Source organism: Asterias rubens, chromosome 14 (assembly GCF_902459465.1).
Source record: "Asterias rubens chromosome 14, eAstRub1.3, whole genome shotgun sequence".
NCBI lineage: Eukaryota > Metazoa > Echinodermata > Asteroidea > Forcipulatida > Asteriidae > Asterias > Asterias rubens.
The window spans coordinates 8,388,419-8,456,899 of NC_047075.1; the positions used below are offsets into that span (position 1 = coordinate 8,388,419).

At 37.9% G+C, this 68,481-nt stretch overlaps 3 protein-coding genes across 3 annotated transcripts; 2 read left to right on the plus strand and 1 right to left on the minus strand.

Moving 5' to 3' along the window:
* The first annotated feature begins 30,167 nt into the window (after positions 1-30,167).
* LOC117299628 (monocarboxylate transporter 11-like) lies at positions 30,168-33,521 on the plus strand. Its single transcript, XM_033783177.1, has 3 exons — positions 30,168-30,399; positions 32,117-32,260; positions 33,103-33,521. The coding sequence occupies exons 1-3, from the start codon at positions 30,168-30,170 to the stop codon at positions 33,519-33,521; spliced, it is 795 nt and encodes a 264-aa protein (XP_033639068.1).
* Positions 33,522-39,095: 5,574 nt separating this feature from the next.
* On the plus strand, positions 39,096-43,008 carry LOC117299629 (monocarboxylate transporter 12-like). The gene is made up of 4 exons (XM_033783178.1): positions 39,096-39,399; positions 39,538-39,681; positions 41,376-42,218; positions 42,869-43,008. Exons 1-4 carry the CDS (start codon positions 39,168-39,170, stop codon positions 43,006-43,008), a joined length of 1,359 nt encoding a protein of 452 aa, XP_033639069.1. The 5' UTR covers positions 39,096-39,167.
* Positions 43,009-45,005: 1,997 nt separating this feature from the next.
* On the minus strand, positions 45,006-54,834 carry LOC117299686 (E3 ubiquitin-protein ligase TRIM56-like). The gene is made up of 5 exons (XM_033783240.1): positions 54,668-54,834; positions 52,259-53,431; positions 48,382-48,542; positions 47,365-47,472; positions 45,006-46,104 (listed from the first exon to the last, which is right to left on the minus strand). The coding sequence occupies exons 2-5, from the start codon at positions 53,409-53,411 to the stop codon at positions 45,979-45,981; spliced, it is 1,548 nt and encodes a 515-aa protein (XP_033639131.1). The 5' UTR covers positions 53,412-53,431; positions 54,668-54,834; the 3' UTR covers positions 45,006-45,978.
* Positions 54,835-68,481: the final 13,647 nt, after the last annotated feature.

Sequence of the window (68,481 nt, forward strand, 5' to 3'; positions counted from 1 at the left end):
GACAGCATTGCCCGCGTGCACATTTCATCAAATATGGCGGACGATGTCGCTTATTAGTGCAATCCATCTATAGATGAAAATCCCACTTTTTCCATACTCCTTATTCTGCTCTAGTCTGCCGTAATCCACTGACCCATTAGCCCAGTGCGAGATCTTGCACTGTAGCCCGATCCAGTGTTCTTCTATCTTCCCCTGCTACTCTCTTAATGTAAAAAAAAAGTGAAAAAGCACTCTTTGAAGAGCCATATGAGGGACAACTCTTTTTTCGAGTGGTCTTCCACTCTTTTAGACTGAAGTTTGCATCTTTTTAAGTGATTCTTCACTCTGTCCTGAAGTGAAACCCCTCTAAAAGAGTGAATGAACCGCCACTCTTTTTAAAGAGCTATTTGAGAGACAACTCGAAATGTAAAGAGTGATGTTTTTCACTCTTTTACATTAAGAAAGTACTATCTCTATCCGTGCTTAGACATATTTGTACTAGCCATACAGTTCTCATTATTTTGTCATGTATTCACAAGGCCAACGAGTTTCATTTCACTTTATACTGTGACACCAATAAACCGTATTGAATATTACGTCACCGTTTAAACATTTGCACAACAAGATGGCGTCTGCGAGCGTGTGCGTGTGGGTGTGCGTGCTTGTGCTGTAGAAATCAAACCGTATGCGCGTGTAGACGCGCATAAAGTTTGTCTACAAGATGGCGACTTTCTTAGCAGAAAAGAGGTGGATCAATACGGTCTACACGCCTTTCTTAATTGTTATGCATGACGCACGTCACAAATCTAATCCAAAACGAGGTGATGGGGAAGCCACTGCAAGTGATTGGGGACTTGCGCCCATAGCCTCATTTTGGGTAAGAATTATGACGTCATGCGTAAACATTATGAGAGGCGTATTGCCTGTGTTACAATAGCAACAAATACCATTGCTTAAAATATTTTGAAATCCGTCACTCGGTCAGTTTATAGCAACGTTCACCTCCCACATATCCTTTGTAAAATATTGCAAGATTGTACTTGTATAGTTAAAGTTCATCTATGCATGAAAAAAAAAAAATGAAAAAAAAACACGTTCAGAGTATGATACTGTTTTTAACAGTCCTACTTATGAATAGCATGTTCAATTATTTTAGTTTCTTTTCCATTTTCAGAACAAGAAGTGTAACATAAAAAAAGGCATTTTATGTTTAATACGTTTGATTGCATACTCTCTAGCAATAACATGGCGTATGCATGATTTTGTTGTTATTTTTATTATTATTATTGTTTTTCACTTGGCATCCACTAGCATTATACAACTTACTTTCGTCTTTCTGGTAAAATTCCAAATATATGTCCGGCTGACTGAAGAAATCCGGAAAACCGGGAAAATCGGGAAAATCCGAATTTGTTGGAGCTGGACGTGATGATATAGAGATAAAGGCCTCTGCAGATTGCCGGGTTATGTAAACCACTGTTCCAATGTATCTGTGAGCTGATACGCATAAACAAAATAAAATAATGGTGTACAATTACAGTTACAAACCGATAGTGCCGACTATTAATTGAGTGTATTCAATCTTTTTATCGTTTGTGGCCAAATTGTGCTTTCATTTTTTGTGAATGGGATTTCAATGGTACGGTAACAATGATATCCAGTGATATAACAAAAATGTATTATTGTTATAAACAAACATTGTTGCCCTTACAAAAAAGTCCTGTAGGAATCCTACACGAAAAGTCATATAGGACCCTACAGGACTTTTCCTATAAGATTCCTACATGTTTTTCGTCAGTTTCTATAGGATTTTTCTATAGGATTCCTATAGGATTATATAGGATTTATATAGGATTTCTGTAGGATTTCTATAGGATTCTTACAGGATGCCTACGGGATTCTTATAGGTTGTTTAGGTATTACTATAGATAAATCCTATAGGAATCATAGCAATCAAAACGTTGTAGAAGACTTACAAATCAGCTTCAACTATAGAGAAATTCTAACACACCTGGACAATATTGTGAATTGATGTGTCTCAAAAGATATATACATTGACTAAACCAATGCTGTTGAACGTTATACCATTGACTAAACCAATGGTAATCGGTTAGAGCAACCGGTGATGAATGGTATATTATTGGTTTTGAATGTGCCAACAGTCTTGAATGGTCAACCAAAATAGGTTAAACAGAACCGTTGACCCTCATGATAAAGAACCACATTTCAAAGACACACTCATCCGTTTGCGAGTTAGATTTGAATGCTCTCTGGTACAAGACAGTTGATATGTCAAATGATTCGGAGCAATCTTTTGCGTATTTAAAGACAATGGACACTATTGGTAATTGTCAAAGACCAGTCTTCTCACTTGGTGTATCTCAACATATGCATAAAATAACAAACCTGTGAAAATTTGAGCTCATTGGGTCATCGAACTTGCGAGATAATACTGAAAAAAAAACACCCTTGTCACACGAAGTTGTGTGCTTTCTGATGCTTGATTTCGAGACCTCAAGTTCTAAATCGGAGGTCTCGAAATCAAATTCGTGGAAAATTACTTCTTTCTCGAAAACTACTCCACTTCAGAGGGAGCCGTTTCTAACAATGTTTTATACTATCAACCTCTCCCCATTACTCATTACCCAGTAAGGTTTTATGCTAATAATTATTTTGATTAACTACCAATAGTGTCCACTGCATTTAAGTAAGAGACGGTGAACACCCTTACACAATTCTGAATGGATGTGTATTACACAATGGTACCAGGGTCTGGTCATTAGGAGGTTGCTATACAAAATATTGTCTTGAACCATTTATGACATAGCGACTTGCTCTGTAGTCTGAGGAATTCAAATGTAAGCGGTAGCTTGTGACTAAGCAAGTCATTGTACCAGACATTATTCAAATCTAACTCGCAAATGGCTTATCGGTTCTAATACGCCTCTCTTAATATTTATGCATGAGATACGTCACAATGCTAACCCACAACGAGGCTACAGGCGCAGTCACTGCAAGTGGTGGCGGACGTGCGCCCTTAGCCTCATTTTTGGGTAAAAATTGTGACGCCATGCATGAACATCAAGAGAGGCGTATGGAAGACCAAGTATCGTAATGGTCAATGGTTAAACCAACCAATAGTAAACTATTTTGTTTGGCAATATTTGTTTTTACAAAAAAAAAAAAGAAGATTTCTCACATGGTCCACTACCGCTGTATAAACTTAACACCACATTATCGGCAATAGATGGGTCTTCGCCAACTCCCACTAAGAGATGAAACTTTCCAAAGGCTGGTATCAACGCCCGGTGGACCACTATGAATATGTATGAGCTGACGTCACTCTTCACCGACCATTTACATCTGTAGAGTCCATCGGGGCTGAACTCCAGGCCTGTGTGTTGGAAGTTTGCATGTAGCTGCGTGCTCATCCACAGGTCTGTTGTACCACAGTGTTGGTCTGCAAGAAATCGTTTGAAAAAATAAATTCACATTGCGTTTTGTTTTGACCTATCTGTTAACACTATCAGCACCAATAACATAAACAGACACAGCAACAAATATAAAAACACAAGCACCAACAACAATAACAACAACAACAACAACAACAACATCGTCAACATAAAAACAAGCAACATACATTTTCATGGTAAATGTGTCACCTAGTCCCACCTATCTGATTTGGTCAGCGTGAAACCAGACTTTCTGTTTATTCTCACCCATACACTCTTGATTTGTTGAAATGTAGAACGAGGCGCCATTCAAACAGCTTTATTCCACGCACTGCATCTCTTTGAAATTCCTTGATTTGTGCATGTTTTACGCCATCCTACCAGGATTATTAATCATTATCTTCAGGTCACCTGAGTTATTTCCACCTTAATAATTTTTCTTCTTGCATCAACAAATAATAATAATGCAAAATTCAACCTCATCAATAGTAACATTACTGCAACAGAAACTAACAGAAACAAAAGATTACTCAAAAATCCTGTATTAATAACAACACAGCTCCAGCGTCACATTTTGCGCGAAATATCATCCGGGGGAAGAGATCCAACTTGACCATTTTGAACGCAAACCACCACCCCCTGTGGTTATTACATCAATTATTAAAAATGAGGCTTCGGTATTCGATACCAATCAGTTGGTATTCGATACCAGTCAGTTGGTATTCGATACCAGTCAGTTGGTATTCGATACCAACTGATTCGATTATAGACTTCATTATTAACTTACCACATAAACTTTCATCCCCTCCGTCTACAGGGCAATCCTCAACTCCGTCGCACTGTTGGAAGTAATCGATACATGTCCCGTCTTCTTGACACAAAAACTGATCAGCAGAGCAACTCCCTGGTTTATATAATGATATATAATAATAAATTAAGCTGACGTTTAAATAAAAGAGCGTATCACTCAAGTTTTGGTTATGAAGTCATCGGAATATGTGTTCGAATCCCAGTCGTGACACTTGTGTCCTTGAGCAAGAAACTTGATCTTGCCTCTCTCCACGCATGGGTAAAAGAGGTTCATGCGAGGTTTATGTTAAAGTCACAGGTCTGGAAATATAGGTTTTTTTTGTTTTTTTTTCAAACACAGAGGATATGTTTAGTAAAAATAAGATATTTGTTTTAGTAATTATTTGTCACGATGTATATGTTTAAAAAATAGTTCAAGTTGTTTGGGGTTGACTCCGCCTACCCCTTTTGTGACGTCAATCGAGGCAGACTTTGCCTTAATGCGTAGAGTAAACACACGTGCAAAGTACAAGCAAGTCCAAGTAATTGAGTACGTTTTGAAAAATTTGTTTCTAGCATTTATATTGCTGCTGGATGCAGCAAAACAACTAAATATGGGGTGAGTCTGCATGGCTGGTCAGACTCACAAGAGCAATAGTACCTAGTGGTACGGTCTGACATCTTTTTCAGCACTGTGCAGCATTTTCTCTTCAAATATCGCGCCTCGATTGACGTCACGAACAGCGCCCTCTGGGGTCGGGCTTATTTTCAAATGTGTAAATATCATGGAAACTGATTGTTTAAAAACCTTAGGTAAATGTTTATTCATATTCCACTCATCAAAACACATATTTTAGTGCTAAAAGCTTAAATTTGACAAAATACCGCTTCCAGGTGACTTAAATGATTAGCTGGACACGCGGTAACTCAAATATGTCTACAAACAACAACATTACATTTAATTGGTACACACACGTTATGCACAAGTAGCCTACGTTTAAACAGCATTTTCGTCAAAAACAATTATTGATGTGTTGATAGGACAGGACCCAATTTCACAAAGCTGCTTAGCACGCACACAAAATTGCTTAGCATGACATTTCTCCTTTGATAGAAACAGGATTAACAACCAAAATTTCCATTTCACATTGCTTGTTACGGAAATTCAACTGTTGTTTGCTTATCCTGAAAATCACGCGGAAATTTGGTTCGTAATCTTGTTGTTATCACGGACGGAATTGTAATGCTAAGAAAATGTGTGTGTGTGCTTAGCAGCTCTATGAAATTGGGCCCAGATAGTTTGATGATCCTACCTCCGGGACAGTATTTCTCATCTGCTCTGTTGGGGCAATCATCTTCCCCGTTACAGTGAACATCCCTTGAAAAACACCAGCCATCGCCACAGGAGAAAGTTTCCGCCGGTGCATCTTGTCGATGACAAAAAAAAAAAAAAACACGCGGAAGGAAAATTGTATAATAATAAATCAAAAACGTAAATACAACTTAAAGGCAGTCACTATTGCCAACTTAACTTGGCAACGATTAATAGTAAGTATACAACATTGTGAGAAGCGGCGCCCTCTGACATGACGTAGTTTTCGAGAGAGATTAGTACTTTTCCACGAATTTGATTTCGAGACCTCAAGTTTAGATATTGAGGTCTCGAAATCAACGATCTAAACGCACACAACCTCGTGCGACAAGGTTTTTTTTTTATTATTATTATCTTGCAACTTCGACGACCGATTGAGCTCAGCTTTTCAAAGGTTTGTTATTTTATGCATATTATGTCAGGATATACAATTGTCTATTACCAATAGTGTTCACTGTCTTTAAATGCAGGGCCACATTCAAAATTACAATTATGTTTGTGCTGTTTGAAAACCGCTGATGTATCGATTTATTAACTGTTGCACGCGAGTTTTGCTTGATACGTCAAATCAACATAACTGTTCTTTTCAAACAGCAGAAACAATATTGCGGGTTATCACCACTATCGCACATCCATTTGGAAAAGCCAGTTCGTCTCGGTAAAATTATCAAGAACCAGGCCTCGTTGGGATAAAACCACTAGTTGAAAACCTCTTCACCACACATTGATTCCCTTATTGTTAATTTGATTCGAATGTGTTTAATAAAAAATAAAGAGCCAAACTGGCGACGCTAGTTGCTGCGTTGAGTTAACGCCACAAAATGCACTGAAAATATGGCAGAGTAATTGTTTAATTTAATAATCCGTATATCGAAATATGAGAGAGGAACAAAATGACTGGCGGTGCACTGTCACGGCAGTGTCATGGCCGAGCGGTTAAGAGCACCGGATCAAAGCACTGGTGTTTGATCAGCAGGGTGTGGGTTCGGATCCCGGTCGTGACACATGCTACAAAAATTGGTGAGGTAGTGTTTTCTGCGCTACCGGCCCGGCTTCGAATTGATGATACCCAAACCTACATTTGTATGCACTGTGAAAGGGGTAACCCTGTTTCAGCCCCAGTAGTAAGTGGCAGCGGCCTCCGGAAAAAAATAACTGTAGACGACAATTGGCCTTCAGGCCTTGTGTGTCAGGCGACTTGCAAGAAAAAAAAGTAGAATAAAAAATCACCCGATAAGAGATGTCCATCTAATGTATGTTGTAATTGCACAGTCACGTAAAAAAAAGCAAAAAAAAAACAGTGCACTTATCGACAAAAGAAGGGGTTCGCCCCGTTTTTCCTGGCTGGATTAGCAGAATAATTGTACCACAAAATAGGTCTCAATGTCTCAAGATTCAAACGTAGTCTAACACAAATTCCAGGAAATACTGTTTTTCTTTTACAGCGACAGGAGCGTCGCTGAATGATGGATATATTAATATTTACGATTCCGTTAAACCAAGACTTATGGTAGTTATAATGGAACTTGTTTCCGGCCTGCCCAAATTGATGGATTCAGTACTTATTAGTATGTATGATGTATGCAGTCCATTAGCCTATCTCTTAAATTAGTCGTGCTTAGAGGGACATCATTATTGGATGCGTTTGGGTTAATGCCACTTGACATATTTAATAAGCGTATGAGACCAGTATGTTCAACGTGGATAAGTGAATATGTGAACAAATTTGCTCATTTGATCATCGAACTTCAGTGGATGAAAATAATGACACAAAAAAACCCTTGTTGCACACATTTGTGTACGTTTTGATGCCTTTAACGGTCAGGCATTGATTCTTTGTTTGAATTCAAATAATCATCTTAGTAAAAAAGTAGAAAGCTTCCCTTGAAATTGTACTTACTGAGGTGCTGTAGTTTTTGAGAAAGTAGTAAAAGTAAATAATTTTCGTCTCAGTTTTAGCACGTTAAAACGCATTAACCAGTTATGCTATGGTTTTGGTATAATATCATAACTGGTTAAGGGGATTTGACATGCTAGAAAAAAATTGGTCTCATGACACCAATATTATATTGTGACTTGTTTTACTCATTTCTCAACAACTACGCAACCTCAGTTAGTATTATTTGAAAGGAAGCTTTCCACTATCATTATCTTCAAACCCTGTAAGTTTAATGTAAATGGACATTTTGAAAGAGTACCCAAATCCTTTAAGTTTATAAAGCCATGTTCAATTAAATAGTTTTGATGGGAGGTTTCCATTTTGCGATGAGCCATCCAAGAAACTTGAAATCCCCTTAGGCTTTGCACTGACGTCACACAACCCAGTACCTTATGCACACATGTTTTATTAGGTTGAATTCAATCGCACAAAACTTACCAACACAATACCCCCAATAACCACAGTTAATTCCGTCCAGCAAAGCACATATTATGACGAGCCGGACGAGAATATCCATGGTGAGGACCTGTGGATAAAATTCTATATGATTAGTAATAATACAAAATATTGTTTTGTTATAGTTTTTAAGCCATTGGACACTTTCGGTACAGAAAAGAAGAAAACAAATCACAGATTTACAAATAACTTACAGGGTTTACAAAAGGTAATGGTGAAAGACTTCCCTTGAAATATTATTCCATGAAGTGCTTTACTTTTTGAGAAAACATTAAGACAATATCAATTCTCGATAACGAGAATTACGGATTTATTTTAAACACATGTCATGACACGGCGAAACGTGCGGAAACAAGAGCAGGTTATCCCGTTATTTTCTCCCGACTCCGATGACCGATTGAGCCTTAACTTTCACAGGTTTGTTATCTTATATATAAGTTGTGATACACGAGGTGTGGGTCTTTGGACAATACTGTTTACCGAAAATATTGGCTTTTTATAGTTTTAAGTATGATAAACACTCCTTTTACACGGCACAATCTAATGGTTGACAATGTGCTGTGGTTTAATTTGATACAAATCAAACCAGGAACACAGGGTGCCCGCGATCTGCGCCCAATTTCACAGAGCTGCTAAGCACACAAATTTGCTTAGCATGAAACTTCTTCCTTGATTAAAACAGAATTACTAACAAAATTTCCGTCTGTTGCATATTGCTTGTTACTGGTATTCAGCTGTTGATTGATTATCCTGAAAATCACGTGGAAATTTGGTTGGAAATCCTGTTTTTATCAAGAGAGAAATTACATACTATGAAAACTGTTGTGCTTAGCCGCTCTGTGAAATTGGGCCCAGGTATTTATTTTGTATTTTTATAAGCGTCTATAAACTGGCAGATCTGGTGGTCGGGACCCCCTAGTCCAAGACAACATTTTCACAGACATGGTATTCTGTGTTTTTAAGGCAGTGTACACTATTGGTAATTGTCAAAGACTATCCTTCACAATTAGTGTATCTCAACATATGCATAAAATAACAAACCTATGAAAATTTGAGCTCAATCGGTCATCGAAGTTGCGAGATAATAATAAAAGAAAAATAACCCTTGTCACTGACGAAGTTGTGTGCGTTTAGATGGTTGATTTCGAGACCTCAAGTTCTAAATCTGAGGTCTCGAAATCAAATTCGTGGAAAATTACTTATTTCTTGAAAACTATGTCACTTCAGAGGGAGCCGTTTCTCACAATGTTTTATACTATCAACCTCTCCCCATTACTCGTCACCAAGAAAGGTTTTATTACCAATAGTGTACACTGCCTTTAATACGTTCACAGGGGTCATGTGTCGTCAAATTGACAGGTAAATCATGATTGTGTTGTTCTTTTTCCATTTATACATTTAATTATCCTATGCGCTGTTGGTGATTGTTAGTTGTTTTGGTTAATATTCGTACGGCTTATGTTTGCTTCCGTCGATTTCACAAAGAGTTAGGGCTCGTCTCATCTCGAGTTAGGACGAGTAAATCTTCCTAACTTAGGATTAATATTAAGGTCTGCATGCTACAGGGCAGGGTTGGGACTCGTCCTAACTCCTAAGATTAGTCTTAAGTTAGGAAGAGTTTCGTGAAATCGACGGCTGGCTTATTAAATCGTCGTCCATACTGTCCAATTTCCTTTATTTGCAAAAGCTTTGTCCTACTACGTCTGCTATTACATTTGTATATTATGCACTATGTAATGCTTTGTTAAGTTTTGACAGTATGAAAATAAACGTGAATTGAATTGAATTGAATTGATTTGAATTGAATTGATTTGAACTTGTTTTGTACAGTGTCGGTCATTATGTAGCTACCTTAACCTAATTGATTAAATCCTACATATATTTTGCTGCCGCAATTTGCAAACGTGTTGTTGGTCTCTCTATGGCCAACACTAGATAGCTTATTAAACACTACCAGCAAAAGTGAACTGTGTTGATTGTTTAGAAGGCACTGAACACACTTTGTAATTATCAAAGACCAGTCTTCTCACTTTGTGTGTCTCTAAACGTGTGCACAACATAACAAACCTGTGAAAATTTCAAGTTGCGAGATAATAATGGAAGAAAAAACGTTGTCACTTGAAGTTGTGTGATTTCATGCGTGCTTTTGAGACCTCACGCGTGAGGTCTCAAAATCAATTTAACTATTTTGCTGAGAATTTACTTCTTTTTCAAAAACTACGTTACCTCAGAGGGAGCCGTTTCTCACATTGTTTTATACTATCAACAGCTCATCGTTGCTTGTTACCAAGTACGTTTATGTAATTATAATTATGTTTAGTTATTACATACAGTGTTCAGTGCCTTTACGTACATTGTAGCTGTGTGTTTTTTTTTATCTATGCGTAGCTCTATGCACTGAAGGCCAGGAGCATACTAGGAATAAATTTATTATTACAATTCCAATATGGCCTGCCCTTACCAAATCATGTTGATGGGAGATTGAGGGGAAATTGCATTGAAACAAATTATAAACTCAAAGATTTCGGTTTCATTTTGTGTTGGCCAACAAATAATGTAAAGCAACTTAGCAGCAAATAAGCAGCAAACCTAATTTGAAGGCAGTGCACTAATGGTAATAACTCAAAATAATTATTTGCACAAATCCGTTCTTGTTAGCTAGTTACAGGGAGAGGTTGAAGTATAAAACATTGTGAGAAACGGCTCCCTCTAAAGTGATGTAGTTTTCGATAAAATAGGTTATTTTCCACGAATTTGATTTCGAGACCTCTCTCAAAATCAACCGTCTGAAAGCATACAACTTCGTATGACAAGGGTGTTTTTTCTTTCGTTATTATCTCGCAATTTCGACTACCAAATGCTCTTAAATTTTCACAGGTTTGTTATTTTATGCAGATGTTGAGATACACCAAGTGAGACGACTGGTCTTTGAAGTGTTCAGTGTCTGTAAAGGATTTTGGTACTTTTTTTTCAAAATGTCCATAGATTTACATTAAACTTACAGGGTTTGAAGATAATGATAGTGGAAAGCTTCCCTTCAAATATTACTTACTGAGGTGCTGTAGTTTTTTAAAAATGAGTAAAACAATGTAATTAAAATGCGTTTGTAAATGCTTAACATAAATTTGGTATAATGAGATGAAAATTATTTTCATGACATTGTTTTACTCATTTCCCCAAAACTACAGCACCTCAGCACGTAATACTTTCAGGGCAGCTTTCTACTATCATTATCTTTAAGCTGTGTAAGTTTAGTGTAAATCTGTGGACATTGTGTTTTTTGTCCTACAAAAAAGTACATACACCCTTTAAGATGAGCATACAATTGGTACATTTAAACAAATCAAGCAAACAACATCAAGTATACAAAAGGTTTGTACAACGTTGTGCTGTACAGGCTTTGACTAGTAGCTGAATAGTTGTAGTGGTACAATTGTTTCTTAGTCTCCCGCGTAATCGAGCAGAGATACCACACAGTTACTTGCAACCGTGAAAGACTTGCAACCGTTTATTACAATGTTACATGGATTGTTTAAGTTAATTGCACTGGGTGGATTTCACAAAGGTAGTCCTAACTTAGGACTAGTCCTAGGCGATGCTGAGAGATAGGACTGGTCCTAAGTTAGGACCAGTAACACATCCTAACTTAGGACTGGTTCTATCTCTTAGCATTGCCTATGACTAGTCCTAAGTTAGGACTACCTTTGTGAAATCAACCCCTGGACACTATTGGTAATTACTCAAAAATAATTGTTAGCATAAAAGTTTAGTTGGTGTCAAACATTGGAGAGCTGTTGATAGTATAAAACATTGTGGGAAACGGCTGCCTCTGAAGTAACGTACTTTTTGAAAAGGAAGTAATTTTCCACTCAATATTTGAATTTGATTTCGAAACCTCGGAACTAGATTTTGAGGTCCACAACTTCGTGTGACAAGGGTGACTTTACTTCCATTATTATCTCGCAACTTCGACGACCAATTGAGCTCAAATATTTTTAGGTTTGTTAATTTGTGCATATTATGTTGAGTGACACCAAGTGAGACGTGACAATTACCAAAAGTGTCCAGTGTCTTTAAATAGCATGGTACTGGAACTTACCCTTTGCTGGAATATAAACCCGGTTTAAATGCAGCCTTTCCAAAAAATAAAAGCAGAGTTAAAAATCAAACTCGTCATGTGAACGTGACTTACCGAATGACGAGGAAATCAAGACCGCGGACTTTCAACTGCAAATGCTCAAGGTGATTTCACCTCTTGGCCCCAAGATGACCCTTCAACAAATCAAACCAGTCAATTAACCGTACTATTACCCTTTTAATGGCATCATTCCAAACGGTCGTAAAACCTTGGTCAAGCACGTGGATTGTTGAAAATGGCATTGGCCAAAAGAACAAAATTATAATATTGGCTAGTTAATATACCGCGCGCATGTCCGTCACTTGGTGACTCTCCTGGCGTAACATACAGTATTTCTTGCAAGATGTGGGACTATGTTTAAGGACACTGGACACTATTGGAAATTGTCAAAGACCAGTCTTCTCAATTGGTGTATCTCATCATATGCTTAAATAACAAACCTGTGAAAACTTGAGCTCAATTGGTCGTCGACGTTGCGAGATAATAATGAAAAAAAAAATGAAAAAAAAATTTGTCGCACCCCAGTTGTGTGTGTCATTAGCCTATGATTTCGAGACCTCAATCTCTTAACCTGAGGTCTCGAAATCGAGTTCGTGTAAAATGACTGCTGTCTCGAAAACTGTGTCACTTCAGAGGGAGCCGTTTCTCACAATGTTTTGTACCATCAACATCCCCCCATTACTCGTCACAAATAAGGTTTAATGCTAACAATGTTTTTATTTTTTATAAACCATTCAATTAACAAATTAAATTAAATTATTGTGAGTAACTACCAAAAGAGTCAACTGACAGGAGACCTAATCATTTTATGTCACCATGTATTTTGTAGCAATGTGCTGTGGCGTCATTTCCTGCCGATCAGACCAGGAAACACTGCGGTGAACCCCCTTGTCTTTTCGATACGTGAATTCGGTGCTCTTATAACCGCAAGGTCACGACATCGCGTTATAATATTCAGCGGTTAATCTGTCACAATTATGTTTTGAGTTTAAACGACCATCCATGCACAAATTCAACTCAGAGGGATGTTAAGTCCCCGTTTTTAACTAACAAACCACATCGTTTGTTGTATTACAAAAATTAGATGTATGATGAAATTCAGTAATTCGGCTTATCGTATTCAAATCATAACAGCTTTAGTTACGACCTCGCTGAACTTGCATTTATTGACCCGATACCGTAAAATGCGCTTTAACTTTAAAGGTTAATTTTGATAGCTTTCCTTGGAAACAACCAGCATAAATAGATGGTAAGGTCAATAGTGCTTACCTCACATTCATCTTCGTTGTAAGGGTATGAGGGTTGGGTTGTCATTGCTCATGTTGTTTCTCATTAGATGTGCGGCCAAGGTGGTATCATGATTACACTTGTAGACAAGTCGCTAAAGACAGCTCGCCGTAAAGAAGGACCTTTGGAATGCGTTTCGCATGGGTACTAGCCTTTACTCAAGGCGAACGCAGTGGCGGCCCAATGTCACGCACGACAAAACAGACCAGCTCGTTTAATTTAATCAGTTATTCATGATCATGAAATATTAATAATTATATGCGTTGTTTCTATGTGTTGCCCTCATCACTTGACTGTTTAGCGCATCCATTATCCATGAGGAAACAATAATATTTGTGTGTGGGCGTGGCAACGGCAAGTGTTTGGTAATGGTGTCTTCTCATAGACCGTCATCATGATGCATCCATCTTGGTCATGTTCTTCGTATCAAAAGCAATAATGAATGATAATAATGATTTGGAAAGATGGCTTGCACCGCGTTTAAGGTATATTGGCCAACACTCATCATGCTAATGCATTATGCATTACATTTCTTCTACCAAAATCGGTAGCAATTTTTTTTTTTAAGAGGCGCTTTGTGCCGTTACTGTGGGTATCAATGGAAGTTTGGTTTCAACCAGTCTGCACTACGAGTTCATGTTATGAGGAGTGCTACACAGTAACTTCTAGTAACACCTAATTGTGACAATTGTTAATACTTCAGGAATTATATTTCTATTCGAGGTACATGTTTAATAAAACTTTGAATAATTTTAAGAGTTTTTACTCCTTATGTTGTATTTACGTTTCCTGTTGTTTTAATTTGTCCATTACTATAGTGGCGTGTTCAACGCCCAAGAGCATGTCAACATGATTAATGTGCTATAAAAATATTGCTATTTTTATTAAAATTTGAAGCAATTTTAATCGATTAAAGATTTTTTATTTTTCCAAGAGCTATAATTCCTTTGCAGACCCTATTATCTAATTTAATGATTATTATTTTGTAATTATCTTACTATTAGTTATTTATATAATTTATTTAATATCCTCGTAGAATAATCAACGAAGCTTGATGATTGCCTCTTTTGTTTTGTCAGGCTTTTGTTGTGTGCAGTAAACCAAAACAATTTCATGCGAATGTACAACTTTGTATAATAGGTGAAACAAAATCTGGAGAAAATAAATTTCCTTAAAAAAATAAAATAAAAAAAATAAAAAAGTGAAACACAACGTATTGTTCACTTCAATCATCTAATTGATTTTATTCTATTAAATATCAATAATTTTCACAAAAAAAGTTAAACGTTTTACTTTTATCATTTTAATTATTTTTAGTTAAGTTACCATTAAAGCCATTGGACATATTCGGTAAACAGTATTGTCCAAGGCCCACACTTCATGTATCACTACTTAATATAAAATAACAAACCTGTGGAAATTTAGGCACAATTGGTCATCGGAGTCGGGAGAAAATAACGGGAAAACCCATCCTTGTTTCCGCACGTTTCGCTATGTCATGACATGTGTTCACAATAAATCCGTAATTCTCGTTATCGAGAATTGATATTGTTTTAGTGTTTTCAAAAAAAGTAAAGCATTTCATGGACTAATATTTCAAGAGCAATTTAGTATTATTCCGTTGACCCCCCCCCATACAAAAAAAAATAAATACAAAATAAATAATAATAATAATAATAGAGTCGGATTATACTTTTACCATCAATCATATCTAATTTTCAAAGACAAATCGCATGCCTCAAAATGGTTTGATCACCCTTAAGAAATGTCTCGATATCGAGAATTGATAATGTTTTAACGTTTTTCTCAAAAAGTAAAGCATTTCATTGAATAATATTTCCAGAGAAGTCTTTCACCATTACCTTCTGTAAACCCTGTAAGTTATTTGTAAAGCTGTGAATATTTAATTTTGTTTCTGTTCCGATAGTGTTCAATGGCTTTAACACGTGCAACTGTAAACAAGCTGCTGTTGAGTTTTGTTTTGCTTTTGGCAAGTATCATTTGTTTATTTTGTTTTGTGTCTATTGCTAAAGTAACTTATAAGATTGTATATACACTTCCTCGGGTAATTGCAAATCGTTTGAAGGTGGTATGATCCCAGAAGAATATGTCTGACATAAATGAAATAATTTCTCAGGATTCCAATTTATGTTAATTTATAGCAGCTCATAGCTAAGAGAATATAGCAGCTCAGAGCTAAACCAACTCTTCAGTGTATTTTGACATTAATTGAAACCCGTTTTCCTGTTGTAGTATTACTTGGATAAGGAAAATGCATGTAAGGAAAATAGAGTTGTTTAAGGAAAATAAGATGCACGGATTAACAATACTACATATTCTACAGTTGTATATTATTCAAATATTGACTGCTTTGAGTGCTATGGTTAAAGCTACGACTGGAAAGGTTGTTTTTAACCATAGCACGAGTTTAAAGCAGTCGATATCTGGGTGCGTTTGTTTAGCTTACCTGGGTCGACCCCGGTGTGTGGCGTTTGTTTTTTTCCAGAACGAACGTGGGTAATCTGCACACGTTCGTCCTGGAAAAAAAACACGCCACACACCGGGGTCGACCCAGGGAAGCTAAACGAACGCACCCTTTGTTTGATAACACCCCCAACAGACTAGTTTATCATCTTCGTACACGTATCGTTCGTATACGCGCGTTTCAGATACACAGATGCACAACTGATTGGGTTCGAGGTGGGTAAAAAGACGCCTGGGTACTGCACGCCTTGTGATAGTCACACGGCAAACGATGCACTATCACACGGCCGCCGTCTAGTAAAGCTAAGACATATCATGTGACGCGCTCTAAACCAATGAAAAGGCAGAGTATTTGTTAGGAGTGTTATAATTTTTACAATTTCTTCGTCACCCTCTAACTAATAGGCGTAATCGCACTTATCAATGTGGTTTATGTTACTGCTTAAGTGAACCGGTCATTATGTCAATAATATCGACCAAATAAATAATTTTCGACAAATCAAATCAAAGTGCATTTATCTAGGTATTGAAATAAGTCTTCCTTTTTTTGAAATAAGAAGCAATTTGACACATTTAAATTGTATATTTAAAGACACTGGACACTATTGGTAATTGTCAAAGACCAGTCTTCTCACTTGGTTTATCTCAACATTATGCATAAATTAACAAACCTGGAAAAATTGAGCTCACTTGGTGGTCGAACTTGCGAGATAAAATTAACAGAACAAAACACCCTTGTTGCACGAAGTTGTGTGCTTTCAGATGCTTGATTTCGAGACCTCAACATCTAATGTTATTGTCTCGAAATGAAATTCGTTGAAAATTACTCGAAAACTATACGTAGCTTGAGAGGGAGCCGTTTCTCACAACTAACCTCTCCCCGTTACTCGTTACCAAGTGAGGTTGTATGCTAATAACTAGTTTGAGTAACTATCAATAGTGTCCAGTGCCAAAGCAGATGATTAACTGTAATTGATAGACCTTTGACTAAACAAGCACATCATTTAGTTGCTCATTCCTTCAGAAAGTATGTATCTGATGAATGCACCTAATTTGACAGGTGTTGGACATTTACCAAAGAACAGCTTTTAGTACAACCATTCACAGAACCACCGACCTTTCTTTTATGCCTTTCTAGTTTGTTTAATGTAAGTTCAATTCAATTTACTTTTCCCCGATGTGAACTTTATTTCGGCCTTTACATGAAATTTGCCAAAAAATACCAACAATTCAGTTTATCATCATACATTATAATGCGCATTGAACACCCAGCAGGGTGGATATGTGCGCATTACAAGTCTTATAAATATTATTATTATAAGTATGCAAAATACACAAATTATACATATATAGCAGAAACAGCAGAAAGTACATTAAGCATTGCCTTAAATTACTTAAGAATTGTATAAAATATAACATAAATAAAGAAATAATAGAGCCCTCGTTTGTCTCTGTGTTGTTGCATAACCGAATCAACGCTTCACTTGTTCATTGAAAATCCGGACAGCTGAGGGGACAAACTCAAGTTCTAGAGCCATTCCTTGGACTATTAAAGGTTTTCCGTATCGCTGATTCTACCTCCATGGTATAGACGATGTGACCTCTGACGTCACACGAAAACCATAACATGATTCGCGCGCATACCGCCGGGCAAAACCTTTGTGTTTTGGCAGCCAGCTAGAAAGTGTACGCAATCTTACTATGACTACGCAACTCTTTGTCCGGCGAAACATGACGTATATAGTGTTTTGTCAACAGAGGGCGGTTTTAATGTAAACATAGGTCACATCGTCTAAAGTTAACTAGTCATTCATATATTTTTTTATCTCTTCTTGGTTAAAGGATTCGAATACTTTTTCAAAATGTCCACAGATTTACATTAAACTTACAGGGATTGAAGATAATGATAGTGGAAAGCTTCCCTTCAAATATTACTAACTTAGGTTGTACAGTTTTAGAGAAATCAGTAAAACAAGTCACAAAATAATTTTGGTCTCATGAGACCAAAACTATTTTAGCATGTAAAATCCCCTTAACCAGTTATGATGTTATACCAAATCCATAGCATAACTGAGACGAAAATTATTACTTCTACTCATTTCTCAAAAACTACAGCACCTCAGTAAGTAAAATTTCAAGGGAAGCTTTCTACTATCATAATCTTCAAACTGTGTAAGTTTAATGTAAATCTGTGGACATTGTGTTTTTTGTAAGGAAAAAGTACTTATACCCTTTAAGGAGACAGCCAAATCCTGCATGCAGCATGGAGCAAGTAGAGTTCTTTTGATAGATACATCTCACCACATTACAGCAAAACTCTGGTGCTGGGTGATTGTTTGTTGTCTGGATTGTTTGTAATACTTACTCATTAGCTATTGTGTGTTTTAAATATTTAACCTTTAGCTCTTTTTACATTTTTTTCCCTTATAATGTACATGATCTAGTGCAATTCAACCGTATCGGTTGTCATACTGTTCTTTTTTTGTAATGTTTTTATGAAATAAACCAATAAATATACTACAAAACTCATTTAAAGTATTTTGGATAACTTTTAAAATGTTCATAGATTTACATTAAACTTGCAGGGTTTGAAGATAATGATAGTGGAAAGCTTCCCTTCAAATATTACTTACTGAGGTGTTATAGTTTTTGAGAAATGAGTAAAACAATGTCATGAAAGTACGTTTGTAAATTATTAAAATAATTTTCGTCTCATGAGACGAATATTATTTTCATGACATTGTTTTACTCATTTCCCCAAAACTACAGCACCTCAGCACGTAATATTTTCAGGGAAGCTTTCTACTCTCATTATCTTCAGACTGTGTAAGTTTAGTGTAAATCTGTGGACATTGTGTTTTTTGTCCTACAAAAGTTACATAGACCCTTTACACACAACGAAAGTAAGTCCCCCCTATAAACAATTCGTCATAACATCGTAAGGTAAAACATTTTACCAATATGACTAATTAACAAAACATTCTTTGACATGTTTCCCAAGTGTTGTTGAAAAATGAAAGATGTCGATGAATTCCTGGTTGTATGAGCTCAAATGAAAGATAAAAACTTGCATTTATACCATCGGTCCATTTGGTTGGTAAGTTGTTTGCAACAGCTAATTTTATTTTCTCAAAATAATATAGGTTTTCTCGGTCAAATTCGGCAAACGAGCAATCAATTTAATTTTCATGCGTTCGAATTAAAGCTGTTTTGCTTTTCCAGTTGTTACTGCGTTTCAAATTCAGGTATCGGCCGTTCAATTTCGTTTTGGGTCGAGTCAAATTCCTTAAGCACTCTGTTCAATTTAGCGTAGCGTCATTCTTTTTCGTGACACACACGCCTCAAGAAGCGTCTGCGAATTTGAATGCTGCGTTGATGAATTGTTAAATTGAATGATTATTTTGTTAATTCGAATGACGCAACATTACATTTGACTAATCCCAAAACGAAATCGAATGACCCTTTTGAGTAGCATTCGATTTTGCGCGAAATAGAATAGCTTGGTGGTTAAATTGGCTGCTCTTTTTCCGAAATTGACCGAGAAAACCTATAGTTAGCATAAAACCTTTCTTTGTAATAAGTAATGGAGATCTGTTGATAATATAAAACAGTCTGAGTAAAGGCTGCCTCTTAAGTAACGTAGTTTTCGAGCAAGGAGTTTTTTTCACGAACTTAAATACGATATTGAGGTTCTGAATTCAAGCATCTGAGAGCATACAACTTCGAGTGAAATTGGGGTGTTTTGATTTGTTCTTTCATTATTATCTCGCAACTTCGACGACCAATTGAACTTAAATTTTAGGAGGTTTATTATTATTGTATGCATATTTTGAGATACAGCAAGTGAGAAGACTGGGCCCAATTTTATGGCTCTGCTTACCGCCGAATCATGCGCTTACGATCACGATTCCCCGCTTACCAGCAAGCGCCGAATTTCTGCGCTAGCCTGGTAAGAGAAGAATGCATATTCTAGTAACGTGGAGTACGCACGCGTAGACGCCAAAATTCGTCGCTTACCCGTGAAAAAGGCTTGCCGTAAGCACATAATTCCCAGCTTCCGTAAGCGCCGATTCTTGGCTTACGGTAAGCAGATTATTGGCTTACGGTAAGCAGAGCCGCGAAATTGGACCCTGGTTTGTCAATTATAAATAGTGGCCCTTGCCTCAATGGCGAAGAACGTGTCAATGACAATTAGGTGACTATTAATTCTTCAGGTAATTTATCTCCTCCTTGTTAAGGAGACGATCAAAGACCATGAGACTGCTGTACGCAGCAGAACCACTGTAGCTACCAGATGGGTACATCTTACCACATGTGTTGGTCATACCCAAGTACAGCCTAGTGCAACCATCATCACTTCTACCACCATTATTGTTGGTTACATCTTCTTCCATAAATTCTCCATCAACGTAAAGCTTCAACATATTCACCACCCCCTGGTTCATTTCAATCGTTAAAGCCAAGTGAAACCAACTATTTAAAGGGATTTGGGTTTTGGTGTATTTGTTAACAGATGTAGAACTTACTGTGCCAACCATGTAGTAGAAAAGGCTTTCCTTGCTTTTGTAGAACAGAGCAATACCCCTAGCCTGACCGGTTTGTCCCCCAGAGCTGATGTAGTAACGCTCACCAGTGAAACCTGATGACGTATCTATCTTGAGCCATAAAGACCACGTCATAGATTTACAGAGACCCGGGTCAGAGATACAGGCGCTATTAAAGTCACCAAGATCTAGGTACGAGCCTACCTCAGCATACACTGCGCATGCGTGACCAGCTTCGTCAGGACCAGGAACCATCTTCAGGAGGTCTGGGCTCCCTCTGACGTCATACTCGGTGTTGCTGACCGTAGCAGCGTCGCATAGTCCAGGGTTGCCGTCTCGACGAAGCGATCGGTGGAGAATTAAGTGCTTCTCGAGGAGATCTGTGGGGAGAAAAACAAAGGGGAGACAACATTATGTTTATTTTCATCATCGTCATTTAGCGGTCGCAACCGCGATCCCCATTCACAACGTCACGCGAGAGGTTTTTATCCCTCATCATGTTTGGAAGATCTTAGTATGTTTAGTAACAGAAAGCTTGGATCACGTACAGATCATATACATTCAAACATTACATAACATATCCCAAAAGTTCATAACAAATATACCTTTTCGAAAGCACCCATTAGAGACAGTTGACATTATTGGTAATTGTCAAGAATATTAATTAACAGTTAGTGTATCTCAACATATGCATAAAATAAAAAACTGGACATTTGAGCTCAATCGGTCATCAAAGTTGCGAGATAATAATGAAAGAAGAAAACACCCTTGTCACACCAAGTTGTGTGCATTAAAATGCTTGATTTCGATATCTCAAATTATAAATCTGAGGTCTCGAAATCAAATTCGTGGAAAATTACTGGTTTCTCGAAAAACTACATTACTTCAGAGGGAGCCGTTTGTCACAAAGTTTTATATTATCAACCTCTCCCCAATACTTGTAATCAAGTAAGGTTTTATGGAAATATGTTTTTGAGTAATTACAAATATTGTCCACTACCTTTAAGTTAAATTTTGTTTTTATGAGAAGCATGCTGGCGTAGCTTGTGGTCAAGCTTGATCGCTAGCTAGCTCAGCATGCACCTCATTCCATGCATAACGAATGGCACTGACAATGTGCGATATGGCTATGGGAAACGTGTAAACTGCCCTCTTGCGTATAAATGATTCCATCCGGGCGGAAACGGGAAACTTTGGCCGTGTCCGAATTGGCGACTTCGATTACAGCTACGGCTAGGGCGCGCGCGTCTGCTATTCTTCAACACTGACAGACGCGCTGATCTAGCCGTAGCTGTAGCCAAAGTCGCCAATTCGGACACGGCCTTAGGCTTCTTTACTATAATGTGGGATGGTCAGATCGACAGTGAGATTGACAGTGAGATTGATTTTCGTATAGGTTGTCAATGAGTTTTAACTTGCACGAAGTGAATCAAATGATGGGCCATCATTGAAAACCATGAGAACACCGGGTCGCCACCAAACAAAATTGTGTCTGGTGGCTTACAAAAAAGCCCAGACAAATCCTTTAAAATGTCTAATACAAATTGTTGTTCTAGCTATGCCAATGGATTTGTACACTTTAAACTAATGAAACTTTTCATTGAAGTGTTAGGAAAACAGCCCCCCCCCCCCCACTCCCCTGTTCCCTAAAAGTAATTGGTTGATGTAACCACAAAAACATGCATGATTTATCCTTGTCTTCGAACGGAAATTGTCTAGTTTGTATTCCATTTGAGTTTCCAAATATTACGCTATTAGACGACGCACCCATGAAGAGCTGTGTATTGAGAAAGATGCGACATGGAAAACAAATTATTTGATCACGTGGTTGCTGGACGCCATTTTGTCTCAAAATGCAGCACAACCCAACGGGGAGACTAGTCTGGCACCCGTGTTCGCCGATGCGTTGCTTAGGGAATAAAATGGCTTCTAATTGCAAGTTGTCGTAACTCTCCCTATTAATTATGGCTATGCATCCATGTAAGTGATGGCGCCCTTTGTTGCCAAGTCACATTAAGGAAATGGGACCTTCAACCCGATATGCTGTCTCCTTACGTGGTCCCTAGATTGCCATTGAGAACAGCAATATATGTGTAAAATCCCCACAAAGGCTATGTTTAAAACAACATGGAAATTTACCTGCAGTCTTCTTTGTGCAGTTGAGCCATGTTTGAATCTCCGCTTGGTCATTACTATGGATGAATGTATCCATGTATGTAACCACGAAGGGTCTGTAAGGTCTACGGGTATTCAGACCACCAACACGTATCGTAGTGCACTGGCATGGATCAGGTTCAGGAATTACCCAACGGTACCGGCCAGACTCTGGATCCCGTTCTTGTCCAATGGTGCAGATGAGTGCTTCATGAAAAAGAAAGACCAGTCTTATCACTCGGTGATCTAACATATTATACATACAATAACAAACCTGTGGAAATTTGAGCTCAATATTGGTCGTCGAAGTTGCGAGATAATAATGAAAGAAATAACACCCTTGTCTCACGAAGTTGTGTGTTTTCAGATGCTTGATTTCGAGACCTCAAATTCTAAATCTGAGGTCTCGAAATCAAAATCGTGGAAAATTACATCTTTCTCGAAAACTACTCCACTACTCCAAAAGTATCCACTGGCTTTAAAATCCTCCGCATATTGAAAAAAAAGCTGGACAAGTTTTGAGGTGTGCCCCCTTTTCTCATATCAAAAGTTGGTAAGATTTATACAGTGCAATCTCCATGAAACATAAGGTTTTATGTTCTCTTACATTGTGCTGTGTACAAATCATGCTTGCAGGAAGTCCAGGCTTGGTTGCTCTTTTGTTAAGTGATGTCAGCCAGTACGTACTGTGGTTGTTGCCCGAAATAGCGATTTAAGGCCAAGTTATAGTCGGTCGCGCGATGGTCGGGCGTCGGAAATCTAGACGTGCGATCAAAAAGTACAGGGTCATAAAAGTTTAGGCCTCAGTCTTGGGATTGCGCGCAAGATTTCCGACTTTAAACCGGCCTTTTATGGGAATGTTGTTTATATGTTTGTACACACAATATGGAGATCATTCAAAGTGGTCGGAAAAGCAACAGCTTTCAGTAAAGTGACCATAGAGCTGTTGCATTAACAGACATTGGTGCGGACAAACAAAAATGGAGTTAGGTGCGGTTACACGTCTTGCAAAGGTTTCAACCAATGATAGCTCTTCATTTAAAAAAAAACATTAAAGGCAGTGGACACTATTGGTAATTACTCAAAATAATTATTAGCATGAAACCTTTCTTGGTGACGAGTAATGGGGAGAAGTCGGTGGTATAAAACATTGTGAGAAACGGCTCCCTCTGAAGTAGTATAGTTTTCGAGAAAGAAGTAATTTTCCACGAATTTGATTTCGAAACCTCGTATTTTAGAACTTGGGGTCTCGAAATCAACCGTCTAAACGCACACAAATCCGAGTGACAAGGGTGTTTTTTCTTTCATTATTATCTTGCAAGTTCGATGACCGATTGAGCTCAAATTTTCACAGGTTTGTTTTTGTATGCATATGTTGAGATACACCAACTGTGAAGGCTAGCCTTTGACAATTACCAATAGTGTCCACTGCTTTTAAACGGACACTTAACAAAATGTAACACAAAACAAAGCAACTGAATTACGACATCAACCGTTACTGCTACCGAAGGACAAACAGACATGGTTTGTAAGTATGACACAGAATACACACACACTCCAAGAAAAACCAGAACAACTGCAAAATACGACGACACCAACAACAGTAGCAAAAACTACACGAACAACGGCGAAAAAAAATACATTAACAACAACAACAACAACATCACAACAAATAAAACAACAGCGACAGTGAAAATTTAATCATAATAATAATAATATCGAAGTCTTGTATAGCGCACGTATCTACCAAACGAGGTACTCAAGGCGCTGAAAGATAGGTAATTGCAGTGATGAGACCCAATTATTTAGCACCTTATAAGGGTTTACAAGGTGCTACGGCGCATACAGCAGCCACAGCCAGGAACACCGGGCGAACCCCTTCTCTTTTTCGAAAAGTGCACTGGGTTCTTTTACATGCGTTACACAACACATGGGACCAACATCTTTACGTCCCATCCGAAGGGCGAAGCAATGGTTAAGTGTCTTGCTTAAGGACACAGGTGTCACGACTCGGGATTCGAACCCACACTCTGCTGATCAGAAACACCAGAGTTTGAATTCGGTGCTCTTAACCGCTCGGCCACGACACTTCCACTTTAATCGTCAATAATAGCAACAAAACATCACCACTTTCACACGAGCAAAAACACGAACATGAGCAACGCGTAGCGCCAACTCATATGCAAATGGAAACAACAACAACAACAACAATAACAACAATATTTGCGTGCTATTGCAATGAATTATCATGGTAAATGCAAAGTTAATGTTTACAGCCATTATACACTTTCAGAACAGAACAAAAAATCAAAGATTTACAAATAACTTACAGTGTTTACAGAAGGTAATGGTAAAAAACTTCTCTTGAAATATTATTCAATGGAATTCCTTATTTTTTTTTTAAACATTTAAACAATTATCAATTCTCGACACTCGGAATTATGGATTTATAGTAAACATATTCACGACACAGCGAAACGTGCGGAAACTTATCCGTTATTTTCTCCTGACTCCGATGACCGATTGAGCCTAAATTTTCACAGGTTTGTTATTTTATATAGGCCTATAAGTTGTGATACACGAAGTGTGGGCCTTTGGACAATACTGTGTACCAAAAGTGTCCAATGGCTTTAACGTTTAGTAACTCCTTTTGATTCTGGAATGTTTGTGTGACCGATCATTCGTTTTTTATTTAGCTATCTAGTACACTCGAAATAATGTTGATCAAAGTTAAACGGGCAGGCTGTTTAAAAAAAAAAAAAAACTTAAATGTTTACATTCACACATACTTCCCCTCCAAACAAGTTTACCTTCAGTACACCACACCAGTAATCCGATCAACATCAATATCTTCATCTTGCGTATTTTCAAATGTACACTCCTGTGATTGTCAGATCGTCTTGAAACACTTCGGGTGTATAAAGCGATATATACCAACTGACGTTTATTACAATTTTTGTTTTTGGAGCTGCGCACATAAATTGAGAGGTTTCAGCAAAAGCCTATAGACGTCATCACGTAACGCGCTATAATATAGATCCTTAACAAAGGGATAAAATTGGCAATGAAGGGCGATGTGTTTACTTAAAGACACTGGTCACTATTGGTAATTGATAAAGACCAGTCTTCTCACTTGATAAATCTCAACATATGCATAAAACAACAAACCTGTGAAAACTTGAGCTCAATTGGTCGTCGAAGTTACGAGATAATAATGAAAGAAAAAACACCACTTGTCTCACGAAGTTGTGTGCTTTCAAATTAATTAAATTAAATTCAAAAGAAATCAAATTAATGGAAAATTACTTGAAATTCTCAAAAACTAAGTCCCTTCAGAGGGAGCCATTTCTCACGGTGTTTTATACTATCAACCTCTCTCCATTACTTGTTACCAAGCGATGTTTTATGCTTATTGAAATTTTTGAGAAATTACCAGTAGTGTCCACTGCCTTTAACGTGCTATATTATCCTTTACCAAGGAGGAAGATTGACAACCAAGGGCACACGCTGTTTACTTCAGACCCTACCTGCCTTTTCCTTTTCATTTCAACCCCTGTGGAAGATATTTTATTCAAACAGCGGAATAATTTCATGGACGTAATTAATTTTGACGTTGCACTAAGCACCAAAAGCTCCACCGATGTGGTAGTTGTGGCGTTACACAATTTAAAGCACACATGGATTCATAATTTTATATTGAGAAAAATATATCAACGACTACCTTCCATTGATTTGTTTAACTAAGCTGCATATTTAAAAGATGAACGCATTAACATGTTTTACAGTTCACCCTACCACTGTTCGACCTATTAATTAAATCCAGTGGTAGTCCTCAAACAGAACGAATGAGAACTATGCCATACAGCCAAATTGGTTTCACGAGGTGCGACTTAAGCCAACCCTCCTACACTGGTAAACTGTTAACTTTCATTGACAACTCTCGACTGCACTCCAAGTTCTAACTGTGAAACATCCACACCGCACAAGGTTAACCCTCACACTGTCTTACCATACCATCCTATCCACCATGATTTAGAACTGAATCCTCAAAGTCGTCTACACAACGGATTCGATCAACGATTTCCGAAACTATGTTTTTCTGAAGAAAAAAACAATATTGAGGTGTAGCTTTAATTTTTTTCAAGGGCCAGTTATACTCAATGGATTATTGATTTTATTATGCACCGAGGCTAATCAGCAATTGCAACAGCTTCATCTACTCTTTTGTTGTGACTCGCCTTCGTTTAGCTGATTCAACCAGTACAACGCTATTTAGTATACCATTATAGGACTTGGCAGCGGGAAGAGCACTGAATAAAACATAGGAAAATCAATTTCTAAATAATAATTGTTGCTTATAATATTAAGTGCGAAGGACGCGGCTACAACGTGTTCGAGAAGCAGGCATGCAAGGGCGCCTTTGGCAGCCAGCCATAAAATACCTCATTATATGACCGCAACGGAACGGAGCACAGCTATAGATCGAAAGTGTTTGATTTTTTTTTTTTCACAAGTTGCATGAGAAAAACCGGATGGTCTGGAACACCCTCATGACACAGCACGGACTATGGAACAACTCAACTCACATGGCCGTTTCCGGGTTTCAAACCAGGGTCACTTTGGTGAGGGGCGAGCGCTTTAACGCACAAGCCAACCACGCCCCCTTAATTTCAAGAAGGAACAAAATGAATAATGATTAAATTTACTGTATTTTTTTGTTTTATGTTGTTAAAACACAAAATGTGCGTGACTTCACATGAACCGTAACTAAGCTATACACCTAATATAAGCTCTTTGTTGTTTTATACGCCTCTCTTAGTATTTATGCATGAGGTCATAATTCTCACTCAAATGAGGTCATGGGCGCACGTTCCCCGTCACTTGCAGTGGCTGCGCCCATCGCCTCTATTTTGAGATAGCATTGTGACGTTCCTCATGCATTATTTAGAGAGGCGCATAACTCGCCTAATAAACACTATTCAACGATCTTAGTCAGTCAACCACATCATACCGTAGTAAACACACCCTACAGAAGCTCAAATATTAAATAAAAAATAAAAGAAAATGAAAGAGTTGTTCTGGTGTCGTAACAGGGCCTTGTTTCAAAGAGCTGCAGAAATGAGTAGGATACCAGTTACAAATTGTACGAGACATATTGCTACTAATAATAATGGCTTCTTTTATAGCGCTTATAGGTCCGTCACGCGGTGAAGCTCATGGCGCTTCAACATTATTACCCCAGCACTGAGCCTTCTCAGCTCCCCGTGGATATACAGGCTGTGCCGCCAAATATGTAGCGCAATCAAGGCTAATCAAGGCTAACCAATCACAAGAACCAACTCTGCCCTCACAGGTACCAATTTACCACTCGGTGGAGAGAAGCGATTATAGTTTAGTGTCTTGCTCAGGGACACAAGTGTCACGCCCGGGATTCAAACCCACACTCTGCTGAACAGAATCACCAGAGTTTCGGTGCTCTTATCCGCTCAGCCATGACACCCCGCGTGACAAGCAAGTCTGGCGGGTAACCTTACTCTGGTATACATAAATTAACTGTGCTTTGTTACTTATGGTGCTTAAAGACACTGAGCACTGTTAGTAATAAATATTGTCTAAGACCATGCAAAATGCCCCTTTAATGTGCTTTTAACATTGCTTAAATTATTACACAATCATTTTAGAAGATGATAAGTGCCTATTAATGACATTTGTAAATTCTGGTGTTGATTTCTAAGCCAATATGCCCATAAAACAGTAGTATTTGGCGGCCATTTTTCAAAATGGCCGCCACGGCCCCTAAGGACGGAATTTGCGATGGCCCAATATCCAGTTTTGTTCTCTACATCTGTGCCAAATTTGATGCTTTTATCACAAAATGCACGATAGGTTAGCTATGCCTCCCCACTAAAAGAAGCTTTCAAAAGTTGCTCAACCGATTTGCAGTGCTTTGTAAAAAGTTCACAGATTTACAAATAATTTACAGGGTTTACAGAAGGTATTGGTGAAAGACTTCTCTTTAAATATTAGTCCATGAAATGCTTTACTTTTTGAGAAAACGGTAAAACAATGTAAATTCTCGTTAGCGAGAATTACGGATTTGTTATAACACATGTCATGACACGACGAAACGCGCGAAAACAGGAGTGGGTTTACCCGTTATTTTCTCCCGACTCCGATGTCCGATTGAGCCAAAATTTCCACAGGATTGTTATTTTATATATAAGTTGTGATACACGAAGTGTGGGCCTTTGGACAATACTGTTTACCGAAAGTGTATAATGGCTTTAAAGGAATTGCCTTGGATCGGACGAGTTGGTCTATGAAAAGCGTACAACTGCATACCCTTTCCCATTAGAGGTATATACCAAGTTGTACCTAACTCAATCACATGTCTACCATACCAAGTTGTATGCCTTTTCCCGTTCCGGAGGGGTTCCACACTACTTGATTCGTATAACTACATACCCTTTCCCATCGACGTATAGTCTATATTTTATACCAAAGTTGTATCTAACTCAATCACATGTATACCAAGTTGTATGCCTTTTCCCATTCCGGAGGGACGCCGTTTCCCATTCCGGAGGGACGCCACACTACTTGATTTCTATAACTCCAACCCCTTTCCCATTAGACGTCTAGGCTAAATACCAAGTTGTACCTAAACTCGATCGCATTTATATCGAATTGGTTCCCTTTCCCATTCCTGAGGGAGGCCACACCTCTTCATTTGTATAACTGCATACCCTTTCCCATTAGAGGTTTAGGCTGTATACCAAGTTGGCCCTATAACTAGTCAATGAAGCTCTCATACATGATATTGATCTTGGAAGCCATTGTTACCATCCTTGTCTAGATTGTTCAGAGACTTTCCAGACTTTCAAGTTGCTCAGCCGATTTGCAGTGCTTTGTTACGGTGACCTTTAAAGGTACGTGTTGCCTTGGATCGGACGAGTTGGTTTTTGAAAAGCGTTTAAAACCGTCTGTTATGAAATGCATATGGTTAGAAAGATGTTTTGAAAGTATAGTATAATGATCCACACAAGTATCACTCAAAATTGCACGGTTTTCATTTTACGTCGCAAACTAACACGGTCGGCCATTTATGGAAGTCAAACTTCAAAGTTTTGACTCCCATAAATGGCCGACCGTGTTTGTCGACGAGGTAAAACGAAAACCACGCAATTTCGAGGCATATTTGTGTAGATCAGTGTATTCAACGTTTACAACATCTTTCTTACCATATCGATTTTATAACAGGGCACTTTTCAGAGACCAACTCGACCGATCCAAGGCATAGGTTCCTTTAAGACTTTTTAATCGGGTGAAAGTCCCTCTCCAACAGCCTGGGGCTCTCTAGTATGACTTTAATACGAGTTGTTTGCAGGAGGTGTGGGCGTACATACACATGGTCTTTGCTAGGAATGTAAGGTGAAATTGTACCAATCAAACGTGTGTTATTTTCGCAAATACAGAATACAAGCCGGTCGATTGATTTGTGTGTTGATGTAGGCGCCGGAGTGCTAAAATGAATACCGAGTGATGTATATGTAAGAGGAAAAATTGTTGTTCCAAAATGAAGCCCGGCTGCTTCGAACGCATTTTGCACCTTGTTACTGATACTTTACAAGATGGTGGTCTTCATGGTTGGATTGCCGTGCTATGTTTATTTGCGGTCAAGATAGCATGGACTGTCTTAGCGAAAGGTATGGGTATGATGTTACCTACACTACAAGAACAGTTCGTCACTTCAACTTGGTTAATTGGCTGGATGGTTGCTTTTGTCAACGCAGGAGGATTTTCCTCAGGTAAGCATGGATCGAGTTTGTTTTGGGAATACGCCATTAAGCCCGAGCTACCACGTTGACGTCGTTATCTCTATTAGATGGGGTTTAAGACACTACTAGTGATTGTCAAAGCCAGTCTTATACCTGTGCACACATATTTGTCAATGAAAACCCCCACGGCGCATCAAAATAACGTAAGCTTTTAAAGACAGAGGACACTATTTGGTAATATTGTCAAAGACCAGTCTTCTCACTTGTTGTTTCTCAACAAATGCACAAAATAGTAAACCTGTGAAAATTTGAACTCAATTGGTAGTCGAAGTTGCGAGATATTAATGGAAGTAAAAACACCCTTGTCACACAAAGTTGTGTGCTTTCCCTGAAATACCACTAAACACAAAAATGCACAAAAAAGTACCATCAGTGATCCAAAAACACATTGTGTTTCACAGCACCAACGTGCCTTCGCAAATGCTGGTGTATCTCATAATATTCATGGAATAACGAACCTGTGAAAACTTGTGCTCAAATGGTCGACGAATTTGCGAGCTAATGGTCGAAGAAAAAAACACATTTGTCACACGAAATTGAGTATAACGAGATGCTTGATTTCGGGACCTCAAAATCTAATTCTGAGGTCTCGATACAAATTCGTGGAAAACTACTTCTTTTTCAAAAAATAATCGTTACTTCAGAGCCGTTTCTCACAACGTTTCGTTCTATCAACAGCTCTGTATTGCTCACTACCAAGTAAGTTTTTGTTATGCAAACAATTATTTTGAGTAATTACCACACGTGTCCACTGCCTAAGATGGGAGGTTTAAATATAATATGTTTTAAACTCCATGAGAGGCACAATAAATGGTATGTAATCATCTTGTATATTGCATAACCCTGCGGTGTAATGGAATCGTCCAAGTACGTCGAATTACAACATGGCGGATATTTCCGTTCGTTACTCAATTCTGGGTAACCAAATATTTGGTGATTTGGGTGCATATGACTCTTGTACACATATTTAACGGTTTACTTTTTGTTCAAAGATTTTGCCGTTAAGGTGCATTTAAAAATTGTTGTCGTGAGTTGTCGTGAGGGGTCGTGAGTTGTCGGTATTTAGTGCGACCCCCTTTGAAGGCACTTGACAATATCTGTAATTACTCAAAATGACTGTTAGCATAAAACCTTACCTGACACGAGGAACGGAGAGCTGTTGATAGTATAAAACATTGTGAGAAATAGCTCTCTCTGAGGTAACGTTTTTTTTTTTTGACAGAGAGGTAATTAATTATTCACTAAAATATTGAAATTGATTTCTAGACCTCAGCTGACTGACGTCTCGAAATCAAGCATCCCATTGTCGGCCATGTGTTTACGTTTTTAGGCAAACCATTTAGTAAAAACACAAATCGTCTATTCCAAGTTCAAAATAACATCTTGGGAATAATACTATTATCACACTGGCAGGCATACGTATCTTTGTAAGATGTAGTCTTGACTCAAGTCCCAACACCGTTCCAATCTTAGAAAACTATTGTTTTGTGATGTACTGCACATCCCCAAGCCTGTTCCGCACGCGGGACCACGCGTATCTACATTTTGACGGCGGCGGGTATGTTTAGGGACCTCCCGCATAAGAACAGGACTTGAATCAAGTCAAGGTGAATATGTTGTCTTTGTATTTTCTTTTATTAAAGTCTGGGTTTTTTATTTGAAAAATTACCTTCTTTATAAATTATAGAAGTCCTAGCCACACCACTAAAAGAGAGATTTGGCGCACGGGCTGTGCTGACAGTGTGTGGATTAGTTGCTGGTATCTCCATGATAACTGCGTCATTCCTATCCAATTTATACGTCATCACCTTCATCCTTACCATATTTGCAGGTATAGGTAAAGATTTAGTTTTACCACGGAAAAATGGGTCAATTAAGCAAAGTTTTTGGCAGCCCCACTGACCAAAATACACATAACCAGTACATTTTAACTGTAAAGAAAATGGTACCATGTGGTGCGCTCAATGCATAGCGTGATTAAGCGCTTCGGGTGGGAGGGGGTGGGGAATATGTGTTTGACATAGTGTCTGTCAGTTGTGCAACCGTTGGTTTTACGCAGTGATTTGACTTTTGTTACTTCTCTCTCCGTATTAAACAGCTACCTGAGCGGAAGGTTTTTAACGGAAGTGGTAATTTAGTTTGTTTAAAATGCACTTGTTTACCATTTTTAATGTGATATTGAAATGTGTACAGTTCTAAATTGTTCGTGTTTATCGATTAAAAAATAGGCCCAAAGCTAAAGAAAACACTTCTGCCGTTGGCGGCGCGAGTCAAAGTACAATGCCTCTCACGTCACGTCTAAGAGGTTAGTTTGTTATACCTCCACGCTGCAACAAAGTGGCTTTACAAAGTGGAGCTCCCAACTATGACGTTTTGAGAGTAGTTACGTAACGAAGCTTTTAGCAAATCTCTCAGAAAAGCCCTGAATAAGGGCATTCGAAGTGATTGGTTTTTTTTTTACACAATTTATAATCATATGACTCGATTTCCTTATTCATTGAAAACATTTTAAAGTGAAATTTAGGAAAGTTCACGACTTGACATTTTCGTTTAAGCAGGTCTTTAAGTGTTTGCCCTTTTGTGTATGCTTCGTTTCAGGATCATCTATTGGCATTTTATTCGTAATAACGAAGCACTTGATAGGATGTTATTTTGATAAATGTATCACAACAGCCTACGGCGTGACGGGCCTTGGAGACACGTTTGCCTTCCTGATTGCTGTGCCATCGATACAGCTTTTTCTTTATACATACGGCTGGAGAGGAACAATGCTTCTACTTGGAGCATTATTATTACATCTCGCTGTATTTGGAGCTCTGGTGAAACCACCTGCGGATAGTGGGAGTCTAGATGGTTATGAGGCAGCTCTCACAGACGAGGAGCAAGAGACCATGGACAATGATGTGGAACCGAGCAACCGCTTCGGCTGTTCTTGCTTTGCCAAAGTCTTTTCATTAACTAGAGATACATTCCAGCTTGAAGTGTTCTTATCCATATCCTTCGTGCTGGTTTTATTTGTGTTCATCGTGATGGAACTAACGTATTGTTCGTGGTTAATTTACTATGTGCAGTTGTTGTCGCCCACGGATTAGGGAGAACAACAGCTTCCATTGTGATTGGTCCATTGTTTCAAGCTGTGCAGGTTTTCAGTGCATACGTATGGCTTGCTGCATCTCTACTTATATGCGCGATTTATTTTGCTGTCGATCCATGGTTGACGTCTTATTGGCCGATTGTGGCGAACACTTTCCTGTATGGAACCGTTGTATCAATGGCTACTATATTCGTAGATGTTGTCAATACAAAGATATTCGGCAAAGAAATGTTGGGGCATGCCATAGGACTGTTGGGCCTTTCGTCAGGTTTGACGGTACTCCTTCTGTTATATTTTCCAGGTGAGTTATAGTTACGGTCTTCATGTAGCGAAACAACTTCTCCAAATAAAGCACAGATAAGTTAAAACACAAATGTTCATTTTAAAACTGGAATGAAAAATAATGTCTTTAGTTTGTGAAAACCAGAGTCAACGAAGCATTCAAACTTGTTGCATAAATACATGTATACAGTATATGTTTTTGATGAACACAATAAAGTGTTACTTATCACAATGCCCGCGGTTTAAAGACAGTGTACACTATTGGTAATATTGTCAAATATTAGTCTTCACAGTTTTGGTGTATCTCAACATTATGCAAAAAAAAAAAAAAAATCTGTGAAAATTTTTTACTCAATCGGTCGTCGAAGTTGCGAGATAATAATGAAAGAAAAAAAAACACAAGTGTCACACGAAGTTGTGTGCTTTTAGATGCTTGATTTCGAGACCTCAAATTCTAAACTTGAGGTCTCGAATTCAAATTCGTGGAAAATTACTTATTTCTCGAAAACTACATGACTTCAGAGGGAGCCGTTTCTCACAATATTTATACTGTCAACCTCTCCCATTACTCCTAATCAAGTAAGGTTTTATTATAATAATTATTTTGAGTCATAACCAATAGTGCACACTGCCTTTAACACATTCGCATTTTAGGAAGGAAGACATTTTCTTCGATAAAGAAGACACTTTTCACGAATTGGGTTTTGAGACCTCATATTTCGAATTTTGAGGTCTTGAAATCAAGCCTCTGAAAGCATATAACTTCATGTGACAAGTTTTTTTTTTCCCGTCATTATTATCTCGCAACTTCGATGACTGATTAAGCTCAAGCTTTCACAGGTTTGTTAGTATGCATATGTTGCATATGTTGCGATACAGCAAGGCTGGTCTTTGACAATTACCAATAGTGTTCAGTGTATTTAAGTTGAGTCTTGTAGTAAATACAAGTTGTGTGACGTTTTTTTTATTGTGGGGGGGGGGGGGGGGGGCGCTCTACATTATTACCACTGCAGCCGATTTCACGAAAAGGTAAGATTGATCCTATCTTGAGTAAGTACGAGTAACTCGTCCTAGCTGAGGTTTAATCTTAAGGTATGCATGCTACAGTGAATGGTTGGCACCCGTCCTAGGTCCTAAGATTAGTCTTAAGTTATGTAGAGTTTGGTGAAAATCGACGGCTTGTCATTTGGGCTTTTAACCATTCCTTAAACACCCCCAGCTCCCTATGGGAGTATACAACCTAGTCTAGTGCAACAAATACGCTACTCGGCTAAGTCAATCACAAGAACCATCTCTGCCCTCACAGGTACCGCTTTATTACCCCTGTGTGGAGAGAACCAATTATAGTTGGATATTTTGCTCAGGGACACAAGGGGTCACGACCGGGATCCGAACCCTCACTTTGCTGAACAGAATCACCATAGCTTGAATTCGGTGCTATTATCCGTTCGGCCTCGACACTCGATAGTTACGGTTGGGTAATTGGAAGACTGATTTTTCCTGCTACTTGACTATGATTTTTTTTCTCAAAATATTCTGTGTTCCTGTGTTTCTTACAATGTGATCTTTTGTTTTGTGTTTACTCTCTAGGCTTGATATATGACTTAACTGGAGACTACATCGTGACATTCAGTATAATGGCTGCTGTACAATCACTGACTGTTGTTGCTGCACTGGGTTTAAGCTGGAGACAGACACACCATCCCAATTTACCCGAGTTAACCCAGTAATAAACTTCGTGTTCAACAAATACAACGTAATCAGTGGGTTGCTTTTTCTTAGCTCTGAGGACTCCGAAATTACTGCTCCGAACGACCGGTTTATTTAGAAGACTATACGAACCGGTTCAAAGGCCAATTGAATTTTCGTTTGATTAGTTCCCAAACGTTATTCTATTGTTTTATCTTAGAGCAAAAATGTGAGTTTTGTTTTCAGAATCGCTTGAAATTAGTTTGTATTATGTTTGGGGTCCTTTACCCTATTGAATGGTGGCAGGCAGTCATCTCGTAGTTACGTGTATAGTTCATGATAACTAAACAATTTGTATAATCATGATAATAAAATAAAATACCAAAAGAAATGACAGAAATGTCAAATGTTGTTTCTAATGCATGTAATAATAATATTAATAATAATAATAATAATAGTAATAATAATAACAATAACTAGAGATAAGTTTGTTGCAAACAAAAAGTGGGGTTTCGGCCGTTGGTGGAACAAAAGGAAAAAAATATCATCATATGGACAAAATCACGCGTCATATAAAAAAAATGCTAAGTTTGGACGTTAGCCATTTGATTTTCTTATTTAGATTGAAAGGAAAGGTCAAAGTTGATGTTTAAAAAAGATGCACTTTTGTCAAGACTTACATGATGGCATAAACATTGTGACTTTATGAGCTACCCGTTAGAGCAACAATTATAACTCTTTTCCGTATGGTTCAGACGATAAATAAAGTTTTAAATAATGAATTGTAAATGTACATTCAGTCCATTCACAGTGCTACCGCGACGATATAAAGTTTTAGATATAAACTTTAAAAACAAAATAACTACTACGCCAAGGCTAAATTTATTAATAAACTATACCACACAGACCCTTAAAATGAATTGTGGTGGGAGAGTTCAATGAATTTACGTGGGAATAAACCGCTACTATTACTAATATCCCAAACGCTTCCGTAGTTCGAGGACTCTGCAAAAGCAAGAGAGCGCTATACAGGTTCACCATTAACTGTAGAAGCGAAGCAGCGCACCAAAATGAACGATGCAATGTGTGGGGACTATGGGCTATGTGTGGTTCTGGCCAGCCGTATACAGCGTGTTACGATGCCTAGCGTGGGAAGCAATGCCTGTGTGCAGTGAGGACGGTATGCGATGTACAGCGTGAATTACGTCCAATGTACACACACAAGACGATCGTGCTTTTGACGATACGTGTTTTTAAATCGTTAATATCGTCAACAAAGGATTAAAAACGTTCGGTCGAGCTGCTGCGTGATCAAAGTTAGAACACAGGCTTTCATTTGAAGTATTGTTTGTGTCTTTTAGGACTTACGTTCCTGAGAACGAACGCTCACAAATTTGTACGTTTAAATGTTATGACAATTTTGGGAAAGAAGAATAACAATAAAAACTAGAGATACTGATTGTAATCAATCACACAGCTGTTCCTGAATTTTTGGTTAATAATAGTTTTCTATGATACAATCAAACACACACATACAACTCTTTGACATGTGATTACCCGGTCTTGTATCTGATACTAAATTAAAAGAAGCTTTAACACAAAAAAAGTAAATTTAAGTAAGTTCAAAAGTCGATTGTGTAGTTCTTGAGATAGGATCCCACTTTCGGTTAACCCGGAAGTAAAGGTCAATACTGGGTCACGGAAACCCATGCTTGATTTCCAATGCACAAAGAGTTCATAACTGAAAAAAAAAATGAAAATCTGTTGTGTAGTTCTTGAAATAAGGTTCCACTTCCGGGTCACACCTACCCGATGCAATTGTCCAATGCCAAAGGAGTCCATAACTGGAAAAAGTCTGAAACTTTTTTGAGATAAGGTCCCACTTCCTGTTAACCCTGAAATAAAGGTCAACATGGCGGTCACAGCTTTCAAGGTTAATACATAATGCCTAAGTAGTTTATAACTGAAAAAAAGTTTGAAACTCGGTTGTGTAGTTCCTGAGAAGTGGTCACACTTCCGGTTGACCCAGAAGAAGAGGTCAAAATGGGGTCACGGATTTTCCCCAACAAAGTTCAATGCGTAAGGAGTATATAACTAAAGACAATAATTAAATTGGTTATGTAACTCCTAAGATATGGTCCCACTGGTCCCACTTCCGGTTGACCCGGAAGTAGAGGTCAAATCGGGGTCACGGTTACCCGAGGCGATTCTCTTATGCCTAATACTTATACTCATACTTATACTCATTAAAGCATTTAATTAGCATAAGTTAACATGTGATGACGTCACAGTCTTAAACTTCTGTTTTCCGTACTAATAAATTTCAGAAATTTCAACTTACCCCAATGCCGTTAACAAAATCCCAATCGTGAATTGCACTAACCACAGGGAAGATGTATCAATGCAATGATCAATGCATATTACGTTGTACCCATGATACAAAGATGTTTAATTAATCATTAATTATTGACGTACTTTGACTGATTTTAACAAACTGAAACATCTCTTATTAGAATCAACAAATTTTTCAACACAGAATATGAAATTCTGAAAACGAACAGATAAATTATTTTGAAGTTACTGTCAATTTTTGTGTTTTTTACTTGTAAACGCTTCCACTTTTAGCTCCAAATGTTTGTACACAGAAAACAAAACGCGCAAACGTCTGACGTCATGATGACGTGACTGAAATTTTTAGGCTGGAAGTCTTATCTACACTTCAAGACAAGTCCATAATGGAAACTGAAGTGCAACATAAACCGTATGTTCTGCAGGATGGAGAACAATCATTGCAAAACAAAGGTGGATGAGTAGGATTTGAAATTTTGCATGGTGGAAATAAGATATAGAAGAGTTTGCGGTATACACCACGTAATGACTATCTCTAAAAGAGTTGGAGTGGTTCTGAAAAGAACCGTTGGATTAACTCGACGTTTCCGGATGTGGATGGTTACATAGATAATGTTAGAATATATTGAAAATAGAATTTGTTTAGAATGTGTCTAACAAAACATTGTAAAGCTGAGAAAACCTACAACAATAATAAACACAGTTCAAACAGGGGCATTTTAAACGACGACCAATACACCATTTTGGCTGAATTTGTTTCCCGATTAAACCATGATTATTATTATTTTTTTTTTCCATTTGGATTACGATGCTGTTCTGCCAAGCAGCTACTATTAAATTAACCTTGAAAGATTCATCGACAAACTCTGCAAATACAGACGACGAGTTGCAAGCTTCCTTAAACAAGAAGTATTGTCCCTTCATCCCTAAAGCTGTCATGCTGTGGTGGTAGCCTTGGTCCCGTTCACTCTTATTATCTTTCCAGGGGCCAAACAGTGTGAAGTGTTGTTCAGCGACGCATCAGTTCATAGGCCGCTTCTTTGAAAGTCACTCTACTATACCGATGTATTGTAATTTTTAACTGGACCAGTATTATTGTAAAACTCGTTGATGTATTGACTAAACGAAACCAAACAAGAGGAGTTGCTTGCGGAGTGAGTGCACTTTAACAAAAATGCCATGTCAAACGTTCATTAGGTTAAACGTATGTTATCTCAGACATACAAGACACAAACACTGAGTTTGAGTAATATATTGCTGTATACAGGATTGTTTTTTTTTATTTGTTTTCAAGGCGTTTAAAGACTAAGAGGGGTGTTCAAAAATGAAGTCCGGCTGTTTAGAACGCGTTTTACACTTTCTAACTGAAACTCTACAAGATGGTGGTCTTCATGGTTGGATTGCTGTGTTGGGTTTGTTTACATCCAAAGTGGCTTGGTGTAATTTGGTAAAAGGCCTTGGTATGATGTTACCTACCCTACAAGAACAGTTCGACACTTCAACTTGGTTAATTGGCTGGATGGTTGCTTTTGTCCATGCAGGAACCCTTTTCTCAGGTAAGCATGGCATTCAGCCAAAAACACGAAGCAGTACAAATATTGCAATTAAGCAGTGATAAATCCTTGTGCAAATATTTTTCTTTTCTGAATGTTCGTTTTACCTCTGACATTACTCATTATTATCTTTCCTAAAAGGTGTGCTAGCAACGCCACTAAAGGAGAGATTTGGCGCCAGGACTGTGGTGACAGTGAGTGGATTAGTTGCCGGTATCTCCATGATAACTGCGTCATTCTTATCAAGTTTATACGTCATCACCTTTATTCTAACTGTATTTACAGGTAAGTAAAAGACTGGGGGATCACGAAAACTATCAGTTTCTTGAACAAGAATACAAACAAACCAATCCAACATGTAAACATTTGGCAAAGAGCATCTTGTGTTTGTTACCCATATTTATGTTTGACACGGTGCATTGTAAATGAAGTTATCCTATGTGTCTTACCCATATTGGCACACAAGCATTTCGCTTAACCTGACATTTAAATGTTGTCTTTAAAATGCTGCTTATTTTTGAAGTGTTGCATACCCAATCATACCTCATACCTGTATTGATTAAGTTTTGACCTAAATGTACACCATTGTATCATTGTTTTGTATGACAGCACTGAAATAAATGTATGTTCGACACGGGGCATTGTGTATGACGTCATCGGCCGTGATGTACAGGACCTTATCATCAGCATCTTCCTGAAGTGCAAACAGTTTAATGACAAATTACTTAAGATTCGAACTGCCTCTAGCTTAGGATTCGAACTGCCTCTAGCTACCGGGCAACCTCATTAGTCTTAGTTGGTAAGACACTGCTCTAGAATTACATGGGTCGTGGGTTCGAATCCCACACGGGTATTACAAGGCCTGTGATATTTTTTTTGTTCACATGACTCCGGAAAGTACTAAGTATACGGTGCTAACACACACATCGGTGATTGGGTAAAAGCCAGAATACAGACAAATTACTTTGTACATTGTATAAGGTTAATAGTATTTTGAAATGACTGGTTTGGAGACTGTTCGCAAGTTATATGTTATTATTGCCCGCACGCATACCTTTCTATTCTAACCGTTCAACTCATGGAGGACGGGCCAAGTATCAAAAATATTCAACCGTGTGTCCAAATTGAACAATCTGATGTACATTTTTAGTTCAAATAATAAAACAAATATTACTAATAGTAACACTGCCTATATTGCATTATTAGTTTCCCTCCTCGTTCTAACCATAGTATCTGTTATATATATAACACATTCTTAAATAGCTCATTTCACAATAAACCGTATCAATGCGCTTTACATTAGTCCCCTGGTCATTGGGCCAATAAACATCCCTTTAATCTTTCTCAGCTCCCATTAGGGAGTATACAGCCCCGAGCTGCCGTGGCGCTCCGAAAGCTTTTCATTCACAATATCAACCTCTTCCCTCGCATGTACCCATTTTAACCCCTGGGTGAAGAGAAGCAATTATAGTGAATTATCTTGCTCAAGGACACAAGTGTCACGACCGGGATTCGAACCCACACTCCGGTGTTATACCACCCCTTAAAAATATTCTACCTTTTTATTGGTTTAGAGCGCGTCACATGTCCTAGACGGCGGCCGTGTGATAGTGCATCGGTTTGCCGTGTGCTAGTCCGAAGACTATCACACGGCGTTCAGTACCCAGACGTCTATTTACCTACATCGAACCCAATTGGTTGTGTATCTGTGTATCTGAAACGCGCGTACGAACGTTACGTGTACGATAATAATAAATAGTCTGTTGGGTACGGTGTTATACAACAAAAGTGTACTGCTTTTACTCTTGCTTTGGTTAAAACTCTGACTCCCTCGGTAATCCCCGGACCGGTCCATTTTCCCTCGGCTGCGCCTAGGGAAAATAGAACGCTCAGGGGATCACCGCGGGATCATTATCACTCGAAGCAGTCCGTATTTGTATATTATATGGTTGTTTAAACTTGGGTGTTTTGCTTTTCAGGATCAGCTGTTGGCATCTCATATGTGATATCCAAGCATCTGATTGGATGTTGTTTTAATAAGTCTGTCACAACAGCCTATGGCATGGCCGGCCTAGGCAGCTCTGCTACCTTCCTTGCTGTTGTTCCCTTGATACAGCTCTTCCTAGATACCTACGGCTGGAGTGGAACAATGCTTTTACTTGGAGCATTATCATTACATCTCGCTGTATTTGGAGCTCTGATGAAACCACCTGCAGCTAGTGGGAGTCAAGATGGTTATGAGGCAGCTCTCACAGACGAGGAGCAAGAGACCAGGGAAGACAAAGTGGCACCAAGCAACCGCTTCGGCTGTTCTTGTTTTACCAAAGTGTACTCATTTGCTAGAGATACATTCCAGCTGGGTTTATTCTCATCCCTCTCATTCTGGCTGGTCTTATTTCTTTACATTATGATGGATATTACACATTCTGCTTGGATAATATACTATGTGCAGTACACTACTGTGTCGAAAGGATTCATACTGGAAGACGCAGCACATTTTGTTGTCGCCTTTGGACTCGGGACAACAATATCTTCCATTGTGATTGGTCCATTGTTTCAAGCTGTGCAGGTTGTCAGCGCATACGTGTGGCTTGCTGCATATTTACTTTTATGCGCCATTTATTATGCTGTTGATCCATGGTTGACGTCTTATTGGCCGATTGTGGCGAATACTTTCGTTTATGGAAGCGCTCTATCAATAGCTTTTATACTCATAGATGTTGTCAATAAGAAGATATTCGGTAAAGAACGGTTGGGCCATGCGGTAGGATTGTTTGGACTGTCGACAGGTGTGACGTCACTCCTTCTGTTATATTTTCCAGGTGAGTTTTTTTGTTGTTCTCGACTTCAGTGAAAGCACTATCAGAATGCAACTTCAATAATTCGAAACAAGGGCGGAGAAATATGGAAGTGTTAGTGCTACTTGTTCTAGGCAGTGGACACTATTGGTAAATACTCAAAATAATATTAGCATAAAACCGTACTTGGTTACGAGTAATTAATGGGGAGAGGTCGATATTATAAAACATTGTAAGAAACGGTTTCCTCTAAAGTAATTTAGTTTTCAAGAAAGAAGTAATTTTCCATTAACTTGATTTTCTCGAAATCAAGCATCTGAAAGCACACAACCTCGTGTGACGAGGGTGGGTTTTTTTTTCTGTCATTATTATCTGGCACCTTCAAAGACCAATTGAGCTTCTAACATTTTCGCAGATTTGTTATATCATTCCTGTGTTGAGATGAACACCAACTATTAAGACTGGTCTTAGACAATTACCAACAGTGTCCATTGTCTTTACAAGAAGATGCTTGTTCTTTTATTGACCTCTCAATATTAACCGTTGACACACAATTTTTCTTGTTAAATGTTTTTGAATAATGAATTATGGTGACACTAGTTTTGGGTGACTAATTTCGCCTGCTAACTTGACGTTTTACGTTGTGATTCTTTGTTTTTGTGTTTACCCTCCAGGCTTGATGTACGACTTAACTGGAGACCACACCGTGGTTTTCAGTCTAATGGCTGCCATACAATCACTGAATGTTGTTGCGGCACTGGGTTTAGGCTGGAGACAGACACGCCATCCCAGTTCACCCAACTCGACCCAATAAAACTTGTTGAGGCTATGCGGACCCAGGAAACTCATATAGGCAAACTTGGTGTACCAGACAATAGTGCCAATTGGGGTGTGCAGCGTGCCGTACAGCAACCATGTGACAACAACAAAACTGGCTCTCCATGTCGCGACTCTCTCAAAACACAGCTCTGACACAAATTCACTCCAACCTGATAGTGTTGTAGCATTGTGTCCGCAATATCTCAAAAAGGCTTTAAAAGGATGATCTTTTCCAGCACCAGTATTATCAGAACCGGAGAATAAACAATTATCGCTTCTTTATTTGGGCGGTTCTATTAAAACAACAGTAATTAATAAATACCTCAGACAGTTTCGCTAGTCATATAAGTGGAGAGCGCGTTACGGGGGGGGGGGGTGTCTAAACATTTGATAATGACCAGTATTTATAACCGGTTGTGAGCTGATTCACCTGGTCTAGTCTTGGTGCAAGACGTTTCTTGTTACGGGCGATGCGGGAACTGTCGGTGAGCTGACCCCGCTGTGTGTGAAAGGAAAACAAGAACGGTTTGCTATACGCGCACGAACGGAACCCGAAACTCTCTGAAATAGGCGCCTCATTCTTAACAATGCAACACACGGACGTCGCACATGTACATACAGAGCTCAAGCACGTCGGAAACGGATGTTTTAAAGAGTTCCTTAAATATACTTTATTACGCCTTTAAACCAAAGAGGCATATATGAACGGGATTAACAGAGTAGTAACTCGTTCTTTAACGGCCGATTAAAACCTTGCAGGGTCATCGCCATTTGATAAATGTCCTCTCCTTCGGCTCGGGCCTTTATCACACGGCAACGACCATGCCTGTTTTAAACGGCCGTGAAAGAACTCGTCGCTACACATTTATTCCCTTATTTATGAATAATTATAATCTAAAGTGCTATTTACTCGACAGCAAGTCATCGGGTCCCTTGCTGAGTCTAGGCATGGTTGTACAGTGCAACAATATTTGACAAGATTTTCAAGAGAACTTGACAGTAAATTTTGTTTCCTTTCACACGAGGTACATTTCGAAAAATGATACAACCATGCTACAAAACAGTGGTGCCACATCACGTGATATGCGCGACGCGCCCAGCAATCCCTTATAAGGAGTTGTTTACCCGATGGTCTTACAATTTCATAGCTGGAGGGGTGTTGTATTGAAAGAAGTCATTAAAATTATAACTGTTGCATTTATTTTACCTTTCGACCAAAAATGGTTGATGTTTTTGACCGAAAAGGTATATATGGATGGGAATGAAAGTATGTTGAATCGGTTTTCAACTACATGTAGTGGTTTAAACCCTCCGAGGCATGGTTCTTGATCATGTTTACCTCGACTTCGTCTCGGTAAAATTATCAAGTCCAGGCCTCGGCGCGGGTTTAAACCACTAGTTGAAAACCTCTTACTACTTCGAAAAGGAGGTTGGTGGTATAAAACATTGTGAGAAACGGCTCCCTCTGAAGTGCCATAGTTTTCGAGAAAACTCAAGTTAAGAACTTGAGGTGTCAAAATCCACTATCTAAACGCACACAACTTCGTGTGACGATGGTATTTTTCTTTCATCATCTCGCAAGTTCGATAACCGATTGAGCTCAAATTTTCACAGGTTTGTTATTTTATGCAGATGTTGAGATACACCAACTGTGAAGGCTAGTCTTTGACAATTACCAATAGTGTCCACTGCCTTTAATTAAAAACTTATGTATGTTTTTCACTTTATTATGTATACTAGTTTATAACTTTTATATCGTCGTAAGTTTTATTGATTATGCTCGCTTACTTTTTAATAATAATTAATGTTAACTTAACACTTGTTTTCTTAATGAATACTAAGATTCTGATGTTATTTTTGTATGTAGAAATTGTAACGGCTTTATTTTCTGTCTTACACCTGTCAACTTTGTCCTGTTAGTTTTGTCCTGTTTTTTTAATGTCTGTCTGTTTTTTTTTTGTTTTTTTTTGTTTTGTTTTTTTCTTTGGGGGGGGGGGGGGGGGTTGTCTGTTCATAGGCTGGGGAACAAAAGCTGTGCTTCTCCACAGACCTAGATGTTGCCTTTTGTTTGTTTCATCTTTTAATATGTTTTTATATTTACTTTTATTTTGTCCATATTACTCTGTATTATACACTATTTGCAACATTGAATAAACGTTTATATCTATCTATCTATCTAGCTGTCTAACTACCATGCACATAGCTCCACATTCATTGCATGTGGAGTGGTTGTTTATAAAATGCAGGGAAATGTATTATGTACATAGTCTTCATTGTGCACGTATTTACAAAAAAAAAAGTAAACTCAATTAGGCGCTTGAACAGTGACCCATCTAAAGTATAATTTGATTACTCCAATTCAACTGACTGTAAGTTATTGTAGTGTTTGTAGTTCTACACAATGTACACATCCTGTACTATTTGCTGACTGTTCACCTCTCTTAGTATGTCTGAAATCAAACACAGTCTGCTTTGCTTTTGGAGGAATTCACTATGAATAGTTTTCATTACACCACTCGCTAAAGTTCTGTATTGCTCTCATTTATCCCCCTCCCCCGATGGTTGATAATAAGTCCAATAATCATTGCATCCTCGACACAAATGACACAACCTTGGGGTGAGCCAGTTATACAAAGTATTAGATCTGATAACATTTGGTTGACTTTAACTTCGTGAACTCTTGCTCAGAGAAAGTCCCTTATCCAGATAATTAAAGATGGTTTTATACGTGTTTGAGTTTCTAGAGTAACAAGGTTGGTTGTATCATGCTGGGAAAGTCTATGCGAAGTCAATAAACAGAGCCCTTGCATAGCACTGCTGTTTGTCCAAATGTTCGTATATTTCGTGTGTAAAGCGGATGTCAAGTTTCTGCTAAATAGGCTGGATGAGGTTATGTTGAATAATCTTCTCCAAGCATTTCATCACCACATCAGATGTAATTGCTACAGGGCGGTAGTCGCTGTTTTCATTTCCAAACACCTCCATGCTCCTCTTCTTTTGGGGTTATTGCTGCCAGTGATAACGTGTTTGTCAATATTTCTTTCTGTTTTAAGTCCTCTATAGCCATGGCATAGTCCTCCAGCCTCAACTCCTGTCAAGTTAACAGTTTGCAATATAAAAATGTTAAACACGACGTGGGAAAACAATCCAAGGGAACTGTTTGAGTATGTAAAAAAAAAGGGGGGGGGTTACGGTTAAACCATGTGGATTATTATTATATATATTTTTTTAGCAGTGTTGGTTATAAAAAGAACCGGCGGTTAACGACTAAACACTTCGATCAGTATACTCGTATCGTCTTCTGGAGAATTCTGGACTCTGTCATGTATGATGTTGTTGACTCATTGTGGCTGGATGATGCCTTAGCCCTGGCGGCCTTACACTTTCGTTTTGTACTACAGAGAAAGAGTCCTATATAGGGCTAGATGATACCTAAGCACTTGGCTCAGCGGTGCCCAAAAGTGCACAACAACGACGAGGTATTAAAAATATGTTTATAGATATGCACACAATTTTTTTTAAAAGATGGTCACGGAGGAAACAATTTTTATCGAGAGTCTGATTGTTAAAGGCAGTGGACACTATTGGTAATTGTCAAAGACTAGCCTTAGCAGTTGGTGTATCTCAACATATGCATAAAATAACAAACCTGTAAAAATTTGAGCTCAATCGGTCATCGAAGGTGCGAGATAATAATGAAAAAAAAAAAAAGAAAAAAAAAACACCCTTGTCACACGAAGTTGTGTTCGTTTAGATGCTTGATTTCGAGACCTCAAGTTCTAAATCTGAGGTCTCGATATCAACTTCGTGGAAAATTACTTCTTTCTCGAAAACTATGGCACTTCAGAGGGAGCCGTTTCTCACAATGTTTTATAGCATCAACCTCTCCCCATTACTCGTCGCCAAGTGAGGTTTTATGTTAATAATTATTTTGAGTAATTACCAATAGTGTCCACCCCATCACAATGTTTGTGTATATCCGATGACCGGTCGCACTTAAAGCCATTGGACATTTTCGGTAAACAGTATTGTCAAAGGCCCACACTTCGTGTATCACAACTTCTATATCAAATAACAAACCGATCCGATCGTTTGTCGCGCTCAATACGGATTGAAATACTACACGTTTTGCAAAAAGGCGGGTGTCGCCTTGTGTAGTGTAAACAGGGAAACGACTTTAAACCGTGTCGACACGGAGTGGATCCGTGTTGGTTTCGACACGGATAAGACGTTCACAGTGTGAAAAAGCTGGGGTCGGAGGGATGAGAAGGTACAGTTTAGCCGTATGACCTAGATACTTATAGAGTCTAAAACATATAGGGGGGAAGCAAAAAGACTTGTGAACACACACCTCCACACATTTGTTTTCATATTCCTTCATGGCTGTTATAAACATGTGTCTTGTGTTGATGTAAGTTGTCACTCCACGTTTAGTATCTGTGTCTGTACTTATCACCGGCTGTAATCAAAGAACGGGCACATTAATTCAATCAGTATCAAATAAAAAAGCTCAAAGTCTCAACATTGCTAATTCCGTGTAAAATCACAGTGATCAAACGCTCAATCTCACATGTTTACTTTAAATTTTTGTTAACTACTCATGTAAGAAACGTACATTTTAAGTGTTCAAGAGTACAGGTGGTTTAGAGGTTATGGGTTGTTAAACTTTTGATCTAACGTTTATAACTACCTTACCTCCGTTTAAAAAAATGACAGTTTAGACAGTTTAGACATTAAAATCTATTATTGTTGATTATGTTTTTACTGAAGATAAAAAAGAGGACACTGTGAATCATAAAGAGGACATCCAGCCAACTAAACCTTTAGCTTTTGACACTTAATGCATAACTGTTCAAATTTTTTTTCAAAACTGCGGCCAAATAATGTATCAGTACAGAATGAGATCTCATGAGATTGGCGAATAGAGGAGAGATAGTTTGGCATGACAAGACCAAAGTTATCCATGGAAATCGTCTCCAACCCTTCTATGATGCACACGTTATTCCTCAAATAAATGTAATAACATAATTATGTACTTCTGGACACGTATGGTAGTTGTCAAAGACCAGCCTTCTCACTTGGTGTATCCCAATATATGCATAAAAACACAAGTGAATTTAGTGAAAGTTTGGGCTCAATTGGTCATCGAATTTGCAAGATAATAATAAACACACCTGTGTCATCACTGTGTGTGCTTTCCGATGCATAATACAAGTCTTTAGCTGAAGTAATTTGTTATTTTAATGAAATATTTGTTTTACTTCAGAGGGAAGTCCGTTTTTCACAATGTTTTGTACTATCAACATCTCTCCAATGCTCGTTACCAAGTAAGGTTTTATGCTAACAATTGTTTTGAGTTGATACTCACTTTGAATTTGACCGTGGTACCACCTTGAGCTTTATCAGCAAACGACCGTGATGAGGCTCCAACACTAAACAGGCTACTTGCTCCTGCATATGTCTTGCCAGATGGTGCTGTGGCAGCAGCAGTCTGGCCAAACAGACCTGTAGAGGGCGCTGCTCCAAACGCTGTAATAACAACAATCATAATAACAAACATCAACACTAATACATCACGTGGGCAACGAAGGGAATCAGAGGCAACACAGTCGATTGCCCCAATGCCACCTGGTCATTGCCTTGGTGCTCTTGAAATGCTCTAGTAGAAATATACAAATTCTTCATAGAGTACCCTTTACCAAGGAGAACATGCCTTGGTGCCCTTGCCCTTGCCCTTTCACAAACGAAGCATACATGCCCGAATGATACTGAAGATGTGGTATGGTATGAAAATATTGACTGCTATGAGGGGTATAGTTAAGGCCAAAGGTGATGCCAAAACCATGACTATGTCCGAAGCGAAGCTGAGGGCATAGCGATGGTTTTGGCATCACTAAATGGCCTTTAATTTTAACTGGGCCCCAATTATTCAGCAGTCAATACTTCTTTTATATTCCGAATACAGATTCTTCTAATCATAAACAACACTGACTACGACGAAAGGTCGTCTGCGAAGAAAGGTCGCGTCGTGATACGGAACGCTAGTCGTATAGTTGCGTTATTTTCAGGGCGGGCATAATCAATTGACTGTGCCCCGGGCATAGTAGCTATGACGTCATCTTGATAGAAAAGGAGGCATAGTTATTTTCATGACTCCATTTTTAACCAATCAGATTAAAAGATTCTATAAAACATGAGGTATATAAAAGTGTTTATTTAACTGGCAAACATGGACAGCCCACAATATAGAAAGAACAAGTATTAATAGTACTGTTGTTTGCATATGAACCATCTTAGAGTGTCTGAACATTTAAATAGAAAACCAAAGTTACATGCACAGCCATTTTTGCCAAAGGAATATAAGACTTTTGCACTATTTCTACCCACTACTGTCGCACAACTCTCATATTAGAGCTTGTGCAGACAGGGCCGTTTGAATGGCAAAATATCATTGATTAAACAACAACACATTTCAAGAGAGTCTCTCATCAATTTCATATTATTATAAAGGAGAAATAGAAGACAGCAAATTTTTAAAGGAAATAAATAATCCAAAATAACGCACAGAATTAAAGGAACACGTTGCCTTGGATCGGTCGAGTTGGTTTTTGAAAAGCGTTTGTAACCTTTTGTTATAAAATGCATATAATTAGAAAGATATTTTATAAAGTAGAATATAGTGATCCATGATCGAAATTGCGTGGTTTTCCTTTACCTCGACGACAAACACGGTCGGCCATTTATGTTGACTCCCATAAATGGCCGACCGTGTTAGTTCGCAAAGTAAAAGGAAAACCACGCAATTTTGAGGCAAATGTGTGTGGATCATTGTATTCTACTTTTAAAATATCTTTCTAACCATATATGCAATTTATAACAAACGGTTACAAACGCTTTTCAAAGACCAACTCGACCCATCCAGGGCAACGTGTTCCTTTTAAGACAGGGTGTGGTTACTTGTGATATCATGATCAATGAGTCAATTAAAAGAAATCTATTCCAACGAAGGTCTTGGCCATAAAAATCTCTCACAAGCTCTACTGCCCATGGGGCATCGGTCATTGACTAGTTCTTAGGAGTAAAAACGTGAGGCTCGTCTTAAGTTTATAGGTTGAGCAACTCGTCCTAATTCGAGATACGGCTACATGTAGTCTTAACTCCGATTGTGAAATTCACTGCAGGCCAAATAGTCTAAAGTCTATCTTTATTATCAGTTCCTCAATAGAGTGGAGAAAATTATACATTTATTCTTGTTATACCGACGATGGCTGGCCAAATATGTTTCCTGTGCTGCCAAACAGCCCCCCCCCCCTGTGTAGTGTTGTGTAGTGAAGGTGTGTAGAGTCCACATTGGCCAAAGACAAAACAAATCACCATAGTGAATCATGCACGGGAACACTATAGTTCCGAACTCTGTGGAAAATGTCCATGCTTATGAAGTTAACACACAAGTCACTGGGTCCCCTTAGGCCAAGTAAAAAAATATATACCAGTTGATCGGTCGGGTGTTTCCAAAAGGATGAGGGCCGTTTTGTGTTTTATTTCGTTCAAAGGTGGCTGCTTAGTATTTTTAATTCAAATTGGCCTCCATTATTAAAAGGCAGTGGACACTATTGGTAATTACTCAAAATAATTATTAGAATAAAACCTTTCTTGTCTTGGTGGTGAGTAATGGGGAGAGGTTCCCTCTGAAGTGCCATAGTTTTCAAGAAAGAAGTAATTTTCCACGAATTTGATTTCAAGACCTCAGATTTAGAACTTGAGGTCTTGAAATCAACCATCTTAACGCACACAACTTCGTGTTACAAGGGTGTTTTTTTTTCTTTCATTATTATCTCGCAAGTTCGATAACCGATTGAGCTCAAATTTTTACAGGTTTGATATTGTATGCATATATATGTTGAGATTCACTAACTGCGAAGGCTAGTCTTTGACAATAACCAATAAGGCCCTCTGCCTTCAAGCACAAATATTGCCTAACATTTTTTCTGCTTAGCACAACTCTGCAGGATACCAAATACATTTTGTACTGGTAACCTTTTTTAAATTTTGTGTCATTAGTAGCTTGTGAACGCATTAAGCAGCTCCATGAAATTGGGCCCAGTTTTGTTATACAGTTACATGTACAAAATGTACATTGCTCATGCAATGGGAAACTTTAGACTATCTGCAAATCACCAAGAGAGGGCGCTCTTCACCAGGTAATGTCAACAACTTAGGAATAGGAGAAGCTTGAGTGACGGTCACTGACAGCAAATACCTTGTGTTTTGTGTGTTTTTGATTTTGTATTTATATTTAGCCAAACTGTATTTTGTTTTTCATAACACATTGCCAGCATAACCAAACTGTTCTGGAACAGTACGTACTGGACACGAGTTCTCCAAGGATAACAAACGGTGTGCATGAGTTTTGGGGAGTGTTTCTTCTAGGGTAATTAGCAAAAATTCCAAAATGCTGACCTACCAAAAATTTAGAAGAAATCTGAAGTTTAGTTGTATGACAATGTATCTGATTTAATTTACAAGAGGCTGAGAGACTTCTAAATATTGTTTGTGTATGTTTAAGTTTTTACCATTTATCATTGTTTGTTATAGGAGTTGTGCACCCTTACCTGGTAGATCTGCTGCCCTCTAGTGGCAGAGCTTTCAAAAAGTCTCTCATTGTATCAGGTATTTTTGTGTATTTCTAATGATGTAATCAGTAGGGGTCAAGCCAACTAATTGTTGTGGTCCTTGAAATCAAAGTGCATTTCTTTTTTACATTTGGTGTGTGCTACTTTTGTTTCTGAGTTGTATCATTGTATATTGTTTAAAACATGATTGATTTATTCTAGATTTGTATTTTTGAGGCAACAATATCAGAAGTTACAAGCACAAATCTTCTTGTCTTCACTTGTGTTGCGTAAATTTACTATTTTTTTAAACAGATTTATTGTTGAATGTATTTAAATCCAGGTACTGGTGCTGAGTTACACCATACTTATTGCCCGGTACGCACAACACACTGGATTAAATTTACTCCCTGTCTCGGTTTCAAAAAGTACACCCTTTGGTGTTAAAGAATTAAATTCCAAAGTTGGTTCTGTTAAACATCAACATTATAGCCCGATGTAAATACACTTTGGATTTAATTTAGTCCCTGTTGGTGTTGAAAATAGAACATAGGCGCAGTTTTATGACAGCAACGACAGGGTCATAATTGCTAAAGCCAGCAATGATCGCTGCCCCTTGAGCACCCCAATTACCTTTCCCTTTTGTACCAAACTCCTCCATCTCCACCTCCAACTCCTTTAGTATTTCACCGATATCTGCATCAGTGACGACATCGTGACCTTTGAACCTGACGAGTGACTTGCCACGCTGCACTGTTTGAAACCGAAGCTCTTCGTGGAATGTCAAGTTGTGCATGACCTTTGGCTTGAGGTCCAGCAGCTCAAAGTCATCAGCTTGTTGCATCAAGTCATTGACTGAAGCTACGATCTGCTCTGCACGGCTCATTTTTTCGCGATTGCTGATCCGTTTGCGTTCAAATTCCTCACCCCTTTCTTTACTGATTTGAGTGACTCTTTCTTGAAGGAGGAGAGATGCTTTTCTGATTTTCTCGACTTCCTTATCCTCCTTAGCCACAATATCATTAAGAGCCCGGTCGACCATGATCTGTAATCTATGTTGTGAGTTTGTGATGGAGTCATCAACTTTTTTGAATTCCTTGCGACATTCATCAAACTTCATCAAAGCCTCTTCAACAGCTTGACGATAAGATCGAATGGAGTCTTTGATTGCAGAGAGATCGTGTTCTGACGCTCTGTGATGGAACACCGCACATTTAGGACACACGGAGGAAACACACGTGTCGCAATAAAAACACAGTTCCTGGTCAGTGTGTTTCCGGCATTTTAAAGACCCGGGTTTGTCCTTGACCCTGAGTCGCTCATTAGATGAGCCTACAGCATTAACAATTTTATGGTGCCTATGATTTTTAAATTTGGCGTGGTTTTGTAGACATGTTTTGCAAAAGTTCGCATCACAGTCGACACACCGTGAAACAGCTTCAAGACCTTCGTCACATCCTTCACAAGATGAAATAGGAGGGTTAATGTCCTCCTCGGAACCATCCGGATTGATTACGTCATCAATAAGTGAGCTCAAGAAAAAGCTATTTGGAAGAGCCGATGGTCCCTTATCTGGGACTGAAGTTTTCTCTCTACACACTGGGCAAATGATGAAATCCGTCTTTGGATCCTGTTTGTCTACAAGTTCCTGAAGACATTTTAAGCAGAAGCTGTGCTGGCAGTCCAGGATTTTCGGATCGATGAACCGAGTCAAGCAGATTGGGCATTCGATGTGTACATGTCTAATCTTGCAAGTGGTCTCACTGGGTAGTGCAGCTTCGGCCATCTTGGTGAGATTGGAATGTTCTAATAAAGTAAAACGACAGTTATACTCGTTAGTTCAAACAATCATTGACACTAGGTGGCAGCAGACTTACCGCATACAGAGCCGTTTGTTGAGAGAGTTGCGACAACTTGCGATTAGAAACGGTTCTTGGTAGGCCTACAATGCAAATAGCGATAACAAAGTGTGCTAGACCATTATTGCACGTTCGGTTGTTTTGCATTTGGGCCAACATATTATGCGTTGAGCAGGTAAATGAAAATTTGTCCCACCATGTGACTCTCCATCCAAATCTTTCAAAGAGATATATATGGACTTACTAATTCTAGTACGACAAATTGGCTATTTGGTTAGTCAAATATTATTGCCCCTTTGAATGGATTTGATACGTTTGGTAAATGAAAGTTATTGTTTGTTTCACTCCTATAGTTTGAAGGCGCTGGACACCTTTGTTAATTTTAAAATTTAAACATTCACAAACATGTGAAAGTTCTAACTCAATTGGTCGTCGTAGTTGCGAGATAATAGTGAAACAACCTCAGGACCTTTAAATCTAATATATGAGGTCCCGAAATCAAATTCAAATATTTTTTAGTGAAAAAAAAACATCTTTCTCCCCAACTACGTTACTTCAGAGGGAGCCGTTTTTCGTCATGTGTTATACTATAAACAGCTCTCCATTCAATTGCTTGTTACAAGGTAAGTTATTATGCTAACAATTACTTGGAGTAACAACCAATAGTGTCCACTGCTATTTAATAACACCATAAAACTAACATGTGAACATTTCATTAAAGATGGTATATCTGTACATAATATTTGAGTTTCCTAAAAACAGCTCAAACTGATTCAAGACAAAATCTATAATTTTCATTTTCCCATGAGTTTCCTAAAAACAGCTCAAACTGATTCAAGACAAAATCTATAATTTTCATTTTCCCATGAGTTTCCTAAAAACAGCTCAAACTGATTCAAGACAAAATCTATAATTTTCATTTTCCCATGAGTTTCCTAAAAACAGCTCAAACTGATTCAAGACAAAATCTATAATTTTCATTTTCCCATGAGTTTCCTAAAAACAGCTCAAACTGATTCAAGACAAAATCTATAATTTTCATTTTCCCATACCCCACATACAACTTATCAGAACGGGTTCACCACTATATTTAAAAAAAAAAAAAAAAAAAAAAAAAACTGGTTCGTAACACTGTCCCATCTGTCAATTAGGATATGAGAGACCATAGACAAAAAAGTCTCACCTGAATCTGTAGATTTAATTTCACTTGGCACACTTTTGTGCAGTTGATTCCTTTTGCCGAACTCTATGATAACCGGGAAACAAGACAGACAAACGACGTTAAAATGAAAAAGGCAGTTCCCGTCTCTTTAGCAAACCCTACTTCTACATATAAAGTACAGTGCATGTATCGGGTAAACGCCCCTACGCACAATGGTAGTTTCACACAACTGGAAAAACCCAAATGCTAACCTTATTTGCGTATGAAAGTATAGTACGTAGGCTCACACGTTTTGATGTGTACAAGCGCAACTGGAAAAACCAACTTTATTTATAGCGTTCAAGGGTACAAAGGTTAGGGGCTGCAACCTATGCTTTCTATAGTATCGCGCTGTATATTAAAAGCTGATCTCAACATAACCCCCTACATGCAAAATGATGCAAATTGTAAACTAAAAACAGTGTACGTCTGTATTTTATATTGAACAACGTACGGAAATGATTATTGATCGGCATGTATACATACATGTATATATATATATATATGTATATAGGTTGGAGACCCAACCTATTCCCCGCAACCGCTTCAGGGAAAAGAGTACTTGGGTACCCCCTAAGAACCGAGATGTGTCTCTAGAGACATACATCAATTCGGTTAACTCCGAGGTTCTTAAGGCCCCCAGTACCCCTACTCCCAACAACCTCCCCCAAGATGAGCGTCACGCCCTCACACAACTCCGCCAATCACCAGACATAGTGATTAAACGGGCTGACAAGGGGTCCGCAGTTGTAGTCATGAACACACATGACTACATTGCTGAGGGCCTTAGACAGCTCAGTAACACTGATCATTACATTGAATGTGCTTCTGATCCCACTGAATCTTTCTCCCAAGATATCAGTGACACCCTGGTTAAGATTTATAATGCCAATGATATTGAGAAAGATACATTTAACTATCTCCTCCCACATGACCCCCGTACAGCAAGGTTCTACCTTCTACCTAAGATACACAAGCCCAATAACCCGGGGAGACCTATTGTATCTGGGAATGGTAGCCCCACAGAGCGCATTTCTGAGTTTGTTGATAGCTTCCTCAAACCCTTAGTCTGCCGTATTCCTTCCTTCATCAAGGATACCAAAGACTTTCTCCACAAACTAGATGAGGTCAAGCACCAAATACCTGACTCTGCTATTTTGGTTACTTTTGATGTTTCATCACTGTATACTAACATACCCCATCATGAAGGCATGAGTGCATGTGTCTCTGCCCTCAATGCTAGTAATCAGTCCCGCCCCTCAGTGAGTCATATTAAGGAACTCATGAGCCACATTCTAATGAAGAATAATTTCACATTTCTGACAGGCATTTTCTACAGGTACAGGGTACTGCCATGGGTACCAAAATGGCACCCTCATATGCTAACCTATTCATGTCTCAGTTGGAGGACAGACTCCTGTCCTCCGCCCCCAACCGACCACTAGTTTGGTGGAGATTTATTGATGATATTTTCTCCATCTGGTGTGGTGACCAAGACAGCTTGGATGAGTTTATTGCCCATATCAACTCATTTCACCCCATCATAAAGTTCACTACCGAACAATCTCTCACCAGTGTGAACTTTCTAGATGTGACAATAACCAAGTCTCCTAATGGCCTTGTCACAGATGTTTACAGTAAACCACCGACACCCCCAGTACCTTCTCTCCAATAGCTGTCACCCTAGTCACTGTAAGAAGGCAATTGCTTACAGTCAGGCCTTACGTATCAGGCGTATCTGTTCCACAGATACCCTGTACAAGAGGCGCTCATCAGAGCTAAGGAAACACCTTGTATCTAGGGGACACAGCGAACGTAGGGTCCAACTTGCTATCAACAGGGCTCTCAACGTACCTCGTCATACTCTGTTGACTAACACGGGAGCTAAAAACCTCCTACCAATAGAGTTGCTTTGGTCACCACCTTCCACCCCAAACTACCCAAACTTCCCTCAATTCTCAATAATAACATGCCTATACTTCACTCCTCCAGCAGGTTACACTCAGCAATCACTGAGGTTCCCATGGTTGCATTCCGCCGCCCTAAGAACCTTGGTGACATACTAGTCAGGGCCAAACTTCCCCCAGGTACAGTCCAAACACAACCCCCGACAGATATACTGGGCTGTCACAAATGTACCCGTTCCAAATGCAAAACGTGTCTGCACATTAAACCCTCACTTAAGGTGAAGAGTCATACCACTGGCTCTTCATACAACATCAAGACCGACTCTGAATGCAGCACGTCTAATGTAGTCTATGTCATATCATGTAAGAGATGTGGGCTACAATATGTGGGAGAGACTAAGACCAAACTTAGTCTTCGCTTTGCGAATCATGTCTCTTCCATAAAGACTAAGAAACCGTACCAGTCTCTATCCACTTCAACAGCCCCAATCATAGTGTCATTGATGTTGAACTTCTGGTGATTGAAGCTTGCAATGGTGATGACACACACCGCAAGAATAGAGAATCACACTGGATTCACCAACTCAAGACAGTCAAACCCTTTGGACTTAACATAAACACTGGTGTTAAATAACTTCTCATTACCCTCCACTTCACTTCTGCCTAAGAACTCATATGTTGTATATATTCTGTACATAAAATATAAATTAACCTAGTTTAAAGTTGTTTTTATAAATTCATCACTGTAACTATCTGATGTAAGTAACCCCCCCCCTTTTTTTCCACAGGTCCCTCATACCTATTTTTAAAATCATCATACCTTTGATCTTGCTATTCTTATTAATTGACCATTGTTAGTTGCATCATGATGCAACTTGCTCTCTAATCCTACCCTTTCATGTCTCCCTCCATTGTTGTCGAACAATGCATTTACCACTTTTATGGTCCAGTAACCCTTCCTTTCATTCTAAACATCCTTTGTCCTCGCCACTTCACTCCTATTGGTTCATAGCCCCCAATATTGTTTCTGAAATAGGAACTTTGATTGGCTGTTATTTTCCCGCTTCTTTCTGGATCCTTTCCTTAATCCCTTTCCCCCTCTCTTTTTCTATAAATGGATATGTATTTGTTTGTACTTGTCTTATGCCTCTGAAGAAGGTCCGGATTGGATCGAAAGCTAAGGCCATCTACCCTATTCATTACATGTATATATATATATATATAATTATTATTATTATTATTATTATTATTATTATTATTATTATTATTATTATTATTACAAATGTGCTACTTCGGAGACATTTCGCAGTCTGAAAGAGATCATTGGGAGACAAATCGTTTTAGGAGACGGTGTCTCCCAAAGTTTTGAGGGCTTGTAACTCGAAAATGGAGCAAGTGGTGGCGCTTTGGCTTTCAAGCCAGAACAATCTGTACCCAGTATGATGGAAGAGTCCACTTTGATAGGAATAATGTACAGGTATGTTTAAAAAATAGGGGTGTTAAAAGTGGAGGGTTATATTTGCTGTGGTAAAAAATAAATCATCGGGAGACATCCAGATTTTTCACTTCAAAACAATTAAACGGAGTTATGTCAACATGAAATTGGGTTTCATCTTAAGAACTTATTATTGCAAAACTTTGCATTTAAAAAATTGCTCACCAAAGTCAATATTTTAGACCAAACCCCATTTCCACTTGCGTTGGTACAGACCAAAAACATTATGTGAACTGCACACGTGCTTTTCACTGGTCCCTTCCATTATGAGCAGGCGATGTAGTTCTACAGGGTACCAGTCGTGTTATTTTTGTCTCCTGATGATACGAAGATACACATACCGTACCGCTGGCGGTCGTGGCACGAAGTTTGTCAATTACATGAGAATGAGGTAAGCTTTCTTTCGTTTATTTGTAAATGTATGCACCGACGTGTTTCTGTTTATTATTGTTCTTTCTTTTATGTGTGTGTTTGTTTGTATATTTGTATTGTGTTTTGTTTCGTTTTTGTCTGCAGTTGGGTTTAAGGATTGAGTGATAAAACTTTAGCTAGCCCATCATGTACGTATGTATATTGAATACAATTCAGTTCGATCAATCAGTCTTACTCTTACTCTTCTTACTGTCTTTTTAGCCTTAGTATTCAGCCTACATCATTGTACATGTACATCATGTTCAATGTACATGTACATGAGTACATGATGGGCTGAAGTAGGCCTAGATTACATTGGAGTAGTATTAATCAGGGAACCTCTTCAATCAGACCTGACTAAAAAAAAAAAAAAAAAAAAAAAAAAAAAAGTGAAGTGACGTAATCATTTATATGTTTTTTATAAAAAAAACCTGCCTAATGCTTACCACCATTTCAACAAAAACATAGTTATAATATTAACCTAAGATTGAGAATCTGGAGATCAGATCTCGTCGTTCGTGTACTTAAACAATGTGACAAGTACTGCACTACAGTAACAATACCAAACATTACACTCATGCGTGGTCATAACATGAGTTGGCCCCATAATTAAGTAGTTTCAATGGGCTAAATGGACTACCAAGGACTTGCTTCTGCTCCTTGGCTAAGCTTTACCCTTGCACCAAAAAAAACAGGACATTTTCTGAAACATGAACCAAGTGATTTCTTCCAAAGTTTGGTTGTTGAATGTTTCCTTGTCCACAGCACAACTCGGGCTAGCCCATTTTAAAAAAAAATGTACTCGCTCATTTTCATGAAATTCTACAGAAAATCTGCGAACTGACAGCCTATATAGGCCTACAGACATTCAAAAATGTCTGTTTAGTTTTCAGAAAATGTCGCATTATTGGGTGCAAAGGGAGAAGGGCCAGGACCAGAGACCAGGAAGTCTAGCGTATTTCAGGCATGCAACATTTCCGCCGATCAGCTGATTTCCTCTTTTTATTGTCATTGATGCTGTTCTAAATTGATACACAGTTTTGCTATTATTTATTTTCAGAGTAAATAATTTGTTATGCTTTTTAAAGTAATTATAGTGTTTAAGCTGTAAAATTAAAATAAAAAATTAAATAATAAAAGTGTCGTGGATGGTTCTTTTTGTTTGCCTCTCTGAGCTTCTTGTTTTTTGTTTTTTAAAGGTATATGCTTCTCTAGCCTCCATAGTTTTTCCCCAGAGTGCTCTGCTGTAAATTGAGTGATGTGATTCGGACAGTCATGATCCATGGATTGAAATGGTGTAAGTAGAAACTTTTTAAGAGGCCGCGATAAATGTTCACAGCCCAGACTCATATTTTTGTACCTCTAAGGCCTAAACACCCCAACTTTTTGTTACAAGTACAACTTCCTGAGACAACCTTACCCTGCAACAAGGTTTTGTCTTCATCATATCTAGGGTTAATTTACACCACATGCAAGAAGGAAAAAATACCCCCACTGGTAAATGGATCCTCGTGTACACAAGTCATCCCAGAAAACATGTGGAAATCACCATAGTATGTCTCTGTATTTGTCAAAACTACATGAATCCAACTTATGCAGTGTACTTGCATGTATCTTTTGCATTAGCATTTTACTGTGTTGGACTCATTGTCGGACTTTGATGGTGTAGCTAACGATGTGATTGGTCAATGCGCACAGGGTCGAATGGATCAGTCTAATCATGGCTCGTTTTTAAAATTGCTTTCATAATTTTTGCAAATAAAACCTACCCACTTCCCATGTCTAAAAGTTTAAACCAATGGTGCGCCCTGGTTTTTGTCTTTGTGTCCGGGAAGCGGTCTTACGGCTCTTTAAGCCCCCTAGGCTTCTTCTTACACGGCAAGCACTGAAATTCGGCGCTTGCCCTGTTAGCAGCAAATGGGCAAGCGCAAAATTCAATATTCAACTGTAATTTCTTGTTAACTTTGTTCCTGCCCCATCAAGGACAATTTTGGTGAAAACTAGGCTTTCTGTCTGTTAATTTTTCAATCGGTGATTGTAAAAAAATGAAACCATGGAGAAATCAGAAAAGAATATAAGTCTGGACAACTAATCGAATACTGTTTGCATGTCTAACTGAAGAGTTTTCAGTGTCTCATTAACCATAGCTGAGCCATTGTAAGCAATTACAATGTAAATTAAGCAATAAGTTGTAAAAATCTTTAACCCCATCACTTTTGTATTGTCTTCTTCACAGATTGTAGAGGAACCATTCAGATCTGCACCTAAGTAACCAGTATCCAATCTGATCATCGATCCAACAGCCATGTTTGTGCAGCCCATGTAGTCTAGTTTAGCGATCCATACATACACCTCTCTGAGCAGCGTGTGTTTCCTGGTCATCAAGACAACAATGGATCACACCCTCATAATAAAGTTTAATTGCAGGCCAAGTATTTACGGTTTAATTTTTAAGACTTTTTGCTATTAAGCTACTGACAATTAATATAAAAATTAATTAAATTTCCCCTTTTCAAGAAAAGAGATTATTCGGTCAGTTGTGTTGAGACTGTCTCAATCTATGACTGATGCATAGAGGTCAAGGTAATAGAAAATTTTGTATCGAAATACATTTCCATGTACTTTTTTAACCGAAAAAAAAATAGACTTTCATTGTCCTTCGGCTCGGTACTTGGAAATTGGTGAGTACATTTTGAATTGTTGGGTTTCTTGATGGATATAGACAAAGGCCAGGGAAATTTTGAGATACAATTATTTAAAATGTTCAAAGCTTAGGAAAGAGATTTTAGCAATAATTGATAATTGGTGAGTACTTTGTATAATCCTGGGTCTCTTGGAGTGAGATGGGTGACTGGAATCAATTAATCCCTGACTGATGGATAGACATCAAGGTTATATAAATATTTGTATTGAAATACAACTCCATGGGTATTTTTAACTGACAAAAGAGAGACTTTGATTATCCTTTGGCTCGTCACTGGAAATTTGGTGAGTACATTTTATAATTATTGGGTTTCTGGCACATAGTGATTTGTGACTAGGATCAATGAATCTCTGAATGGTGGATAAAGACCAAAGTAATACAATTATTGAAATACAATTCCATGGTATTCAAAGTTTGGGAAAGAAAGATTTTCAAGATCCTGGGGCTTGATCTTTGAGAATGGGTGAGTACTTTGTACAATCCTGGGGTCTCTTGGATTGAGATGGGTGACTGGAATCAATTAATCCCTGACTGATGGATAGACATCAAGGTTTAAGAAATATTTGTATTGAAATACAACTCCATGGGTATTTTTAACTGACAAAAGAGAGACTTTGATTATCCTTTGGCTCGTCACTGGGAATTTGGTGAGTACATTTTATAATTATTGGGTTTCTTGCACATAGTGATTTGTGACTAGGATCAATGAATCTCTGAATGGTGGATAAAGACCAAAGTAATACAATTATTGAAATACAATTCCATGGTATTCAAAGTTTTGGGAAAGAAAGATTTTCAAGATCCTGGGGCTTGATCTTTGAGAATGGGTGAGTACTTTGTACATCCTGGGGTCTCTTGGATTGAGATGGGTGACTGGAATCAATTAATCCCTGACTGATGGATAGACATCAAGGTTTAAGAAATATTTGTATTGAAATACAACTCCATGGGTATTTTTAACTGACAAAAGAGAGACTTTGATTATCCTTTGGCTCGTCACTGGGAATTTGGTGAGTACATTTTATAATTATTGGGTTTCTGGCACATAGTGATTTGTGACTAGGATCAATGAATCTCTGAATGGTGGATAAAGACCAAAGTAATACAATTATTGAAATACAATTCCATGGTATTCAAAGTTTTGGGAAAGAAAGATTTTCAAGATCCTGGGGCTTGATCTTTGAGAATGGGTGAGTACTTTGTACAATCCTGGGGTCTCTTGGATTGAGATGGGTGACTGGAATCAATTAATCCCTGACTGATGGATAGACATCAAGGTTTAAGAAATATTTGTATTGAAATACAACTCCATGGGTATTTTTAACTGACAAAAGAGAGACTTTGATTATCCTTTGGCTCGTCACTGGGAATTTGGTGAGTACATTTTATAATTATTGGGTTTCTTGCACATAGTTCATTCATTCACATTTATTTCAATGCTGCCATGCATTAAGTTACATTTGTGTATATCGTTAAAGTTACGATACATGATAATGAGTATATAATGACAAACCAGAGATAAAATAAAAACAATAACAATTTACACGGAAGTTGAATAAATAATCGCAGACAGGACAACATTTAGGCATAGGGTGAAGCAAAAGCTTTTGTTCCCGTACCTACGGACAGACAAGAAACAAACAAACAAATAAACACACCAACAGACTATCACAACACTGACTTACATAGAAACATGATACATGTAGGTACAAAGACAAAACATCATCCGGAAAATATATCATAACTTTACATTCAAAACTAAGAATTAAAGAACTGTGCTTTAATTTTTTTAGCAAAATTTGACAAAGTAGGTGAAGATTTTAACGAATCGCTGAGACTATTCCAATATGTAGTACCACGTTGGACAAGACTATTTCTAAACAATGATGTTCTGTTAAAACGGACATAAAGTTTTTTGTTACGAGTACTTCGAGTATCATAAGAATGAATATTTGAAGTTAATGTAAAGAAAGAGTTAAAACAAGAAGGTAATGCATTATGGTTGTATTTATACATAAATTTACCTAAATTAAGGCAATAAAGATCATTTAATTTTAGAAGTTTAAATTGTTTAAAAAGTGGGGCTGAATGATCACGATAACCAGCATTAGAAATTATGCGAACAGCCCGCTTTTGCAAAGTAAATAGTCTCTCACACCGAGTTGAAGAACCACCCCATATGAGAATGCAGTAGTTTAAATACGGCAGAACAAAAGAATTATAGATGGTCAATAAAATATTACTAGGTAAGAAAAACTTTAAACGATTCATTATACCCACATTTTTTGATAATTTACTTGATACATCATTGATATGATATTTCCAAGTTAGATGTTCATCAATATATATACCTAAGAATTTCGTAACTTTCACTTGATTCAAACTGATACCATTTAGAACTAAGGGAATAGATTGAGTATATTTATATTGATTTGCACAAAATATAACATAATTAGATTTTAGGACATTAATACATAACTTATTGGCTAAAAGCCAAGTACTTATTTTTTGAAGTTCCAAATTAAGGTTCTGAATCGCGGCATCTACATTATTATGACTGTATAATAAACTTGTGTCATCTGCAAATAAGCAAAATGAAATAATATCAGATGAGTTACAAATGTCATTGATGTAAATAATAAAAAGTAAGGGACCCAACACAGAACCTTGAGGAACACCACAAGAAATAAGTTGATCAATAGAATTGACAGCATTATACGAAACAAATTGTTTTCTATTTGATAAGTAACTTTGAACAAGTCCAATGCTATTCCACGGATACCGTAGTGTTCTAATTTACGAAGCAAGATTTCATGATTAACCGTGTCGAAAGCCTTGGACAAGTCCAAAAATATACCAACAGAGATGTTCTTATCATCAATAGCTTGTGATAGTTTATTAACTACATACGTAATTGCTAGGTCAGTTGAGCGATTTTCTCTGAATCCAAATTGTGATTCAGACAGAATATTGTTTTTGCTTATAAAAGAGTTTAATCTAGAATATATTAACTTTTCATAAGTTTTTGAGAAAATAGATACTACTGTTATGGGCCTATAATTGTTAATATCATGCTTCTTGCCCTTCTTATGTATTGGTGTAACTTTGCCTATTTTTAGCCCGTCAGGAAAAATTCCTAAAGCTAAAGACATATTGAAAAGCTCAGCTAATGGCTTCGCTAGTGAGTAACTAGCCTGTTTAATAACAAAAGAATTTAAACCGTCACAGCCAGACGCTTTACCATGAGGAATGTTGTTAAGAATATCCACTATTTCCTCTTGCGTAATGGGCGTCAAGAAAAGAGAATGTGAACATCTGTTATTCAGAAAAGATTCAAACGCTGTATTACACAATGGGAGGTTACTGGCAAGCCTGGTGCCAATGTTGACAAAGTAATCACTAAATGAATCGGCAATTTCTTTGTTATCATCTATTCTCTTTTCGTCCTGAATAAAATACGAGGGGTTTGCTTTTTGCCTGTTCTTATTTAATAATGAATTGATGAGCTTCCATGTACCTTTCACATTGCCTTTTTCTTGGTTGAATTTTTTACTCAAGTAATTTTTCTTTGATATTCTAATTAAAGAATATAACTTGTTTTTGTATACAGTATAACAAGATTTATTTTGTAAAGTAGGGTTTTTAAGAAATTTTTTATACAGGTAATTTTTCCTTCTTATGGAATTATAAATACCATCCGATAGCCATGGAGACTTATATTTATCATAACGGCATTTGATTTCTTGAACAGGGAAATTTTTGTCATACAATGTTTGTACATGCTCTAGGAAAGTATTGTATATATCATGAATATCATTTGGAGACTTTAAAAAATTCCAATCAGTCTCATTTAGATCATCATTAAAGCATTTTACGTTATTCATGTTAAAATCACGTCTGACATATTTTCGTTCACCCTGATTTTTTTCTTTAAATTGATCAATAATAAGAAATATAGTGATTTGTGACTAGGATCAATGAATCTCTGAATGGTGGATAAAGACCAAAGTAATACAATTATTGAAATACAATTCCATGGTATTCAAAGTTTTGGGAAAGAAAGATTTTCAAGATCCTGGGGCTTGATCTTTGAGAATGGGTGAGTACTTTGTACAATCCTGGGGTCTCTTGGATTGAGATGGGTGACTGGAATCAATTAATCCCTGACTGATGGATAGACATCAAGGTTTAAGAAATATTTGTATTGAAATACAACTCCATGGGTATTTTTAACTGACAAAAGAGAGACTTTGATTATCCTTTGGCTCGTCACTGGGAATTTGGTGAGTACATTTTATAATTATTGGGTTTCTTGCACATAGTGATTTGTGACTAGGATCAATGAATCTCTGAATGGTGGATAAAGACCAAAGTAATACAATTATTGAAATACAATTCCATGGCATTCAAAGTTTGGGAAAGAAAGATTTTCAAGATCCTGGGGCTTGATCTTTGAGAATGGGTGAGTACTTTGTACAATCCTGGGGTCTCTTGGATTGAGATGGGTGACTGGAATCAATTAATCCCTGACTGATGGATAGACATCAAGGTTTAAGAAATATTTGTATTGAAATACAACTCCATGGGTATTTTTAACTGACAAAAGAGAGACTTTGATTATCCTTTGGCTCGTCACTGGGAATTTGGTGAGTACATTTTATAATTATTGTGTTTCTGGCACAGTGATTTGTGACTAGGATCAATGAATCTCTGAATGGTGGATAAAGACCAAATTAATACAATTATTGAAATACAATTCCATGGTATTCAAAGTTTTGGGAAAGAAAGATTGTCAAGATCCTGGGGCTTGATCTTTGAGAATGGGTGAGTACATTGTACAATCCTGGGGTCTCTTGGATTGAGATGGGTGACTGGAATCAATTAATCCCTGACTGATGGATAGACATCAAGGTTTAAGAAATATTTGTATTGAAATACAACTCCATGGGTATTTTTAACTGACAAAAGAGAGACTTTGATTATCCTTTGGCTCGTCACTGGGAATTTGGTGAGTACATTTTATAATTATTGGGTTTCTGGCACATAGTGATTTGTGACTAGGATCAATGAATCTCTGAATGGTGGATAAAGACCAAAGTAATACAATTATTGAAATACAATTCCATGGTATTCAAAGTTTGGGAAAGAAAGATTGTCAAGATCCTGGGGCTTGATCTTTGAGAATGGGTGAGTACTTTGTACAATCCTGGGGTCTCTTGGATTGAGATGGGTGACTGGAATCAATTAATCCCTGATTGATGGATAGACATCAAGGTTTAAGAAATATTTGTATTGAAATACAACTCCATGGGTATTTTTAACTGACAAAAGAGAGACTTTGATTATCCTTTGGCTCGTCACTGGGAATTTGGTGAGTACATTTTATAATTATTGGGTTTCTTGCACATAGTGATTTGTGACTAGGATCAATGAATCTCTGAATGGTGGATAAAGACCAAAGTAATACAATTATTGAAATACAATTCCATGGTATTCAAAGTTTTGGGAAAGAAAGATTTTCAAGATCCTGGGGCTTGATCTTTGAGAATGGGTGAGTACTTTGTACAATCCTGGGGTCTCTTGGATTGAGATGGGTGACTGGAATCAATTAATCCCTGACTGATGGATAGACATCAAGGTTTAAGAAATATTTGTATTGAAATACAACTCCATGGGTATTTTTAACTGACAAAAGAGAGACTTTGATTATCCTTTGGCTCGTCACTGGGAATTTGGTGAGTACATTTTATAATTATTGGGTTTCTGGCACATAGTGATTTGTGACTAGGATCAATGAATCTCTGAATGGTGGATAAAGACCAAAGTAATACAATTATTGAAATACAATTCCATGGTATTCAAAGTTTGGGAAAGAAAGATTTTCAAGATCCTGGGGCTTGATCTTTGAGAATGGGTGAGTACTTTGTACAATCCTGGGGTCTCTTGGATTGAGATGGGTGACTGGAATCAATTAATCCCTGACTGATGGATAGACATCAAGGTTTAAGAAATATTTGTATTGAAATACAACTCCATGGGTATTTTTAACTGACAAAAGAGAGACTTTGATTATCCTTTGGCTCGTCACTGGGAATTTGGTGAGTACATTTTATAATTATTGTGTTTCTGGCACATAGTGATTTGTGACTAGGATCAATGAATCTCTGAATGGTGGATAAAGACCAAAGTAATACAATTATTGAAATACAATTCCATGGTATTCAAAGTTTTGGGAAAAAAAGATTTTCAAGATCCTGGGGCTTGATCTTTGAGAATGGGTGAGTACTTTGTACAATCCTGGGGTCTCTTGGATTGAGATGGGTGACTGGAATCAATTAATCCCTGACTGATGGATAGACATCAAGGTTTAAGAAATATTTGTATTGAAATACAACTCCATGGGTATTTTTAACTGACAAAAGAGAGACTTTGATTATCCTTTGGCTCGTCACTGGGAATTTGGTGAGTACATTTTATAATTATTGGGTTTCTGGCACATAGTGATTTGTGACTAGGATCAATGAATCTCTGAATGGTGGATAAAGACCAAAGTAATACAATTATTGAAATACAATTCCATGGTATTCAAAGTTTGGGAAAGAAAGATTTTCAAGATCCTGGGGCTTGATCTTTGAGAATGGGTGAGTACTTTGTACAATCCTGGGGTCTCTTGGATTGAGATGGGTGACTGGAATCAATTAATCCCTGACTGATGGATAGACATCAAGGTTTAAGAAATATTTGTATTGAAATACAACTCCATGGGTATTTTTAACTGACAAAAGAGAGACTTTGATTATCCTTTGGCTCGTCACTGGGAATTTGGTGAGTACATTTTATAATTATTGGGTTTCTTGCACATAGTGATTTGTGACTAGGATCAATGAATCTCTGAATGGTGGATAAAGACCAAAGTAATACAATTATTGAAATACAATTCCATGGTATTCAAAGTTTTGGGAAAGAAAGATTTTCAAGATCCTGGGGCTTGATCTTTGAGAATGGGTGAGTACTTTGTACAATCCTGGGGTCTCTTGGATTGAGATGGGTGACTGGAATCAATTAATCCCTGACTGATGGATAGACATCAAGGTTTAAGAAATATTTGTATTGAAATACAACTCCATGGGTATTTTTAACTGACAAAAGAGAGACTTTGATTATCCTTTGGCTCGTCACTGGGAATTTGGTGAGTACATTTTATAATTATTGGGTTTCTGGCACATAGTGATTTGTGACTAGGATCAATGAATCTCTGAATGGTGGATAAAGACCAAAG

Bases quoted from the DNA above. Each gene is read 5' to 3' on its own strand.
- LOC117299628 (XM_033783177.1), top strand. From the start codon at position 30,168: ATGAAGCCCGGCTGCTTCGAACGCATTTTGCACCTTGTTACTGATACT. The intron at 30,400-32,116 runs GTAAGCATGGAT...TATAAATTATAG, and splicing joins CGCAGGAGGATTTTCCTCAG to AAGTCCTAGCCACACCACTA. The intron at 32,261-33,102 runs GTATAGGTAAAG...GTATCACAACAG, and splicing joins CATCCTTACCATATTTGCAG to CCTACGGCGTGACGGGCCTT.
- LOC117299629 (XM_033783178.1), top strand. From the start codon at position 39,168: ATGAAGTCCGGCTGTTTAGAACGCGTTTTACACTTTCTAACTGAAACT. The intron at 39,400-39,537 runs GTAAGCATGGCA...CTTTCCTAAAAG, and splicing joins TGCAGGAACCCTTTTCTCAG to GTGTGCTAGCAACGCCACTA. The intron at 39,682-41,375 runs GTAAGTAAAAGA...TTTGCTTTTCAG, and splicing joins TATTCTAACTGTATTTACAG to GATCAGCTGTTGGCATCTCA.
- LOC117299686 (XM_033783240.1), bottom strand. From the start codon at position 53,411: ATGGCCGAAGCTGCACTACCCAGTGAGACCACTTGCAAGATTAGACAT. The intron at 48,543-52,258 runs GTAATTGGGGTG...TTGTTATTACAG, and splicing joins GTTTGGTACAAAAGGGAAAG to CGTTTGGAGCAGCGCCCTCT. The intron at 47,473-48,381 runs GTGAGTATCAAC...CTTTGATTACAG, and splicing joins GTACCACGGTCAAATTCAAA to CCGGTGATAAGTACAGACAC.